Source organism: Coptis chinensis, chromosome 7, assembly GCF_015680905.1.
Source record: "Coptis chinensis isolate HL-2020 chromosome 7, ASM1568090v1, whole genome shotgun sequence".
Classification (NCBI taxonomy): Eukaryota; Viridiplantae; Streptophyta; class Magnoliopsida; order Ranunculales; family Ranunculaceae; genus Coptis; species Coptis chinensis.
The window spans coordinates 75,214,589-75,286,677 of record NC_141462.1 but is presented as its reverse complement, the minus strand read 5'-3'; the positions used below and the strand labels follow the sequence as shown (position 1 = coordinate 75,286,677).

Here is a 72,089-nt window from a genome sequence, read left to right as displayed (position 1 = left end):
GGGAAGGCAGCTCGTAGCTCTAGGTCTAGGCCGTTGATCGACTTCAGCATGTTGGGTGAAGGGACCATGGAGGTCATTCCGACCAAGGTTGCTAGAGATACTTTGCTAAGATGAAGGGGAAGGCTGTTGTTAGGGTGACTGGGAAGGGTCACTCTGGTGCAGGAAAAGATAAGTTGGAGCGCAACCTGATGTATGTAGATGAGACATCTGGCAAGAAATGTTTTGTTAAGAGGTCGGACTGTAGCTACAAATCTGTGCCTATAGCTGCCTGTTTGTTGGAGGGGATGACCCTAGATGGTGATAGGAAGGATTTGGATTCCAAGGAGCTGGAGTCGAACTTAAGGGCAATGGATAAGGCGTGTTGTTTGGTAAGTACCTCTTTTGTTGTGGCTTATTTTGCCTTATTCTGCCTCCTGTTATTGCTTGGTACTGATGCTGTGGAATGCGCTTATTGGTGCAGTTTATTACTGGGTATCAAAAGTTGAAAACAGCTGCGCAGATCACTGAGATGGAGAAGGCTGATGTCGAGTCCTTGAAGGACGAGCTATCATCTCTTTGAGAAGTGCAATAGAGTGAGAAGAAAGAACTGGACGCTCTGAAAGCCCGCTTCGCTTCTGATGACTTTGGAAGACGCGTCCGTATCCAACGAAGTTAATGAACGAGGTGGACGAGCTGAAGAGAAAGTTAACCATAGTGAACGACTTTGCTGAAAAGTGTAAAAAGGTCACGATGCAGGCGAAGGAGGCTTATGATGACATTCGTTTTGAGATAGAGGAGCTGGAGAAGAAATATGATAAGCTGCGAGAGGAACATGAACGTGGGGCTTCGGGTGATCATGGGAATGAAACACTCGAAGATGCTAGTAATGTTCCTGAGGTCGTGCCTCCTTCCACTACTGGTGCATCGGCTAACCTGCCTCAGGCTTCTGGCAATCTGGACATGGTCATTACTGATTTAGCTGTGGCTGCCTCTGGTGAACCTAGCTCCTCTCAAGTGCTGGATGCACTCATCACTGAAAGTTTTGAGCGTGTTGTTTAGAAATGGTAGTTTAAGTTTGTGTTTTCGTGTGGCCTTTGGCTTGAAACAATAGAGCTGGTTTTCTGGGGTAACCTGGGCAGTTCGCCTTAAGTAGTAATCTTTGGTTGTATTGTACTTGGACGACCTGGACTCCCAGATTGTTCTGGAGAGTTCGGGAAGTGATAACTGGTAGCTAGTCGAGCTGGATTTCTTGGGTAGACTTAGCAGCTCGGTTAGTCTATGAACTGGGGATTAACTTTGGCCGGCAGTTCGCTCTTTTGCTTGCATTGAATGCATGTTTCTTCGTTTTGCTCAATTACCTAATGCTTTGAATATGATATTCCTGATTGTGTTTGTAAATGCGTGGCTGTTTCTGCGACCTGTGATAAGTATGGGTGAGGCTAAGTAATCCGTGAGTCTGATTAAGCGTTCTGCTTTTTGCTCGTCCTTAGCGTTGTAGGTCGTAAATAGCAATGAGTAGTAAGTCAGTACGTGCATGACACGTGTAGGAAAGGTATGTTACTTGATCATAAATAGATGACATGATGGCTGCTAGTTTGCCTGTCGTTTGGCATCTTGATGTAATTATGACGTGCCTTGGAAAGGTACGTTACTTGATCATAAATAGAACTATTACTAGAAGATCAAAGGTATTTGCTCTTCTTGTTGTTCAAGATGTTCGCCTCCAAAGTTCGTGCACCATTTTCTTTGTTGATAAGCTCAGGTACGTGTTTTTAGTGTTTAGTTCTTCCTTTGAACATGACAACTTTGTTCTTGTGTTATTTCGCTGATCGTTGGTTTGTTTGTAGATTTCTACGATGGCCAGGAGACGTGTAGATGCTGGTGGTGATAGGGGGGGCGAGGGAAACCTCTCCCCTTGTGATGGAAGAGATGGAGTTTAGACCCCATCCTCATGGGAACCGTGTCAAACGCAAGGCTGTTGCCTCTGGTTCAAAGAACGGCAAACGTGCCAAGGTGAAGGGTCGCGAGCGACCTGGAGGTATCGTGTTCAGGTCTCCCAGTCGTGGAAGGGTAATGACCTGAACCGGGAGGAACCTGGCAACCTGGATCGAGGTCACCATGCTACTGCTGGTAGTTCGTCACAACGTGCTGGTGATGTGGGGAGCGACTTCTTCTACATTGGGAAAACGGGGAAGAAGCGTATGGTCAAGCATTCTGACTGTAGCTTCCATTCAACCTCTATAGTGACCTGCCTCCTAGAAGGAATGGTGCTAGACGGTGATAAAGATGAGCTTGAAGATGAACCTCTGGTGATGACGTTGAAGACCACGGACTTGGCATGTTGTTTGGTGAGCATTTTACTTGTACTGATTTCTTGTTGTTTGAATGGCGAATATTAACATTGGCGTTTTCTTTATAGTTCCAGGCAGGGTACGATAAGCTGAAGCGAACTATTCAACATACTGATAATGTTGATAGTGACACGGCTGAGTTGCTTAGGATGTGTACTGCCTGGGTAGCTGACAAAAAGAAGATGAAGGCATTGAGGAAAAAGCATCAGGACACGTTGGATGAGAAAGCAGTGCTGGTTGGTTCGATGATCGACCTGTGTGAGAAGCTGGCCTCCGTGACTGAGTATGCGAAGCATTGTCAAGGTGTAGCATGAAAAGCCCCGAGGGAATATGATCGAGTTTGTGAGTAAGATGCTGTGCTGGCAGAGATGTATAATCGAGGGAACATGCTATGCTGGCGGAGATGTATGTTGAACTGTTGGAGAAGCAAGATCGTGAGGCTGGGGGTACCGCTGCACTTGTCATACTGCGAGATGTGAGTAATGTCCCTTCTACCAGCGCCACTCCTACTGTTGCTAATGCTTGACTGTGATTGCTTGACTTGTCTGTGTAAGCTAGATAATTTTTTTTTGTTTTGAATGTTTTGTCTATTCTCCTCTCTGTAAAAGAGTCAAACAATAGAGCTGGTTTCTCAGGCTCGCCTGGGCAGTTCACCTTTTTGGTATAGATACAGAATGAACTGGTTTCCACGAAAGTGGCAGTTCGATATTTGCGAAAGTTGTAAGAATGCCGATCTGGATTTTCTGGGTAGTCCCAGTGGATCGGTTGATTCACGAACTGGTGCCCTGAGTTTATTCAGGCAGTTCCATTGATGAATGTTTATGGAATGCATGTCATTTGCTTACGCTTAATTGCTTGTAGCTATTGTTTAGTTCATAATGAATATGACATATAGTGGCTAAGCAGCCTGAGAATTAGCTTAGGGAAGAGTTTTGCTCATAGATAATGTTCTCATTTGTAGGTTGCCCACTAGCAAGAATGGTATAGGCTGTGGAGCCTGGTAGCTCGAGTGACTGTGCTAGCTTAATATAGCGTAGTGCTCGTTGAGAGTGTTCTCACTAAGCTGATCCTAAAGTTATAGGTAATCAACTAATGAGAATTAGAGAGGCTATGGAGCCTATGAGCTCAAGAGAGCGTGTTGCTTGCAGAGAGCGTGATAGCTTATGAAAGCATATTGCGCACTGATAGCGTTCTCACTGAGTTGATCCTAGAATTATAGGTCCTCAACTAGTGAGAATTGGAGAGGCTAAGGAGCCTATGAGCTAAAGAGATCATGTTGCTCGCGGAAAACGTGGTTGCTTATGAAAGCGTATTGCTCACTGAGAGCGTTCTCATTGAGTTGATCCTAGAGTTATAGGTCCTCAACTAGTGAGAATTGGAGAGGCTAAGGAACTTATGATCTTAAGAGAGCGTGTTGCTCGTGGAGAGCGTGGTAGCTTATGAAAGCGTATTGCTCACAGAGAGCGTTGAGATTCAGGAGAGTGTTGAAAGTGCGCGTGTACTGGTGGTGCTTTCAGTGCGAGTTCCATGTCTTTGTTGATGAAATATAACGGAGTGGATTGTAATAATAAACATAAGTAAACTATACCTGAATTTGCATAAATAAAAACATGGAATGTACAAAAATACACTTTTATTGATAAAATTTCTTTAACAAATAAGTGTTCCAAGGGAGTGGCAATGGTTTCCCCTCTTAGGTCTTGATCCAGTACACTCCATTGCCGACAACGCGTTCCACTATGTATGGACCCTCCCATGTTGGTGCTAGCTTAGAGTCATCTTGAGTCTTTTTCAGAACTAGGTCACCAGGTTGAAAGGATTGAGGATTGACTCGCTTGTTGTAGGACTTTTTTAGAGTCTGATGGTAAGATGCCACTCTGATGGCTGCCATGTCACGGCGTTCTTCCAGTAAGTCGACCTCTCGAGCTAGGACAGAGTCATTGTCTCTAGACTCGATGAGTTCTGACCGAGTAGTAGTGACTGTCAGTTCGGTAGGAATAATGACCTCCAGGCCATAGCATAAGGAGAATGGCGACTCGCCTGTACTAGAGCGCGTTATAGTACGGTGGGCCCATAGAATGTTTTCCAACTAATTTGGCCATTGGCTCTTATTCTTTTCAATCTTTTTCTTCATATTTTCTAGAATTGCCTTGTTGCTGGCTTCTGCTTGGCCATTGCTTTGAGCGTACTAGGGGTGGAAAATGCATGAACGATTTTCCACTTGGCCAGAAACTCCTTAACTATTTTTCCTTTGAACTGGGAACCGTTGTCCATCACCAGTATGTGTGGCAAGCCAAATATGGTGGTGATGATGTGTGTCTAGATGAAGTTTCTGACGTGTGATTCTTTCACATGAGCTAAGGGGATTGCTTCGACCCATTTAGTAAAGTAATCAGTTGCGGCCAGGACAAATCGAAAGCCTGTGATTTTTTATGGGATGAATGGTCCCATGATGTCCAAACCCCACATATGAAATGGCCAAGGGTTTGCAATGTTGATTAACTTGCGAGCTGGTTGGTTGATATTGTGACCAAAGGTCGGGCATTTGATGCACTTGAGCACATACTTTTTTGCATTCTTGGCCAAAAGTACCCCTGGGAGATCGCTTTGTGAGCTAAAGAGCGACCTCCATCATGGTTCCCGCATTTGCCCTCATGAATTTCTGCGAAAATCAACTGACTTTGTTTTGGGCTTATGCACCTCAAGTGAGGGCCGCCAGCAAATTTTTGGAACAATTTGTTGTTGATTAGGCAGTAACGACGTGCCTGATATGGAACTTGTCTGGATTTGGTACGCTCTTTTGGTAGTGTACCGTGCTGGATGTATTCTATGATGGGCTGCATCCATGTGTGACACACCTGATCATCAGATAGTGGACAAAGGTCATTGATCTCTAGGACATGTTCAACTTGGTAGGTAGGTTGGTCAATTACTTCAATGAGTAACTGTCTAGGGGCGCAGTTCAGTGTTTGAGTAGCCAGGTAAGCTAAACTGTCTGCGTGACGGTTCTTGTCATGCAAAAAGTGGTGTATTGTGGCTTTCTTGAAAAAAGGAAGTAATTGATAAACAACTTGAAGGTATTTAGAAAGGTTACCTTCATGGGTAGTGTACTTTTTAGCAATCTGGCGAACAACCAGTTATGAGTCACTAAAGACTTAAAGTTCTTGTACACCGAGCTGTAGTGCCATTCTAAGCCCCATGATTAGTGCCTCGTACTCCGCCTCATTGTTGGAGGTCGCATATCGATGCGAACTGATTTCTCCATCATAGCTCCATCTGGGGATACTAAGACGACTCCGATTCCACTTCCTCCAGGGTTGCTAGATCCATCCACAAAGAGAGACCAGATAGACTTGTCTTGCTTCTTCGTGGATGGGATATCTATTTATGGTTCCCAATTTAGGTTGTCAACAGGAAAATTTGCTAGAAAATCTGCAACGACCTGCCCTTTCTGAGAGGTGCGTGGGACAAACTCGATATGATGTTCCCCGAGTTCTTATGCCCATATTGCCATGCGATTTGTCTTATTCTCCTTGAGAAAGATTTTCTTTAGTGGGAGGTTGGTTAGTACCTTGATTGGATGTGCTTGAAAGCAAGGCCTGAACTTCCTTGCATAATATAACAACCCGAGTACTGCTCTTTCAATGTAAGAGTAGTTCTTTTCAGTTGGAGTTAGCGTCTTACTTGTAAAGTAGATCAGTTTCTTTGAGTTGTTGTCCTCTTTGAAGAGAACCGAACTGATAGCAAAGTCCGACACTGCTAGATAAAGCCCCAGTGTTTCCCCATCTATTGGCTTTGCTAGGACGGGAGGTGTTGTCAGATATTCTTTGAGGGTGGAGAACGCTTGGTGGCATTGGTCGTTCCACGAGAACTGCTCACCGTTTTTAAGAAGTTGCAGGAACGGTTGGCATTTGTCTGACGCCCTTGATATGAATTGGTTGAGTGCTGTAACCATTCCTGGTAGCTCCTGTATTTGCTTCTTTGTCTTTGGATCGGGCATGTCCAAGAACGCTCGGATATGGTCTGGGTTGGCCTCGATCCCTCGTTGTGATACCTGATACCCGAGGAACTTTCCGAAAGACGCTCCAAAAAGGCATTTCTCGGGATTGAGCTTCATCTGAGTTTGGCGTAATTTGGAGAACGCCTATTCCAGGTGAGTGAGGTGGTCACCCGCTTTTTTGCTCTTGACTACCATGTCATCTATATAGACCTACATGGTATCGCCTAACATGTCAGTGACAAGCCGTTGATAAGTCGCTCCAGCGTTCTTGAGGCCGAACGGGAGGACATTATAGCAGTAGATTTCCTGTTCAGTGATGAGCGACATCTTCTCTTGATCTTATTCAGCGAGTGGGATCTGGTTGTACCCACTGTACACATCCATAAAGGACAGGAGCTCATGGCCACAGGTCTGGTCCACAAGTCGGTCGATTCTAGGTAAAGGGAAGCTATCTTTAAGTGTTTCTTGGTTGACATTGGTGAAGTCAACGTAGAAGCAAACTCTGCCATTCTTTTTTGGAACTGCTACTATGTTAGCAATCTAGTCGGGGTAGTCCACCTTTCTGATGAAACCGACTTGCTTGAGTTTGTCGACCTCATTATTGATTGCTTTTTGAAATCTCAAGGATAGTCTCCTAGGTCGCTGTCGAATTGGTCTAGCATTGGGGTTGACGTTTAATCTATGACATGCAACACTAGGGTTGATACCAGGCACTTCGACATACGACCAAGAGAAAACATCTTTATTCATGGATAAAAAGTTTACAAGCTGGCCCTTGAATGTAGGGTCAAGGTTAGCCCTTACATAGACAAATTTAGGATCGTCCTCAGTTCCCAAGTTCACGCTCTCTCTTTCTGTAGCTTGAACTGCTGCTTTTAATGGTTGGGCATCCTCTGGGGGACTGGTTTCTGGTGGTGATTGATCGATCTGAGGATTATAGGTCATGGCGAAAGTAACTGAAGCGACCTCTGTGGTTACGACAACAGGGGTTGATATGACCTCTATGGTCATGACAACAGGGGCTGGTGCAACCTCTGAACTTAGTACTGATGAATTGACAAGTGTCGGGACGACCTCTGGGTCCTGACTGGTGGAGCAATTGGTGTTGGGGCAACCTCTGGGGTCCTGACGGGTGGATGCACAATGACTTGGGCGACCTCTGGGGTCTTGACTGGTGGAATAGCTAATGCTAACGCGGCCTCTGAGGTCCTGACTGGTAGAGTAACAGCTGCTGAAGCAACCTCAGGGGTGTCCTAACTGGTGGAGTCACAACTGCGGGAGCGACCTCAGGGGTCTTGACAGACGGATAGACTATTTTGCTAGAGCCCCCAGCGTTCTGCTTTGGTGCTTTGGATCTAACCTCGGCGATTAAGTCCTTGGCCATCGTGTAACTGGTGGGCTTATTTCTCGTGCTGATAGGTTGGTTGGCAGACTTGTGTGCTGATAGAACCTGATTACAATTATAAGCCTCGAGTTGATTACTTCAAAGCTCCATCATCCCTCTAGGGCCGGGAAAGCAAAGCACTTGATGCAGAGTGGACGGTATTGCCTGCATTTGGTAGATCCAGCAGCGTCCTAGGATTGCGTTGTAGGACGATTTTATGTCTAGAACGCTGAAATGCATATTGAAGCTGACTTTGTCTTCCCTAGATCCCACAGAGATTGGGAGTATGATGACACCAATTGGGTTGGCTTTGGAGCCATTGAACCTGTAGAGAGGAGCGATTGGGTCTATAAAGACCAACTTGGGCAAGTTCCTCTCTTGAATAGTATGGTAGAACAAAATGTCACATGAACTACCAGGATCTATTAGAACACGTTTGACTGTTCAGTTGCTGATTTTGACATGGACTACTAGTGCATCATTGTGTGGGAGGCAAACCTTGTTGAGGTCGGCCTCCGTAAAAGTTATATCACCTGAACTGCGTGAGGTAGGTGCGGCCTATGAAGAAAAGTGGTAGACTTCTTCAAGGGTGCCTACGCACCTTCTTATTTCTCTGGAAGATGTAATGGAATCATCTTGAAAAGTGATCATATGAATGGTTCTGTCATTATCTCGATCTGACGAATGTTGACGGCGCTCATGGCGGGAACGGTCTCTGGGACGTCCTTTACTACGAGAGCGAGCTTGGATATTGTGGCGATTGTGGCGAGGTGGAGATCTACTGTGCACCCTACGGGCCATAAGTTTATGGCGTAGATCGCCATCGGCGATGTTGGTGTACTGCTTGATATGTCCTAATTCGATGAGGTCCTGGAGGTAATACTTGAGCCCCCAACATGCATCGATCTCATAACATTTGGCTCGGTGAAAGGCACAGTAAGGCTTGCCAGGTCGATCTTCTAGCTGTCGTACATCAGGTCGGTAATATGCAGCTTTCTTGATCTTATCCAGATGTAACTGGGAGATCGTGTAAGAATAGTGAACTCGCGGTTATTGTTCGTTCTGTTCCCCAACTTCTGTTCTTGCTGTCGGGGTCGCTTTTTTTAAGCTGGGGGGTCATCAGATATCGCAGCCACTTCTTCTTCTGATAAGCCTTGACGCCTTAGGCCTTCCTGTAGTTTAATGTATTTGTCAACACAAGTGTACAGCTCAGACAATGTTTCTGGTCGTTCCTTCATTAGCGATCTGGAGAGTTCTGTGTTGCGCATGCGACAGGCGTTGGAGAATGCCAATGTGGCAAAGGACTCTTTGAGGCCGCTTTCCATGCATAATAGTTCGGCTTTGAACCGACCTAGGAATTGGCGAATAGTTTCATCTTCGCCAAATGAGAGCTGGAAGAGTGAATCAAGATCAGCTTTTTTACGTCTATTATGGACGTATTGACTAGCAAACAGATCGGTAAGTTGCTCGAAGTTCTTTATCGAGTTTGGCTCGAGTGAAAAGAACCAATTGAACGCGCCATCTTTGAGACTGGCAGGAAATAAATGACAATGAAGATGATCGAACTCTGGTGCACTATAGAGTGCAAGGCTTTAGATGTAGCGAGCCACGTGCTGACCAGGACACGTGCTGCCATCGTACATTAGAAAACGCAGTTGGATGAAATATGGAGGAGAAGCTCTACTAAGTACCTCAGCATCGAACGGAGATGCACGATATATCTTCAACATCTTTTGAACGATCTATGTGGCATCTTTCTTAACTGCACTTTGGTCAGTCCTTTGTGACAGTTTGTTAATCTATTAATTAACCTCATTGATGCCGTCCTCTGCTAAGGCACCTGGTAGATTTTACATGTCCACTTGCGCGCGTAGCGTAACATTCTCCTGCCTGAGCAGGGGATTTGCTCGTTCATCGTACCTAACTGACCTACTAGACTCTGGATTTGAGCTTCGAGGCTTGCCATGCTTTGTGGGTTTGAAGATTTTTCTTTTTGGTTTTGGGAATTGTTAAGTGGTTTCTCAAGAAATCCATACCACAGACGGCGCCAATGTAAAGGAGCATTTTGGTCTTCCTTTACATACAAGGTAAAGAGGAGAAGAGGATTAGATATAGGAAAGACCAAGTTCGTTGATGAGCGAACTGCCTACGTATCTATCTCTCGATTCTGAGGGGAGAGAAGAATCAGGTCTGGCGTAGTTCATATGGGAGGTATTTATACCTGGTGGATGTGAATCTTTATCCAACACGTGTAATGACAATCACAAATGTATGGTCAAGATTGAGAAGGAGTGTGGAAATGGTGTTGGTAGAAATTCTATAATGATGGGGAGTGGTTACAGTGGTTCGTAATTTGCGATAAGTGATTGAGTAAGCAAGACTTTGGTAATGATTACTTCTAGAAGATGGGCTGAGTCATGATACTGAACGATTTGTGGAGAGATGTGCGAGTCGATCTATCTTAGAGCGATCTCGTAGCTCGTGGACATAAAATGATGATGTCGGTCGTTCTGAAGGTAGCTCAGAGAACTAGGTCGGAGGTCGGTGTGGTATTTTTAATATGTTGAACACGTGCTTGATATTCTTGAATGAGAATATCACTCCCTCACAACAACTCTACTTTAAGATAATCTGTCATATACATTCAGTCGACCATATCAAACAAATTGCGCCTCAATCAACCTCATCTAAGCTTGTTATTAATTAGCTCACTCTTCAACTGCTCTTTAAGGGGAGGAAATTCGATCAAGATTTCTCCTTTCTCTGTGCACTTTTTTTTTCCCTAAAATTTAAGCAAGTTAACTAAATTAAGGCATGGAGTTAAATAATGAGGGTTTTTGACACCCAATGAATTTTGGGTCTTATGTGTGTACATATATATTAATTATTTGTTGGATGACTATTTGCTTGATTAATCCTTTGTACCAATGTGTTTGTTATGGTTACTAACAAAATGCACGTGCATTGCACATGAACGATACACAAAACTTATTGAAGAGAATGTGAACATAGTTATCAAGAGGAGAGTTAAGCTGCTCCATATTTAACCATAGTGTCTTCTGCGAAATTTTCATAGCTCGTGTCCTTTTGCACCTCAATGCCTAAAGCTTGTACAGCTGGAGTGGATTCAGATTCAATCCATATTTTAAGAGATCCTTGCTCCATTGCTCTCTAAATACCCTAAAGGATGACCCAACATTCAGCCAAGTAACTTGTACTATTTGGCAACCTGCAAGTATGTGCTCGAATAACCCGCCCTATCCGAATGATTAAATCTAAGTATATTAGGACCTCATCACCTGCAACTAGTTATTCGAGCACCTACTTGCAGGTTATTCGAATAACCCGCTCGAATAACAACTGATTAAATCTTAGCCACTCAGACAAGGTGATGAGGTCCTAATATACTTAGTGTTGGCCAATAATTATAGAGTCCTTAATAAGTGCAGTCCTTATTGACGACATAAACAAATTAATCAAGTGAAAGAAAACATTCTAATTGACAATGGCATCAAGCTTTGCTCACTAGACAAATTAAACATATGGTTTTACTGGTTAGTGATTGCATCACAACAATCGCTTGCTTTTACCTCATACATAAGGGTCAACAACATGAATTCTCTTTGAAGATCCAGCTATATAGAATTTTGGATAACTAATATAATTTGGTACCCAGCTTAGATCCCAATTGTGCCCTTTATTAGGAAATATAATGTTGATTAAATATTAGTTGACTCATATTGTACGTCTATACGTACTCAAAACTCGAGTATAACAATTAAGTACGTCTCTGGGTGGAGGCATAAACCAAAGATTTATACTTTCAATGAGTATCAATTTATTACTATAATCTACCACAAGTTTAAGCAATTTCTTCAACCATGCATGTAACAGAACCCAAAAGCATATATATACCAACTTTTTACATTTCAATTTCGCATAATGCAAACCGGCTAAATGAAGGTGGAATAATTCACTCCAATCAAGTTGATGAGTCACAATTCTAATAGCATAACTAAATGCTAAGCCAAGAAAGAGAACTATTTTTAGAGGAAAACTTTTCACCAAGTTGGTAGATTCAAAGTATAAATATGATTCACTGATAGGTTAAAAACAATAGAAAGCTTCAACACAAAAGATTCAATTTCGATACACACACAAAAAATAACTAAGACTATCAAGTAAGCAATGTTGTCGACCTAGCTAGGTGAGCACCAACTTACCAATGTGCATGGAATTCGCAGTAAGTCAAGTGGTCTTATTGTACGTATTATTGTGTCCAGGCCACAAAGAAAGTGCATACATAATTGACTGGATTTCATAACTATATATGGTTGAGGTCTGTGGTACCATTTAGTAATAGAGTTTACAATGAAACATTCAGAAAAGTCATCAAGATGAACCTAACCTAGTAAAGATAAAAATTCCTCAATAAGAACTTAACACCAATTAATTCCATCAAGGTTATATATATCTATAAAATAAAAACCCATGTATTCAACACTAAACTATCCAACACAAAACAGGTTTTAAAATCACGACTTGAAACCCATCATTTAGAAATATGTATCGTACGCTTAACATAATGAAAGCAACAAATAGACACTTAGCATGTTTCGGTTTTCCGATCCGTCAACCATACTCTCTTTTCAGCATGTAAGAGTGCAACCCATGATGTTTATGCACCTCTTTTCTTTTTGCAAATTTCCAATTTTTGTTCGGCCATTTCAGCCACAATTCCTCATTCCCTATTCACACCAAGCTGACAGCTAAGGCCAACAATGTCGACTGACATTAGAAACCTGAAACAAAAAAAATAAAAAATTAACTAATAATGTAATAAATAAGACAATAGAACTGATCGACCGACAGTGGAATTGATGCCTTTTGCAACTTTCCAGGAAATTCAAAGTTGTTTTTATCCTCCTCCTTAAAAAAAAAATTAATTCAGTGTCTCAATGACCAAAGTAAGCAAAATTCAACTTAAACCAAAAGATGAAAAAACTTGCAGCATGCACATATAGTTCAGATACAACCACTGCCATTAAACAACACTAACAACAATCAAATAGGGAACACTTTTTTGGGAGAGAGGATGGAGAGTAGTGGCGGTCGAATTCATTAAAAACACTTTGAAAGTGATGACTGGATACGTTTCTGAATTGTTTTTTGAGATTGAGAAAATAATGAAACAAATTCAATGAATTATGATGAATAAATAGAAGGCAAGAAGCTAATGATTACCTTCTCATCATCTTCATTTGAAAGGCATCACCCACTATTCTTAGCCAATGCAACTGGAATTTCAGAATCCTACAATCAAAGGCAAAACTAATTAAAGGTACTAAAATGATAATAATCAGAATGTGATCAATAGTCAAGAGTTGATTAAAACCACAAACCACAGAATAATTCAAAACACTGAAACATCAAAACCACAAACCAATTCAAAACAAAAATCATTCAAAATCAATTTAAGAAAATTGAAAGTAGAAAATCGAATAAATAGCAGAAAAGCAAACAATTGCATATATATTAGATATAACAAAATGCAAAAGTACTTACATCAAAATAGAATCAAATTGAAGTCGAGAAGGATTGGAATTCAAGGAACAATCGTTTACAACCCGTTGTATTGAAGAAACTTATATCTAAGAGTCTGGACATATTGAAGTGTGCGAATTTGTGCAAAAAACAAAAAGACAGAGTGAGGGAAAGATGGAGAGGCGGGGGAGTAAAATGGGATCTGAAAACGTGCATCGCAAATATGAAGACAAATCTATGAATAAAAATATAACAGTGTTTCACCTCCTCCATGGCGTGTGACGGAGTCATGGATATAAAGAGATTGCAGAGTGAGTGAACAAAAATAGTTGGGAATGAAAAGAATGGTTGGGGAGTGGGAGATTATAGGTTTAGAGTAGGGCAAGAAGAAAATAATATTTGGGGTTCCATCCCTTCGTATTCTCTCCCTAGACTTTTCATTTTCTTTAACGTCTAATTAAATTACCAAATTATTAATTGCTAATTAAATACCATTTATGGTGGGGAGTACAATTCAAAATGGCAGGGAATTGGTTTTTAAATTCACCGTCACATGAAAAAAGGACCGATTACTCCTATTCAAAGGTGTTAAGCAACATTTTAATTTTAGGATAATATCGGTACTAAGAATTTACAAAGGCGTAAAAAGACCAAGTAGTCCTCAACTCCTCATTAATAAATATCTAGGTATTTGATTTAATTATTCATCTATGGGTATTATGTGTAAGAAAAAAAATACCCGGATGAATTTAAGAGGCCAGGTTGATTATAGGAGATGCTACTAATAGAGATTTAATTATTCATACCAGCTCATATCTGCTTGAAGACAGATTTTAAAACATTCAATACATTATTCATCAAACGTCCTCAATAGGGGTATGCTCTCTTTCTCAACTCAATATTACGAAGGCTAGAACAGTAAGAGGATGGTTTAGTAGTTATTTTTTATGAGGTGCTCAAAAGTATTGGAGACAATATAAAAAACACGTAGATACATTAGTACAATAATACTACGATCTACACCTAAACATGAGCATGTTGAAATTAAGAAGGGAAACTTGGTAAGGAAAAAAATTACCTATTTTTCTAACTTGGCATCTCTGTAAAACAAACAGAGATACCCTATTTGCTTCTAATCCCATCCTAAATCAATAGTGGACACCATCAATCACGATGCTTCATCTTGCAAGTCGACTCCAGAGATTCTCCAAACTCTTTCAGATCAAGAACATCTATGGATGGAAAGAACACATTGCATTTTAATGGGAAGTTTAAAGAACAACACACCTAGAGAATCTTTTTCCTTTTGTATCACGTTGGCTGGTTAACAACAGGGGGAATACTCAAGCAAATTTTAGATAGATGTCAAATCAAATTTAATTGGGTAATAACCCTTTTTCCATTAGTTGAAAGTGCAAAACAAAAAAGAAGTAACATATATATGACACAGGTGCCTGATCAAGTGAGCATAACACTTCACACAACCAAAAAAAGACAATAGGGTAATGACATTGAGAAGAAGAATATCTATCTCAAGTCACCTAACAATGATGTTGAACATAAAATGAATGATGAAAAATCTGTTACAATATTATTCATACCAAGTCTTGAAAGCGTGAGAGAATAATCAAACCAGAATTTTCTTGAATCCATTCGTGCAAAGGATTACAAAAGGAGAAGATATACTAATATTTTATAAGCCCACAAAGAAAAAAGTTAGAGAATGATGTCGAGAGGTCAAAATAGTGATGGAACTATTCAATGTAAGGTAAACACATATCGAACCTTTAAGGATACTTTAATTCAAGATCGAAAAAATATGAAGTTCCATCATTTTACATTTGTTTCATTGAACTCTTGCACCGGTCATTAGGAATGACCTGTTAATACACACTTCACGAATAAAGAACTCACTACTGCAGACAGAAATAGAATTGGTAAGGAACAAATGAAGATAACTGAATACTTCGTAGTTGAATAATAGGATTTTAAATTCACAAAGTGGTTAATTGTGGCAATTAAAATCCATCTGTCCAACTTCCTTGACTTTAGGATTCAATTATTGTAATTGGTCTTGGGATGCCAATGTGCAGATATTTCACTCGAACACCTCAGTGTAAATGCAGTTAGTTACACAGAAAATACTAAATGGTTAGAATTAGTCTCTGATAAAATTCTAAACTAACAATTTTCAAACAACAGTCTCTAACAGAACAGCAGAGTCTCTGACAGAATCCTAATTGTAACTAGTATGTACATCAACTAAGAATCTAATACTCACAATTTTGATTGGTTCTTCAACTAGTATGTACATTCAAGAATATACAATTTTAACTAGTATGTACAGACAAAACAGAATGACAAACAAATATAAAAGTGCACTGAAAGCCAAACATATAAAAGTGCACTGAAAGCACTGAAAACACTATATATATACACTGAAAGCTTGCAGACAAATATGCACTGACGCATATAAAAGTGCAACTTGCACAAATAACATTCAAAATAACATAACAAAGGTCCTTAACCCAAAATAACACATCTGATAACACAACAAAGGTTCTTAACCCAAAATAGCACAACCAAAATAACTTGCATCAGAAACCCAAAATAACACAACAAAGGTCCCTTAACCCAAAATAACACATATGATAAACACCATATTATCACCTTCCAAGGTCCTTAACAGCTTTGAACTGTTGTCATGGTACTGCAGTAGCGAGAGGTGGCGGTGGTGGCTTGAATGTCTCCATACTTTGTCCAAAGCCTCCAATAGCTTGAATGTTTCTTTTTGGTGGTGGCGGTGGCCTAAATGTCAGGTTAGTTGCTCCTGCGATCAAACCCTCGTCTTCATCTCTTCTTCTATTCTTTTTAGGTCTACCAATCCCCCTCACATATGGAAACGGAAACACATATTTGTTTGGATCCTACAGAACAACAAAACCCAATTAGAAAAATATATACATAAGAAATTTACACAAATGTATAGTCAGTCGATAACGAATTAAACTTACTAGTTTAGGCCAGTCCTTGGGGTCGGGCACTGGCTTGATGTGACCCATGTATGCTTGTTTGTATGTGGAAACCCAATAATAGGAACTGCAATACTCTGTCTAATCCAGTGTAATAGGATATATCACTCTTACAGCATTCACACAAACTACTCCAGAGAGTTGCCACCTAACACAACTATATTCATGATCTACCAGGTTCACAGTCCATCTATTTCCATAGAGATCTTTCATACATTGTAAGTCATTGGTAGATTCAGCCAAATCATAATGTGGTATGTATTCAATCAATTCTGCAATTCTCTTAACCACCCAAGATACTAAGCCATTGCTATCTCATTCCTTGGCTTTCTCTCTCCTCTTATACAGAAATGACACTAACAAAATGTGGTAACTATCAACAAAAGACACTACTAGCTTATCCCTTAGTTCTAGTATCCATGAATTAAACGACTCGGAGAAATTGTTCGAGATATGTTCACACTTTGTAACATGACTAAAGTGTGACCTTGCCCAGGTCTCAACATTCTCCTTCAAAAACCAATCTTTAGCTTGACTACATTCAGTTCCCAATTTCTCCATAGCCTTCTCAAATCCAGTCTTCGTGTAACACTTGGCTGCACCCCACACAAGCAATTCCAAATGTTGGGCTTTAAATTCCTTTTCGAAAGCAAAATCTATGCTCATTTCCAGGAAAAACAATTGGCACAGCCTCAACTAGTCATTTCTGTCTATCAGACATGAAAGTTATAGCTTGTGGGTGATCATTTATCCCATAGTATTTCATTTTGTCCAAAAACCTTATCCAACTATCCTTAGTCTCCGATCTAGTGATGAAAATAGCTATTGGAAACAAACCATTATTTCCATTCAAGCCAATCATGCTTAAACACTGTCCTCCATACTTCCCTTTTAAGAAACAACCATCTAATCCAATAATTGGTCTACAGGCATTCAGAAAACCATATAATGAAGCAGTGAAGCAAATACACAAGTCATCAAATTCCAAACTATCTTCATTTCTAGTGTAAGTGGCAAGAGAGCCTAGGTTACTTTGCATTACCTAATCACATATCATTAAATCATATGAATTAATATAATCACATAAACTAAGTTGAACATAAACATGAACATAAACTAAGTTAAAGCATATACCTGATCATATAGCACAGAAACCAGGTTGTAACTTTCACCATAATCACCATGAATCTATGTTAAACATTTGATCCTTGCATGCCAAGCAGTTCGATAGCTGATGGCAACATGGTATTTCCGTCTTACTTCATCTATTATATTCTGTGGTGTTGTTGACTTGTAGTGCACCTTCATATGGTCTTCCATTACACTTGACACCCAATTGGCATTTGCCATACTGTTCTTATGATCAGTATCAGCTGAACATGTGTGCACATTGAATATTGTATTCAACTTCATTGTGAACCCATCATCCTTGTGTCTCCAATAAGCTAACCATGGACATCCTATGCATTTACATAAAGCTCTAATCCTGTAAGACTCATCTTTAATTAAAAATGCTTTAAATCTGTTCCGTATACAAATTGTCGTAGTGTCATGTCGTAGAGCAATAATGGTTGGCCACTCCATACCAAGCTTCAACTCAACTACTTCAGTTTTTGGCATCTCCATCTCTGGTTCAAAGTACACATTAGATGTTTCAGCTTCAAAGTGGTAATATTCGTCACCTGGTGGTATCTCAAACTCCCTCTCATCTTTATATGAGTGTGAGCTGTGGTATCCCTCTTCAGGGTGAAGACCATTAATAGTTGCCTCTTTAGTGATGCATTTTGCCTTTCCCACTTGAATTGTAGGGTTTGTTGGTACAACCAATGGAACTCTCTCTCTCTCAAGATCATCATCCAGCTCATCCTCAAAACCAGTCGCCTTAAGTCTAGCCAATTCTGCCCATAAGTTTTCCTCCTCTTCATCAATGTTAACACTTTTTCCCTTGTCTTTCGAAGTTAACTTATTACCTTTCTGATGCTTTCTCTTAACTTGTTTTGGTTTGGACGCTACCTTCGTAGGTTTTTTTTTACCTTTCTTCTCAACCCTTCTTTTTATCTCCAAAAGTGTGATATCATCTCCCTCTTCAGCTTGGGATAGTTGAGAAAGTACATTTGGTGCCGGTGTAGAAATTCTAGGAGTCATAACTAAAAAGTCATCAACACCACCGAGATCCAAGTCAGCATATATACAACAAAAGCCATCTTTGCTAGGAGCCAACAAACCCCACATCTGTAACAGTTCACCATTAGTATTCACATACACCAATTTACCATTTGTAATGTAGGACAATTGCAAGCTAACGGCCACTTGTACTAATTTAAGTATGTCTTTTGTGAAATCCATCATGTTCAACTCATCACCATCAACCTCACACATCATCAGTGAATCCTACTCAGATTCGTAATGAGAATGCCACACTTCTTTTGCATCAGGCGGTGGTTTAAAGCTTCCCCCAATATAAATAATCAAATCCATTTTGTCAAATAAGACCATCCTGCACAAACATGGATAAATTACTTGAGAATTAGGAACAAGACAAATACTGTATAAAAGCTTAAAAATCTATTATTTTTTAAAAAAACGAGACAAATATTGTATAAATCCCTCTCATCATTTTATAACAAAGTAAAAAAGTAGTGAGGTTGACAAAGATTGAAGGAGATTACCTTTAAATCGAAGATTAGATATAGTGATGATGTCCACGATATGAATGATCCACACAACAACTTCCAACACCACAAGATCTACACTTTAGACACTCAAAACCACAGCCAAAAGTGAAGATTACTTACAAAGCTCTCATTTTTATCTCAGTGCATAACAATGACATCACAACACCATTCTTCCCGCTTAAAACCACCAAATAGAGCAAGCTTTGATTGGATGTAAACTGCATGTCTAATTTCGAGTTGTGGGCTTTGAACAGTGTGTAATACGTGGCACTCATAGTCCATGGAAAATTTCATAATTTCCACAAAAAAAGGGTATTTATGACAATTCACGATCCTTGACTTGTCAACTGACGGCCACTGTTGGTTGACTCTTTCTGACTGTCAAGTTAGGTGGGAAATCCTAATTTCAATTATAATGGGGTAATCCTAATTACAATTAGTGGCGGGGGTATGTCAATATAACCTAGAAATATAAAAGAACAACACAATCTTGTATAAATTACTATTCCTTCCGTATCTTATTTGATAATTTACTGGTTAACAAAAAAGGTGGGGGATTTTGGTACTTGAGTAAAATTTGCATCAATGTGACTCTAATAACATAGCAATTGACTACATAAATTTGGTATTGTGCAGAGCTCTTTACATAGCCAAAAAAGACAATAGGGTAATAAAGTTGAGAATAAGAATATCTCAAGTCACTTGACAGTGATGTCTAACATAAAATCCATTATGATAAATCTATTAAAATATTATTCATAAGATGCCTTGAAAGCATGAGAGAATCTCTACTAGTAGTATCTCTTATAACTATCATGGACCCTTAAATTCATCCGGGTATTTTTCTTACACATAATATACCCCTGAATGAATACTTAAATAAAAAACACCCATATAATATTTAGAAGGGATACTTCGTCTTTCTCGCCCTTTGCAAATTTAATGTACCCATTTTGTCCTTAAATTGAAGTATTGTTTAACACCTTTGAATGGGAGTAATTGGTCATTACATGTGTTGCTTAATTAAAATTTCTAATCCACGCCTCTTATTTTGAATTGTACGCACAATAAATATAATTAATTAGCTATTTAATTAGCAAAAAATGAAAAGACTGTAGAGAGAGAGTACGTTCTGACTTCTCTAATAGAGAGAGAGAGAGAGAGAGAGAGAGAGAGACGCACTATAAATGCATTTAATTGGCGATTTAATTATTAATTTAATTTTAGTTTGGAAAAATGAAAAAACGAGAGAGAGAGAGAGAGAGAGAGAGAGAGAGAGAGAGAGAGAGAGAGAGAGAGAGAATCTGAAGGGAAAGAAACCCAACACATATCTCTTCATTTCCGGTTATGTAGAAAATGTCAAAATTCCTCCTTCCTGACTTCGGATTTCAATCGGTCAAATTGATCTTATTCCTCTCTTCTCACCTGCTCAAGAACCAAAAGACCCCCTCTTAAGTCCACAAAATTCAAAGCGGCATGCACTTGCTATTGAAGATATCGTTTTCTTCAGATATGATTATTGGAGAAAGAGAGTTTAGAAAGAGGTATGTAATTTCTCATATGAGTTTTTTTTTGTTGATCTTTGAGCTATTTATTTTTTATTTTTTATTTATATTTTACAAAAGGCGGTTTTGCTACCTCAAAGTGGGTTTTTGACTATCGATCAGTTTCCCAATTTAAGTTTCCTCTATATAATTTAGTTTAATGTAGCTGGTATGGTCATACCTGATGATTCATTACTTTTGTATGATGTGTTCTAGAAGCTCAAGCTCATGAATATTGTTATTGTGAATATGGTAAAAGTGACTTCAGATCATCATGAAGAAGTGATTAAGGTTGGGATCAGTCCATCATTGAAAGAAAGTAAGTCATTTTAGAAGTTTCTCTATGTCATTGCAGGCTATCCAGGTGATGTCAGGTACTACTGAGAATGTATTCTGTAATAGTTATTTATTTATATTTTTTCTGAAAAAAATGAATTCATCTTAAACATTACAAGGAGTCACCTTGGTTCAAGCAGCAAAGTTTACAAGTTCGGTATCGATTGCAAAGAGTTTTTGTAATATGTTTATTGCTTTTGTAATAATATGTCTGCATCAGTTTTTTGGCTTCAATAATGGCTTTGTATAATTGCAATACGCATGTTTTTGTACGACTTTGATAATGTATGTTGCCGATCAACACTTAACTTAAGACTATTGAAAGTTGTAATTTCTTATGATTTAGTGTACCAATTGCTCTATGGAAAGCCAAATTGTAACCTACGCAAACAGTCAATAATTTCAATGCCATATTATTCGTGGTGTGACTCTTCTATTTCTGTCTGCAGTAGTGAGTTCTTTATTCGTGAAGTGTGTATTAACAGGTCATTCCTAATGACCGGTGTAAGAGTTCAATGAAATAAATGTAAAATGACTGATTTGTTTTGATAGATTAAATGTTATGCAATATCTGTGTTTTGATACATCATGTTTTAGATACTTGAAAAATGCATGTTTTGAATATTAAGAGTTTCTGGAACTTGTTACAATATGTACAATAGCCTTCATGGGAGCTCCATCTCAAAATAACTTGAACTTGTCCGAAAGTGACTCAGAGGACGACATGGAGCAGACTAATTATGGTAAGAATTTTGAATTTTGTCTAGTTATGTGTTGTACTGGTTACCGTATATGAATGCATGTGGAATTAGATTACTGTACTGGTTCTTAGATTGTAATTCATTTTTTCTTTGATCTTAATATTTTCTTTAGTTATTACAGGAATTGCATCTAAACTTTAATGTATACTAATTGACAAGTTTACTATGTACTTACAGATAAGACTCCATCTACTCCAGAATCATCCAATGCTCCTAAGGAGACTAGAGGTAAGGCAAAAGGAATGTCGGATATGCCAAATACGAAGAAAAAAGTTTAGTTAACATTGGACCATCTTGAACAACCTTGTCACCCTTTAGCAGAGGTAAGTAGGTTTTCCTCTGAATGTGGTGTACTTGTACGGCGTGACGTCCGGATATGCTATGATACTTTTCCAACCACACTGAAACATACGTTAGTAGACGTCTTTAAAACATTGGAAACTAGCTTCGAGTTTGTGGGATGTCCTAGCATCAATACGACATACACTAAAAAAGTCTTGGGTGAGGCATGGAGGCGTCATAAGAGCACCTTGTATAAAAACTTAGTCAAGGGTAAATCTCCTGCTATTGTTAAACAAGGACTAGCTCCAGAAGGTGTCAATCTTGAAGATTGGCTGGTTTTTGTTGATATCTGCAACACTGAAAAATTCCAGGTTATCTAGTCATTAGTTAATTAGTTGTGAATCTTATATGTATATTATTTTATATATTGTTTTGTATATAGGCTGCTAGTGAAAGGAACACTATAAACCGGTCAAAACAAACAGCTCCTGCTTGCGTTTGGAGGACACCCACCCAAATTATTCGACAACAGATTGCTAAAGAATAGAACAAGCCAGTCCATATGGTTGCTAGGTCTGAATCTTATCTCCGGATACACAAGAGGAAAGCTCCATGCACAGAACCAGTTGAGTGGGAGGTAAGTGTCATTTTCCTGGTGGGTGACAAGCTTTCTTTTTGTATATGTAGATGGTGTATGGTCGTTGAACAAAACAGAAGCGTATCAAAACCTAATTATCCCTTAATAAGTAAAGGATGAGTAGGATATCGTTCCACTTTTAAGTGTATGTTATGTGAAGGATAGGACTGGAAAGGGGGTTTAAGGGATTAAAAACTATGATTGTAGAGATTTTAGATTCTAATGCTAAACTAAACTAAATTAACTAAACTATTGAGAATTTATAAGAGAGGGAATTCAAGATATTATAATCCACCAATACTTTTAATCTATGACTTTCTGCTTCATGGTTGTTCTTACAAGTAGACTACAATTAGGCAATCGAGCGAGTGCCGATGCCCTCTTGGACGAAACACCGTTAACAATTAACTCTACTTAAGGTTGTTCTTATGTTTATGCTATTAATATCTTCTTTCCTTTTATGTAAGCTCGGGTAGCCATTCAATGTATTACCGAGAGCAACATCAAGGAGTACTTCTTAATAGGGCGGCCATTCAATGAATCACCACTTAAGGCAAACACAAAAAATACTTCACCTATGCAGCCACTCCCTGAGCTACCCCTTCTAAGGCAACACAAAGAATACTTCCCTAACTCTAAAGAACTATACTACTAGAAGAAAAGTAAAGAACACTAGCATGATATTAATATTGCAAAACATAAACCCTATTCTATACTTCCATCCCCTGGTGTGGGCAATGGAACTAATAACTAAAAACATAAAGAACTAACCTGATTGAAGAACACCATGAACCAGAAGAATCATTAAACCTTAAGCACTGGCTTCATCTCTTCCCTTGAAGGAGAAGATTAGCCTTCCATAAAGAAGGAAGAACACGAAGAACGAGAAGAAGAAGAGTCGAAGAACATAAGACTAGAAAGACTAATTTATTAAGACTCATCTAGTTAAAACCGATCTTTTATTATTAATCTCTCTCTGCCTCAAGTTCTGGAGACAAGAATATAAGTGAATTGGCAAATTACATGAGGCACTTAGGTCTTCTATTTATGGAGGTTACAATGAGCTCTAAAAGCATTCCAAACCGTCATTTGTTTCCTAATACAAATAGACTGCTTTCAGAGTCCAACTTCGTCTCCAAAACTGAGAAGGAATTAGCTATAGTGTCGATTCATGCGTCTGGACGTACTATTCATGCGTCTCAGACTCAAGCAATGCGTCTGGACACTCGATCCATGCGTCCCAGACGCATTAGCCGATATTGTCTCTTCTGCTCTATCCTTCTATCATCTTTTGCGGGTTTTGGTCCAAGCAACGAATCCTTTAGCCTTGGGCTTCTAAATAGGCTTTAAAATAGGTCCAAGTTGCATATTTAATAGCTCCAATTCCTTGGCCTTCTCCATGATTGTCCATGGGCTTCCCATGTGATCCTTAATGCTCCGAATTGCTCCGTTTTACCCCTTTTTCTCTAATATTCCACAAAAATCTCTCTTTGACCTGTAGAATCATAAAACATAACTTACAAACACTATTAGTCTACTAAGATGGCTAAACAAGAAGCATAATCGAGGGTTAAATAACACTTTTTGAGCACTTATCACAACTCCCAACTAGCCTTTTGCTAGTCTTTTAGCAATTAAGATAAAAAAAAATAGATAAGTGATCAAAATCACATCCTAATAACAAAAATAAAATCCTAACTCATTTTCGCAGGCATCGCGATTGCATTTACCATATGCAACAAGGCTTTAAACGTTTAAGTTCGCAAAAAAGGACGAGTTATAGTCTCGTGAGGGTTTTCAGGTGATATACCCACAAAATTAATCAATAGTATGTTAAAGAATGATAGTATTTTTCAGAGAGAGAAATTCCTTACCCACTTAGTGCTTACTCCAACTGACAGTCTCCATTGCTAACTACATTGCTGCAAAGACTCATAAATTATGATGGGAGATAGTAAAAATTGACAAAATTCTTAATCAAGGCTTATGTGTGTACTTAGTCAATCTCCTATATTTTCCTATCTAAGAAATGGAATCCCTAGTTTACCATAGGTAGATAATCTCGACTTTCAATCCTCACGGGTCATACTCTCAAAAAAGAATCTCTCAGAAGATGGTCTACTATTTTACCTCATGTATGTGGGGAAAAGAATAATGCATACAAACATCCCACATACTACCTTGAAAAACAGACTTCTGAATAAAAGTAGTCTCATGGAAAGAATGTTAATCACATATGAAGTGTCGGGTCCTTCACTTTAGCATCCTCTCACCTATTCTAGACTTTGTACCATACTGTAGTGATAAGTCATGGGTTATAACTTGGCTTGGGTATTGGTTTATGAAGGAAAAGTAAAAAAGATTCTAAGGTTGTTTCTAAAAAACACTAAGGGTTTTGCTTCATTCTTTGGAAGATTTCTTCAAATTCTGTATTGCAGAGAAATTTTTTCCTTTGTCTTAGCTTTTCCATCCATTCTATTCAACTTTTTTTTTCTTTTTTAACTCAGTGGTATATCCTTGATTAGTACTGGATATGTTTGTTTTCCACTAGCTTCTTTCACTTAGAATAGAATGATGGTCTTCATTGTATCTATCTGGTATTTCCTTATAATCTTTCTTTTATGCTATTTCTTCCTCTTTGTGCCCCTCATATTCTCAGAAACATATGGGTATGGCTGATAAAGATTTTGGCTATACTCCTTATCTAGAGTTGGGTGACGGGTAAAGGGTTTTATGAAAGAAAATGGCTTATTGTAAGGCTCAAAAAAGTTTAACATGATGGTCCTACTAGGTGGGATAAAGGCTGAATGGGTTCACTACTTGACTTATCAGTATGATACTCTGTGTCGAATAGACTACAAGACCTAATGGCTATCTCCCCAGTTGATGTCACTTCGTGATTAACCAAATCAACAAATAATGAGACTATATTACAAACGACATAAAGAACTCGAAAGATGTTGAGTCACTAAGACTCAGATTTTTAAAGTAAGAACTCTCCAAAGAATGGGTACAAAGCTCAAGTCTCACGGGCTAAGTCTAAAAATTCTACTTCCAGTTTACTAGGGGTTTAAATCTCTCTTCTAGCAAAAGTACACAAAACTGACCAAGTATTATGGTGGTGCCTTGATAAAGAATTCTATCAACAAAAACTATGTCTGAGCAAAATAAATAGTCTAAGCGATAATGAAATCAATAATATTAACTATCTATCAAACTCAACACTAAGCAGTATAGAATATATATCCCAGACTCATCATTAAAATTCATTTTTCTCATGCTACTGATATAAAACAAAAATATTTTTGTTTTTGAAAACTAATTTTCGAAATTCATTTCTTAGGTACACCCTCCCCCTACTTATGCATGCATTGACCTCAATGTATAAAAAAGTAAATGAAATGAATGTGAAAAAGGTAGGATATTACCATTGATGTTGAATATCAAGAATTAGTTCAAGAAACAAATTTTTAGGTCTTTTTACGTCAAATCCCCAAGAAGTAATGTGAGTCTTTTAAAGTCAGATCCTCAAGACTTTTGAGTCCTTTATAGTCAAATCCTCAAGACTAGTATTCCCACCCACTAGGTTCCACTTTGTAGGAATTCTTCTGATCTCTGTCAGCATGATGATTAACAAAAGTATACCTTGTACCAACAATTTTCTCTTAATGGCTGTAATCCAGGACAAGTTTCAGAATGGCAATTCTTACAGCAACCTAGCTCATGCACTCTCCTTTTATGTGCAAATGGACTTTTACCGAACCCTACACGAGCCATAGAAATAATCTTCCTTTGAAGGTCAACAGGGAGTAAATCCCATAAACTAACATGTGGGGAATACTTAGGTTTCCATCTCAAAATTGATCTTTCGACAACATGCTTACTTCCTGTAGACATTTTCTCTCGGTCTACTAGAATTCCTTCCTTTGAAACTTGGTGACCCAGCACTATCCTTTCCTTTACCATGAAGTGACACTTTCCCCAATTCAGAACTAAGTTGGTATTGCAATAACATTTAAGGACTAAGGAGAGATGATGCAGACAATCCTCAAAAGGATATGTGAATGTGGTCTTCTCTTGGTCCTCAGGGTGAATATAGATCAGAAAATATCCTGAGTAACCATCAAGAAAGCAGTAGTAAGCTTGTCCAGCTAATCTTTCTAACATCTGATCGATGAAAGGCAATGGAAAATGATCTTTTCTCGATGCGCTATTCAACTTCCTGTAATCGATGCAAACTCTCCATCCAGTCTGAATCTTGGTTGGAATCAACTCATTGTTCTCATTCTCGATTACTGTGGTTTCGGACTTCTTCGGCACAACTTGAACTGGACTAACCCATTGACTATCAAAAATAGGGTAGATAATATCGGCGTCAAGGAGTTTGACGACCTCTTGCTTAGAAGTCTTGGAATCCTCTTCCAAATGAATCCTATGTTGAACTATCATAGGGCTGATCCCTTTGATATCATCAATTATCCAACCTATAGCTGACTTGTGTTCCTTTAAAAGTGCTACTAACCTAGATTCCTTCTCCTCAGTCAAATCTGATGCAATGACTACTGGGTATGTTCCCAAATCTCCCAAGAAAACATACTTGAGTGTAGACGGAAAAGGCTTTAATTCTAGGTTAGGCGGCTCCTTCTTAAGCTCTTTAGATGGTCCATCAGACATAGACAATTCAAACTTTTCTCTGAACTTGCTGTCATTCATGACAGGTGATGAATCCAAAATTGCATTGATTTCCTTGACACTAAGTTCCTCATAGTCTAAGTCTGTCTGCGCTTTCAACAACTCGTTAGCAGGATATGAATGAGTCAGATAATCCTGTGCTAACGCTTCAATCATGCATACCTTGTTCACAGCACACACCTCCTGTGGTTGCTGTAACGTATGGAAAATATTGGTTTTGACTCTCATATTACCAAAGGATAATGTCATATTACCATTTCGATAGTTGATGAGTGCATTTGCAGTGGCCAAGAATGGTCTGCCTAGAATGATTGGTATCTGCCTACCAGATGTAGGTGCTGTGTTGAGTACTATGAAATCAACCGGATAATAGAAATCTTCGATCTTAACTATGACGTCTTCAATGATTCATTTAGGTATCTTTACTGATCTATCTGCAAACTGTAAAGTAACATCCGTCGATTTTAGATCCTTCAAGCCTAACTTCTCATAGATGAAATATGGTAAAAGATTCACACTAGCACCCAAATCTAATAAAGCTTGCTCCTCCAAAGAATCTCCAATTCTGCATGTAACAGTTGGACTTCCAGGATCTTTCAGTTTCACAACCGTTAGATTCTATAGGTATGATGAACATCTTTGAGCGATAAAAGCTTCTTTCAGAATGTTGGTCTTCTTCTTCACTAGATCTTTCACAAACTTGGCATACGAGGGAACTTGCTTGATGGCGGTCAGAAATGGGATATTAATATGCAAATTCTGAAATACATCGCAAATCTCTTTGTACTGGTCATCCTTCCTAGTATTTACTAGTTTTGAAGGAAACGGTGCTGGGGGATTCTTCAATTTCGGTTCTTTTCTTTCGGCTCCGGTGGGCTTGGTACCACATAGTAGAGTGACAGGTGGAGTTACTCATGATGGCTTCTTCTTACTTACTTCCACAATAGTTCCTTCAGCTTCTCTCTCAACAGTTACTTCAGTGGGTGGCACAACACTAGATATATCTGGGATGTTAGAACTGGGTGGGATGGTGGGAACATAAGTTACCTCAGGCTCCACAGAATCTTTTCCTAGTTCATAGACAATCTTGTTATCAACTTTTTTGCCTTACCTCAGAGTGGTGACAACATTAACTTGTTCATAAGTAATCTCCAGGTTATCCACCTGCAGGACACCTCTTCCTTTCGGATTTGGCTCCGGCTGGCTTGGTAATGCTCCTTTCGATCTTTCCGTCAAGGCAGCAGCGATTTGCCTTATCTGGCCTTGAATGACACTAAAGTTACTCTCTAACTTTTGGGTTCTTTGATTTGTCTGTTTCAGCTCATTGACAATGGTGGTGATAGCTTCTTCCAGATGTAGGATAACTGCTTTGCTCGACTGAGGCGTAGGGCCAATATATCCACTCATAAGATCTGGTACTAACTCTCTGTTTGTGTTGGATTGGTATTGCTGGTTCTGGTATGACTATTGGTTTCTGTATGGTTGCTGGCGGTTTTGGAACCGATCATCGGGTTATTCGAACCGATTTGGTGATTTTGGAATCCTGGAGGAAAATTCCTCTGATTTGTATTTTGTGGCTTCTAATAATTCTGTCCTTGATTGAACTGGTTATTTCTTCCTAAAGAGTTGATACTACATGCTTCTGCATTAGTATCCAGATAGTACAAACACTTTTCAGTGGTGTGGCCTTCATCAGAACATAGCTCACAAATGGCATAACAAGGCTTGGTTGGCTGAGGTTTAGCTTGGAAATTGTTTGCTTTTGGAGGATTCATAGAGAACTGATCAAACTTCTTGTTCAGAGTTTCAAGTCCTGTTGATAGGCTTGCCATAATTGATATCATCGCTTGATTTGGGTCTTCTTGAATTTGGTTGCCAAATTGCTTCGGCACCCCCTCCACTCTAGATACGTCCTCGTTGCTAGTACTCCATTGTTGAGTATCTTCAGCTAAATTCTCGAGAAAGTTGTAGGCTTGCTCTCCATCCAATAATGTAAACTTACCTTGATGCATTGACTGTATCATCTGCTTGTTCATAGTAGAAAGTCCTCAAAAGAAAAAATAAGCCAGTCTGCTCTTATCATAACCATGATGTGGACATAAGACTAGCAGATTATTGAATTTCTCCTAGTTTTGATGATATTCTTTAGTCACCTTCCCTTTGAAATTGTTAATGGCTTGCTGCATGGCATCTGTCTTCTAGGGTGGGTAGAACTTGTTCATAAACTTTGTTCTCAACTTCCCCCAGTTGTTGATTGAATTGATCGGCTATGCAGTTAACCATTCGGATGCTTTACCTTCGAGTGAGATTGGAAAAAGAATTAACTTGACACTCTCATCCCTGATATTCTGGTTCTTGAAAGTTTTGAAGACTAATAGAAATTTGTTCATGTGAACATAAGGCTGAACATTGTCTGAACCATTGAACTTTGGAAGCATAGAGATTACTGATGCTCTAAGTTCAAACTAGTTAGCTTCTGTCTCTGGAAAAACAATCTGGCTTTGGGTGGGTCTCCAATGATTGGTGAATAGAAATCACTTCGGCTTCTTCCCTCATTGCTTGCATGGGTGGGATAGCTTCAAGATTATTGGTGTCCAAAACACCTCCATCATTGCGTGCGGCCATTGTATCAATCTCATCTAGTATTCTTGTGAGTCGGTTGTTAAACCTTGTCCACTGTTGTGTTCTTACTGGACGATGATATGAACGATGGGGCATACACTAGAAAATGCTATGCGAAAATAACGAAAAACTATTCTACTATACTTGAATAGTATGCAATTATTCTAAGTTATACTAAAATGTAAAACTACTTTCCTTCAACTGGGTTGGGTTTTGCAGCTAGTATCTCGCCCGTTGTCTAAAGTTGTCTCTTCTAGGGTTATGGTGAGTCACTTGGATTGCTTAAGTACCACTGCCTACAGACGATAGTCCGTTTGTCAAGATTAGGACAAGAAACACTAGAGTTTGATGTTTTATTTGTGTTGGCTTACAACTTCAATTGTTGAAAAGGTCCTAAATGCAATTATACTAGAAAGCAATAAAACTAAACTAGATGCAACTATACTAAGAAAGCAATAAAAAGAATGAAGATTCGACTAACCTAGATGGTAGATCTTGTCTTCGAGATGTCCTTCAAGCTTCTTTCTTTCTTAAAAGGATTGATGATGCGGCTAAAATTACCTCAATATCCAAAGTTCTAATCTTGAAAGAAAATGTTAAATATAAACAACTTAAAACGACAGCGGTGCCATTTGACAAGCTTCTTTTTGTGTATGTAGATGGTGTATGGTCATTGAACAAAACAGAAACATATCAAAACCTAATTATCCCTCAATAAGTAAAGGATGAGTAGGATATCGTTCCACTTTTAAGTGTATGTTATGTGAAGGACAGGAATGGAAAGGGGGTTTAAGGGATTAAAAACTATGATTGTAGAGACTTTAGATTCTAATGCTAAATTAAACTAAATTAACTAAACTATTGAGAATTTATAAGAGAGGGAATTCAAGAGATTAGAATCCACTAATACTTTTAATCTATGACTTTCTGCTTCATGGTTGTTCTTACAAGTAGACTACAATTAGGCAATCGAGCGAGTGCCGATGCCCTTTTGGACGAAACATCATTAACAATTAACTCTACTTAAGGTTGTTCCTATGTTTATGCTATTAATATCTTCTTTCCTTTTATGTAAGCTCGGGCAGCCATTCAATGTATTACCGAGAGCAACATCTAGGAGTACTTCCTAATAGGGCGGCCATTCAATGAATCACCACTTAAGGCAAACACAAAAAATACTACCCCTTTTAAGGCAACACAAAGAATACTTCTCTAATTCTAAAGAACTATACTACTAGAAGAAAAGTAAAGAACACTAGCATGATATTAATATTGCAAAATATAAACCCTATTCTATACTTCCATCTCCTGGTGTGGGCAATGGAACTAATAACTAAAAACATAAAGAACTAACCTGATTGAAGAACACCATGAACCAGAAGAATCATTAAACCTTAAGCACTGGCTTCATCTCCTCCCTTGAAGGAGAAGATTAGCCTTCCATAAAGAAGGAAGAACACGAAGAACGAGAAGAAGAAGAGTCGAAAAACATAAGACTAGAAAGACTAATTTATTAATACTCAGCTAGTTAAAACCGATCTTTTATTATTAATCTCTCTCTACCTCAAGTTCTGGAGACAAGAATATAAGTGAATTGGCAAATTACATGAGGCACTTAGGTCCTCTATTTATAGAGGTTCCAGTGAGCTCTAGAAGCATTCCAAACCGTCATTTGTTTCCTAATACAAATAGACTTCTTTCAGAGTCCAACTTCGTCTCCAAAATTGAGAAGAAATTGGCTACTCTGATGTCAATTCATGCGTCGGGCGCTTAATATTCATCGCATCTCGACGCTAGCAAGCAATGCGTCTGGATGCTCGATCCATGCGTCCCAGACGCGTTAGCCGATTTTGTCTCTTCTGCTCTATCCTTCTATCATCTTTTGCGGGCTTTGGTCCAAGCAACAAATCCTTTGGCCTTGGGCTTCCAAATAGGCTTTAAAATAGGTCCAAGTCGCATCTTTAATAGCTTCAATTCCTTGGCCTTCTCCATGATTGTCCACGGGCTTCCCATGTGATCATTAATGCTCTGAATTACTCCGTTTTACCCCTTTTTCTCTAATATTCCACAAAACTCTCTCTTTAACCTGTAGAATCATAAAACATAACTTACAAACACTATTAGTCCACTAAGATGGCTAAACAAGAGGCATAATCGAGGGTTAAATAGCACTTTTTGAGCACTTATCAGTGGGAGGGATTGTTGGTAGTAAGTTATTTAAGTTGTATCAAGGTTTGATTGCAGTCTTGAGCTTTAGTGTAATACTTTACTTGGTAAGATTGTATTATGGTTTCACTCCCATTGTGTTGAATAGGAGAGGATTAATGAGGACATGTCTACAAATTCAGGGTCTCCAATGACAATCACCAACGATGCCGTGACGAGGGTATGCAAATTAGGATGTCAGTAGTGCATTAAATGTTTGTGCTATATTGTAGGTAAAATGAAATGTGTTTGGATATAAGTGGTTGGCAAAGATAGCAGGGGTTGATGTCGGGCTATGGGTCCAAGGGTCAACAAAATAGCAATGAAGGGGATGGAGCCTATTTTGGATCAAAACTATCACTTAGCAGAAGAAAACTCCAAGCTATGGAAGGAGACTCAAACAAACCGAATGAATTTTGTTATGCAATTAGAAGAGATTCGGTCAACGATGTTGAGGCAACAAGAACCATCCACGACCAACTCTTTTGGAACTTCCAGTAGTATACCTCGCTCCAGTAATGCAACCTCGGTATGTGATTGTCTCTTTTAATGCTTTACTTAAGCCTTTGTAAGTTGTTTGATCTTTTTATATCCAACACCTTTGTTTTTCAGTCAGAAACCTCAAAGATTGGCAAAGAAGTTAACTTACTTGGTGGTTGGCCTCTTGACATTGTGGCAACTGGATGTGTTAAAGAAGTTGACCCCACCTACAAGTTCCATGAAAGGTGTTTGGGAGAGAGATCTTACTTAGTTTACGTCGACAAAGTACATGCACAAGATGCTGCTCTACTATGCCCTCATGATGCATGGTGTAAGAATCTAGGAGAGAGTTGTCCAGGAAATGTTATATGGCCCAAGTAATGTGTTGAGTTTCTGTCATCTACATCGCGGTCTTGCATAAGTTTACTATCTTTTTTTTTGTTTATGATACATGCCTATGGGCATGTTTGACTATGTTATCTCTTTTGCTATTTTGAAACGCATTTCTATGTTTATGTCCAAGCTACTACCAAACTGGTATCATTTTTTTTTTTATTCAATGTAATACTTGTCTTATTTTGCTAATATCAATGTATTGAATGTTTGCTTTCTCTGTTTTTGCTAACCCATTTTTAACTCCGCCAATGCAAGTAAACTTTACGTTTGCATTTGCATTGCCGGTCCCAAGCCCGAAAAAAGGAGGAGGGAGAAGTGGTGTATAATATGTTTCTCTTTGTATTTAATTATGTTTATTTTTCTCTGGGCTGTAGGGAAGAGCTACCAAGAGGTACAAGGGCAACCAATATCACTGTTATCCCTTCGCTAATGGCAGGTCCATCTATCACTCCTAATGTCCCCAGTAGCATCTGCCTAGCCATGTCATTGATCATAGGTCTGCATTCCAATCCAGTAGACTTGTGTGCTCATATATGATTTCCTTTTTTGCAGTTTAACTCTATCAAATGCACAAATACGAATATCTAACAAATGATATACTTGGGAATCTTTTTCTTATTATTGTATATGGTTACTTGATGTTTCTTGCTGCTAGTTATCTATCAACTGGAAGTGAACTTTTTCTTGAGATTCTTGGTCCTGGTATTGTTGGTGGTCTTTTTCTTCCTATGCTTGGTGCTCTTCCTGATGCTCTGCTTATTCTTGGTCAGTGTCTCACTTTTCATTTTGATCTGCTTTTTTTTTTTTTTTTGTAATAGGTAAGAATGAAAGTACTAGTGTGATTTTGCATTGTAGTAGAAATTTGAAAACTTGGATTAGTCTGATGGTTGGTTGTTTAAGGTGGGGATTTGATTGATTTCGCAACGATTTACTAATGTCAATTGAGAAATATCATTGATCTCTGTTATTGATGCAAAAGGGATAATGTTTTAAGCAATGGAAAGTGTAGTTCTTTAGAGCTTATTGGTGAATTGTTGTGTCTCAGGCTCTCAACTAGGTTGGATTAAACTATTAAAGTATTAGAAAATCACTATACTATAATATATATGATGATGTTGACTCTCTTTGTGTTTTGTCCTATGTTTTGATCCCATTCTTGATTATATGAAAATTTTCAATAATGAATAAGCAGTCGTTTCCTTTCACATCAAGTAACATTATTGCCAATGAGGATTTCTAGTAAGGGACAATTTTTTTTTCTTCATTTTGTTGACATTGGGGAATGTATGTCACATTAGCGGCGAATATATTTGACAATCTGAATACCTATTTTTGAACTTGTCTTCAACTGCTTCCAAGTCAAGTTGTTTTTTGTGAATTGATTTGAATCTGAAGAGTCCTAATTCTGTAATTTAAAGATCAAGGGAAAAATAGAAGATTTTTAAAATAAAAATGCAATATGCAACTGTTGCTTGCAAGCTTTGAGCAGTTTTAGACAAACATATTGTGATGAGGTCGGCTCTTCTAAAAGCCCAAAGCAAACACACTCAAGTTAACTATACTCTATCTTCCCATTGAGGTCCTTAGATTATCAAGTATCTCATATTTCTTATCTTATTATGTGAGGGACTTACATACATATTGCTAAAAATATTTCTCCTAATGTTCTGGTTCTTTTCGTATAGTATCTGGACTGTCGGGGAGTGGGATTGCTAGCTGGATCTACTATCATGCTTTTGACATTATTATGGGGATCGTGTGTTCTTGGGAAGACTGATATAAAAAATTCAAGAGTAATAGATTCACAAGATACTAAAAAACTCAGTTTAACAGGTAACTTTCTTTGTATTATTATCTTCAGTTGTATGCTCCAATATGATATCATCAACAGAACATTCTAGTGCTGTCGCATTCAAGGTCAATAATGAGGAGTTTACATTGTTGTAAAGCTTAGAAAACATTACACTCATAAGTTCAAAACCTTTATATAGATGGCATTAACAATATGCTTTAAAACTTGAGAGTCAACCAACAGAGTACTAGTTTCTCACATTTTTCAATCTAGGAGAGACCTTAGTTCAAACATTCTTTGTACAGGCGCTTCATTTTTTAATCTGTAAATGTATGGATCTACTAATGTATATTTGGAGATTTGCTCATTAATGTTGTAGTTGTGATTGGTATATAAATTGTTGAATGGTGAATTCAAAAGGATCATCATGTGTAAAGGTGTCAGTTTATAGTATTTTAGATTTATATCCAATTACCCAATGAATGAATTATTTTAAACACCCTTTATTATCAGACCTTTATAAGAACTTCGGCATAGGCTTTGAAAATTTTGACAACGTCTAATTCATATATGCTTCAATACACACAGGGTCTGGTATTGGTGTTGATATATGGACCAGTTATGCTGCAAGAATCATGGTTATATCTGTGATTCCATTTATTATCGTTCAGTTACCACAAATTCCTCATACCTCCTCTGGAAGACGCTTAGCAGTCTTGATTGCGCTCATTGTTTATGTTGCTTTACTTGTCTCTTACTGTCTTTATCAGGTACTGATTTCATTAGATATTATTCAAACTGTATGTGTTGTTCTTCCCTTATTCTAGATTGTGATCCTTTAACCCCTCCTGTATCAAATTGTAGCTATCTTAGAAAATAAAAGAAAAATGTTCATTGACAAATTATATAGGCTAGCTTTTTGGGGAATTGTAGTCAGCTAATGATACCGAAGACTGAACTGCTTTATGTGTCTTCGTTCTCATCATATATTTTGTTTTTATGGCTTGGACAGTCAACCAGGAAAAAATCATAGCATCCCCTTCATAAATAGATCTGAGAGTGGCACTCATGAACTTGTACACCCTAGGGTGGACTCTGAGAATTGTGGAACTATGGGACAAAGTGGGAAAGCGTTTCCTATGAACTGGACTAGTTCTGGTTGCACGGAGATGACGGAAAATGTATCAAGTACTATTCAGTCATTGATGGTCCTAACAGTAACATGGCAGTTAAGATCTCACAAGTAAAATTCTATTGCAAAATGCTAAATCTTTTCTTTTTTGGTCGTGCCCCCCACGGATTTTGTTCTTGAAATGTCAAGTCATGCTGCTTCTCATGTTGGTGGACAAATGTGGGCTTACAACAAACCTGAAACTGAGTTGCAGAATTCAGCTGTAGTGAGCATTCAACGCTCACCCATGGTCACACAGGGGCCTCTGGTATTGCCACCACAGCCGCATCAAGGACCGCCCTTCATGCGGCCTGTTTACCTTGCTCCGGGTAATTCTTGGGATGATCATGCTGTAAATCATCCTTTTCCTTTGAACCACTTTGTCACACCCCGAATTTCGACAGAATTCGGAAAAACATTATTTGTCCCCGACTCTTCGATCTCCGAGGTGTGACGCACTCTCCACTCCCAAAAACCCATAAACAGTTTTAAAATATGCGGATAATTAAAAACCAATAAAAATTTCAATTATACAAAAGTCTTCTTCATGACAAAGATTCACAAATAAGATTAGGTTACAACTCTCCTTTCAATAACTCTTTAATAAAATTTACAAATGAAAATACAAAAACATTGTCTTTCGAAATTCTATATCACCTCAAGGAAAACAAAACAAATCACGAGATGCAACGCTTAACTTAAAACCACAAGCAAAGAACCGCTCTTCTTCAACACTAAACCTGTCAAAACTTATCAACTATGTTCATTGAATGAACACACCCGATAAGCAAACATGCAAATCGGGTCAGCATTATAAAAATGCTGGTGTGAGTAGCTCTAAAAACAACATATACTTATACAAATATATACATGATCCATACGGCAGTTAGTTCCTCCACCGAGGCGCCTTAACTTTCCACGACTAATACAACATTCTTAAGTACAATAATCTAGGCAGGTAGTTCCTCCACTGAGGCGCCTTAACTTCCCACTAACCACACAACAAACTATACTCATAATAAATAAGGCATGTAGTTCCTCCATCGAGGCGCCTTAGGTTCTAACCAAGCTATAACCAGCCAACCATATACAAATCATCTATCTAGAGATATATCATTTACCAACATATTACCATAATTAGATTATTTCAGGCTTTCTTTGTGTGTCCCTAAAATCCGTCAGTATCTATGTCTTACCTAGTTTCCCGGCTACCACAATCGCGAAACCCAACCCGAACATGTACATCCACATGCCTCCCTTTACATAATGAGCCACTCCGTGCGAAACCACCACTGGCCGGGATGCCGCACACCGTAAATCCTCACCGCGAAGCCAAATCTATGTAAGCATCGCCACTATTCGCATAAAATATTGCGATCATCGTTCTATTTTGCTTAACGGAATATATCAAGCCACTATTCGCCACGATTGCCCAACACATGGGTCAATCAACATCTTATATATACACCCAACACATGGGTCAATCATATCACATAAGCCCACACAAGGCAAATCACATGAGTTGTAGGGGTTCTAGGATTTTCGTTCGTAATTTATTCAGTGTCATAACGTTTATGACTCATAAGCATTTCTACTATACCGCGCGGCGGTCAATTACCTTATTGCACTAAGCCACAATACATAGAAATATCTCGGTTACCTCATAACCATTTTCATTCTTTCACGTGCCAATATATTATTGCACTACACCACACTCCCGTGGGCAAATATTCACCAGTGCTATACTAGCATCTCACATATAAAATAATGGAATGTATATACATTTCTCCAAGATATTGCATCAATATATTATAGCGTATTATATCATGTCATGTCACAATGCTTCCCTAATCGCGATACATTATTTATTATAGCATTATTAGGAATATAATGTTTCCTAACATCTCAATATCATCGCGTGTCAAAATACACAACATCAAGGTCAAATCTTTCTTAGATAATGACCACCAAATATATACTAGCTTCCACAAAGATTTTTTATTACTATATGTGTCCATATAATATACACATAAAGCGTACACAAATAAGCGATCCACGATCCACAATCAAAGCCCAATATATATATTTTACACACTACTCACGTCAAAGCTAAATTAGATAATGACCAACCAAGTTATACAATATCCGACAATACATTATTACTATATTTGTCCATATAAACAAATATGTGAAAAACTGGAAAAAGTCAACATTCACAGTCAACGGTCAAAGGTCAAAGGTCAACACATCATGGTGAAGGTCAAACTCAACATGTCATGGTCAAAGTCAAAGTCACCATGCCATGGTCAAAGGTCAAAGTCAACGGTCGATGGTCAAAGTCAAACTGTCCTAGTCAAAGTCAAATTGTCCTAGTCAAAGTCAAACTGTCAAAGTCAAACTGTCGTTTTCGTGTTCGACAGGTTCATGGTCATAGCCATGGTTCATGGCTAAGGTCAAAGGTGCATGACTCATGGGCTCATGACCACGGTCATGGTTCGGACCCAACTGGCCAAGCCCAAACCTTAGAACCCGAAAGTCTAAAAGTCCACTTATTTATTTTACCTGACCCAATTGGATCTATTTTAAGTCCAATGGACTGGTCCATGCAATATTAGTTACGGGCCCAAAAACTTATACTGAACTGGCCCAAACAGTTAAGTGGTTCAGTCCAAAAATTTCAAAACAAAAAGAAAAGGGCCCAACCACTTAAATTAGATTTCGGCCCACATAAACTAAAACTGAAATTTCGCCAACCACCATCGAAATTTCGCCAAGCCACTAATAGAATTTGGGCCCAAACCAAACATCTAAGGCTCGACAGTGCAAACAAAACAAAGGTCGGCCCAAGGAACTTAACCCACACGGGGCCCAACCTAAACACCTAAGGCCCAAGCCCAAACCGTCATCTTCCTCCTCCAGTGACCTCCACCTCCACCAAAAAATCCGGCCATCACAAGTTCCCACACGACCACCCACTTCAAACACACGGTTTTGATCCTCATGAAACCCCTACATCTTTAACAAAACCAAAACTCTAATTCTTAAATTCAACATATCGCCCAAAACTAGATCGAGAATATTCGACCGCCATTAATGGCTTCCACCAAGCTCTAACCGATGACCCCCAACCATCCATTACACACTACACTAGCCACCCAACATCGCCCAACCCACACAACAACCCTTCACTTAATCAAATCCATCGGGCGATTCTTTGGCGCCATTAACAGCTTGTTTTCAAGCTTCCACCACCACTATTCAAGCGACTAACAACCCAACAACATCCCACCATCATCACAACATAAATCACATTATCTAGTTTCAATCAAAAAGTTCAAAGCATAAACCTGGCGATTTCTAGGTTGTAGCTTTGGCCGCCATTAACGACCACTACCGAAGCTCAAACACTCTACTTGCCAGTATTCCATCCCACAAAACCAAACAACCCGGTTAGAGGGAAGTTCGCTTTATGGTTGGGCCTCCATTGACAAAGGTCCAACGAGTTTTTGAGTCGTTCAGCAGATTCCAAACTCATATACTCCCAACCCCACAACATAGCGTAAAAACGAGTTCAATACAAAGTTAGTTTCAAGGCATACCTCAACAGCCCCGCCAGAAGTTTCGACCGGTTTAATAACTACGCCAAAATGGCATACTACCCTTACCTAGTTTTAATAGGTTCAACGGGACACCAAAGATAATGAACATGGTAATGAATTGAAAGAAAACATGGGACAAGAACTGCTGTCGATCTGATTGAAGTAGAAACGAACTACTCACAATAATGAACGACTAGACGAAATTCCTCCGAGTCCGAGCCGTCGGCTCCACCCTCCGAAATCCAGCTTTCATGCTCGCCTCCATTTTTTCATTATTTTATTATTTTCTCAACCCTATTTTTCGAACAACAATATGTTTATATACTTGGGTCCGAAACCCAAGCCAACACCATTTCGGCCCAAAACCAGGCCCACGTATCCCGAGTCAATCCGATTTAATTTTGAAAATAAATAATTTAATTAATTAATAAATATAAAAATCATTATTTAAAATCGCTAAAATATATACACATCTCAAAAGAATCTCGTCGAGATTAGGAATAAAAAGCTATATCCTAACAAAAACGTTGGTTATTAACTTAGAACCTATACAAGAATACACGTTGATTAAACTTAAGCAAGATAATATTGGTATTAATTATGTTAATTAATTCGAATATGTCCTCATGCCATTACAAAATCTATCATAGTTTAACTGTGTATATTAAAACACATTATTCTTGTCCTTAAACGCCAAGATAAACATATCATTTCTCATTAGCATGCAGTTTTCGACCGTAGCAAACTCTACTTAAAAATTAATATTCTACTTAAACTAATATATCATATGGGATAAGTTCATCCATGCATACAACATTATGGAGTCTTTTATTATCATGCATAAAAGAAAAATTAGTGTCCTAGCACACTTAAAACAAAAGTCACTCATGTCATTGATACTACAATAAACTTTATATTACTTTAGTCATGCTCTCAGAAATATTAAATTTAAAACAACCCTTGAATCCTAATTCATGCTTGCAACTGGATCAAATATAGCACGTATTAAAAAAAATAATTTTTCATGTTCCTCTATTAAAATCATATAGACTGAAACAAAACAATTAAGAATGAATACTCAACGCTCATTGCTATTATTATTATTACTAATTATTTTAAACGGTGAAAAGATTCAAAAATTAATCTCCATATACAATGACAATTAACATAAGGCTTGTTACCGTATAACACGAATTTTAAAAATATTATAATCATATAAACTCACTTCTAATATATCACCCATAACAAGTTATATTCTCACGGTAATATTTATGAACCATAAATCAAGGTATATATGTAAGAATACTCGAATATGCAAAATCAATGTGAAACTAATTTAACCCTATTAATCAATCCTGTCATAATTTATAAGCACGACCCATACTTATAAAAATCCGTTTGTTGTTGAAATACGATCATCATTATATTAGGACATCCTCTACATAAATTCCAACATATTTTAAAAATAACAATTATCACCATTATTTTAATTAACCATTAATAACGTGACCTTAAGAAAACAAACTACACATGCATGTTTTCTTGGTAAAACAATATTAATCATCACATACGCACGGTAATAGTTCACCTATATACAATAATATAAAAGCGTGTATCGCAAGTATACACATCTCAAAAGAATACTGCGTGTATGCATAAGTATACACTTCTCAAAAGAATGGCGTGTATGCATGAGGTATACACATCTCAAAAAGAATACACGTAGGTTTTATTATTATATTCAATCTATTTCTAACTAATCACCTCTAACAGATTAATCTCTTATACTTCAAAATACTATTCATCCATTACAATGTACGAGTGAGGCGAGATAGTTCCTCCAACACCGAGGCAATTAGTTCCTTACTCAGTACGTCACAAAGCCACCAGATAATACAACTCATTCAATATAGATAAAATATCTCTTTGTTTCTTAAATAATCACATAACACCCAAATACAAAGTTCACAGACAGGTTGTCATACTTAATTCATACTCCACGTGAAAATGATCACCAACAACAAAACCACACTATAGCAGCATACATCATTTTGATCAAATCCGTCAATAATTACAATATTACACATATAACCACTCCTCATATGATAAGAAAAATAAAAATCATTTCCTATCCACTCCACAAGTAACTAATATAAATATACACATTGTACCTACCAACAAATCAAGAATTTTTTTTTTTTTTTGACTATCTTTATTTCTATATCTCTTTCATTTTCTTTGTAAAGATAAAACAACTAGCGGAAATAGTTTTGAAAATAATACTTCCTAAACACTACCCATAAACTACGATCCGAGAATCACCTAGACTCACCTAAGTCTAAGCTAACCAAATGCTCGATACCAAATCATTACACCGAATTTTTTTAAGTCGAAAACATTATTTGTCCCCGACTCTTCGATCTCCGAGGTGTGACGCACTCTCCACTCCCAAAAACCCATAAACAGTTTTAAAATATGCGGATAATTAAAAACCAATAAAAATTTCAATTATACAAAAGTCTTCTTCATGACAAAGATTCACAAATAAGATTAGGTTACAACTCTCCTTTCAATAACTCTTTAATAAAATTTACAAATGAAAATACAAAAACATTGTCTAGACTGAAATTCTATATCACCTCAAGGGAAAACAAAACAAATCACGAGATCAACGCTAACGCAAAACCACAAGCGAAACGGCTCTTCTTCAACACAACACTAAACTGTCAAAACTTATCAACTATGTTCATTGAATGAACACACCCGATAAAGCAAACATGCAAATCGGATTCGGCATTATAAAAATCTTTGGTGTGAGTAGCTCTAAAACAACATATACTTATACAAATATATACATGATCCATAACGGCAGGTTAGTTTCTCCCACCGGCCTTTAACTTTCCACGACTAATACAACATTCTTAAGTACAATAATCTAGGCGGTAGTTCCTCCATCGAGCCTTTTAACTTCCCACTAACCACACAACAAACTATACTCATAATAAATAAGGCATGTAGTTCCTCCATCGAGGTTTTTAGGTTCTAACCAAGCTATAACCAAATAACCATATACAAATCATCTATCTAGAGATATATCATTTACCAACATATTACCATAATTAGATTATTTCGGGCTTTCTTTTGTGTGTCCCTAAAATCACGTCGTATCTATGTCTTACCTAGTTTCCTGGCTACCACAATCGAAAAACCCCCGAACATGTACATCCACATGCCTCCTTACATAATGAGCCACTCCGTGCGTAAACCCTGGCGGGGATGCCGCGACACGGTAAATCCTCACGCGGAAGCCAAATCTATGTAAGACCGCCACTATTCGGCATAAAATATTAGCATCATCGTTCTATTTTCTTAACGGAATATATCAAGCCACTATTCGCTCACGATTGCCCAACACATGGGTCAATCAACATCTTATATATACACCCAACACATGGGTCAATCATATCACATAAGCCCCCACACAAGGCAAATCACATGAGTTGTGGTAGTCGAGGGTTCTAGGATTTTCGTTCGTAATTTATTGGTGTCATCGTTTATGACTCATAAGCATTTCTACTATACCACGTCGCGGTCAATTACCTTATTGCACTAAGCCACAATACATAGAAATATCTCAGTTACCTCATAACCATTTTCATTCTTTCACGTGCCAATATATTATTGCACTACACCACACTCCCGTGGGCAAATATTCACCAGTGCTATACTAGCATCTCACATATAAAATAATGGAATGTATATACATTTCTCCAAGATATTGCATCAATATATTATAACGTATTATATCATGTCATGTCACAATGCTTCCACGTATCGCATACATTATTTATTATAACATTATTAGGAATATAATGTTTCCTAACATCTCAATATCATCACGTGTCAAAAATACACAACATCAAGGTCAAATCTTTCTTAGATAATGACCACCAAATATATACTAGCTTCCACAAAGATTTTATTACTATATGTGTCCATATAATATACACATAAAGCGAAAGCACAAATAAAAGCGATCCACAAATCCACAATCAAAGCCCAATATATATATTTTACACACTACTCACGTCAAAGCTAAATTAGATAATGACCAACCAAGTTATACAATATCCGACAATACATTATTACTATATTTGTCCATATAAACAAATATGTGAAAACTGGAAAAGTCAACATTCACAAATCGGCGGTCAAAGGTCAAAGGTCAACACATCATGGTGAAGGTCAAACTCAACATGTCATGGTCAAAGTCAAAGTCACCATGCCATGGTCAAAGGTCAAAGTCAACGGTCGATGGTCAAAGTCAAACTGTCCTAGTCAAAGTCAAATTGTCCTAGTCAAAGTCAAACTGTCAAAGTCAAACTGTCGTTTTCGTGTTCGACAGGTTCATGGTCATAGCCATGGTTCATGGCTAAGGTCAAAGGTGCATGACTCATGGGCTCATGACCACGGTCATGGTTCGGACCCAACTGGCCAAGCCCAAACTTTAGAACCCGAAAGTCTAAAAGTCCACTTATTTATTTTGCGACCTAATTGGATCTATTTTAAGTCAATGGGTGGTCCATGCAATATTAGTTACGGGCCCAAAACTTATCTTGAACCGCCCAAACAGGTTAAGTGGTTCGATCCAAAAATTTCAAAACAAAAGAAAAGGGCCCAACCACTTAAATTAGATTTCGCCCACATAAACTAAAACCGAAATTTCGCCAACCACCATCGAAATTTCGGCCAAGCCACTAATAGAATTTGGGCCCAAACCAAACATCTAAGGCTCGACCGGGGCAAACAAAACAAGGTCGGCCCAAGGAACTTAACCCACACCCGCCCAACCTAAACACCTAAGGCCCAAGCCCAAACCGTCATCTTCCTCCTCCAGTGACCTCCACCTCCACCAAAAATCCGGCCATCACAAGTTCCCACACGACCACCCACTTCAAACACACGGTTTTGATCCTCATCAAAACCCCTACATCTTTAACAAAACCAAAACTCTAATTCTTAAATTCAACATATCGCCCAAAACTAGATCGAGAATATTCGGCCGCCATTAATGGCTTCCACCAAGCTCTAACCCGACAGCCCCAACCATCCATTACACACTACACTAGCCACCCAACATCGTCCAACCCACACAACAACCCTTCACTTAATCAAATCCATTTGGGCGATTCTTTGGCGCCATTAGCGGCTTGTTTTCAAGCTTCCACCACCACTATTCAAACGACTAACAACCCAACAACATCCCACCATCATCACAACATAAATCACATTATCTAGTTTCAATCAAAAAGTTCAAAGCATAAAACTGGCGATTTCTAGGTTGTAGCTTTGGCCGCCATTAATCTACGACCACTACCGAGCTCCAGCGACTCTCGCCGTATTCCATCCCACAAAACCAAACAACCCGGTTAGAGGGAAGTTCGCTTTATGGTCGGCGCCTCCATTGACAAAGGTCCAACGAGTTTTTTGATTTGTTCCAACAGTTCCAAACTCATATACTCCCAACCCCACAACATAACGAAAAACGAGTTCAATACAAAGTTAGTTTGAAGGGCGCCCGCCCAACAGCCCCTTCAGTAGTTTCGACGGTTTAATAACTTCACGCCAAAAATGGCATACTACCCTTACCTAGTTTTAACAGTTCAACGGGACACCAAAGATAATGAGCGAGAATGAATTGAAAGAAAACATGGGATGAAGAAATTTCTTTGCGTATACGGTGAAGTAGAAACGAACTACTCACAATAATGAACAGCTAGACGAAATTCCTCCGAGTCCGAGCCGTCGCGCTCCACCCTCCAGAAATCCAGCTTTCATGCTCTGCCTCCATTTTCATTATTTTATTATTTCTCTGAACCCTATTTTCCAGAACAATATGTTTATATACTTGGGTCCGAAACCCAAGCCCAACACCGACTCGGGCCCAAAACCAGGCCCACGTATCCCGAGTCCAATCCGACGAATTTTGAAAATAAATAATTTAATTAATTAATAAATATAAAAATACGTATTTAAAATACGGGCGTTACACACTTCACCCCTAATGTAAGGCTTAGTAACTTCCATGTTAATGTGGGTGCAACACCTTTCATACCTCCCTCCGTAACTCCACTAGCAGCAGTTCCAGGAGGCTGCATCATGTTGACCACATAGTTACCAAGCCAATTATGCCTCCTATTTCACCTGTTCCTCCTCCAAACATGGGACCACCATTGCCTCCTTCTCCACCTCCTTTGCCAATGTCTCAGCCACCTATGGTTCCACCTCCACCCGGTTCTCCTCCTCCACTTCCTTCTCCTTTTGAACCTCCTAACTTAGATAACGCTGGACAAGGTCAGTGGCAGGGGGTACTATGTAAAAGTGGGGTTCATTATTGTACACTTTATGCACATAGAGAGGACTCTGATGCTTGCGAGTACTCAAATGCCATTTCTGAGCCTGCAAAGTAAGGATTTTCAGTTTCCTTCATAGGCTAGTGACACTCAATATAGCTCATTTTCATGACCACTCATTATTATTGGTACTTGATGTAGATGGCCTGCTAGACTGGATGTAACAAAGTTCATAGATTTTCAGCATGTGAAGTCAACATTTACAAACACTCCGCCATATAAAGTGAGTTACTACTAAAGTACAGTATAGTCCACTGTGTTTATCCTTGAAAGGGTTGAATTATATTTTATTTTTTATTTTATATTTTGATTTTTTTAATGGCTCCCATTATGTGTTTTGCCCTAATTTTTCAACATGGAATGTAGAGAGAGGTCTGTCGGCTGCTCCCTTCTACCTCAGGGGATCTTAAAGGGGTAAGTTTTCATTTTCTCAGGTTGAAATTTAACTTTGTTGGGTCCAACTTATTGAGATTTATAGCTACTGATATTGGCGACTAGTGTTGTTCAGGGCACCCTTCACTGGTTTTCACTTAGGCGTTTGCTCAGCACAAATATGTTTGACCTCAAGTTCATCCAGTATAAGCACTTGATGCTCTTTTACCATTTTTTGTCCAATGCACCTGGAATTACATAAGTTAGTTTCGCGTCGAGGACTTCACTCTTAATTCACATGACATCCTAATATTTATGTTATGGCATGAAGCTGCCTTAGTACACTAATGAGATATGCATCATCATGATTCTTTTTTGAGCTCATTGTTACTTTGTTTGCCTCTCTTACCAAGTTCTTGATGGTAGCTACTTCTCGGTGGCAGGAGCTCTTGTGGGTCTATTGAAACCTGGTAGGATGAGCATGTTTGGGACACTTCTTGTCATATGGGGCCTTGTCATGGAAGGGTTTCTTGGGAAACCTGTGAATACAGATCTTGCAAAAGCTGTTTTTGTGTACCTTACCATGTTGATTGCGCTAGTATGTGCTTTCACTTGTATAAAATATGATGTCAATAAAATTGTTAAAAGTAGTCTGGCTCGACCTTTGGCGAAATCCCTGCAAAGATTCTTGTGGGTTTGATTGAAATGATAGAATTTTGTATGACATGCAGGTGTGATGCGAATTGTATGAATTTAGTATGGCGCCAGAGTCAATTTTTTTATCCAATTCAATACATTTGCCACGGCCATAAACTGTGACTAAACATTAGATACAGTCCAATAAAAGACATTTGCCACGGCCTAGACCTGGTGGCCAAATTATAGATCCATTCCACAAAAGGCATGGGCACGGGGTCGTGTGAGCATTAGCCACGGTTTAGTGCTGTGGCAAACGGGAAAACACACCATGGCCCATGTAACGGTTTATAACTGTGGCATAAAATGAAGCTTTACCCACAGTTTTTAGTTGTGGCCAACGATTAGCAACAGGCGCATTGGCAACGGCTTAGAACCGTGGCAAAAGGTCTTTAGCCACGGTCAATGACCATGGCCAATGCTCAGTATTCTTGTAGTGCAAGGTATCTCATTGTTTCTCCATTTTTTTTGAGACATTATGTAGAACTCCTACATTCAGAGTCCTACAATACCGCATTCACTATCTCTATATAGTAAATTGTTCCTTTTGTTTAACTTTAATCTTAATATAAATAGTTATCAACCATATAAAGTTATCAACCATATAAAGCTCCTATTCCTTGATGCCACACTTCTCCAGTGTAGAAACCAACTTCTCTTTCTCTATCTCATCTGGGTACTCTCCATTTGGACTAACAAGTACATCTCTAGTATAAGACTGCCCTGCAACCTAAGCAGCGCCACTATAATGAAACAAACCCCAGCTCAAATCATTAGAAATTCATTTGACACCACACCATTATCTACAACACTAAAATAAAATGTCCCTGGAATATTTTAGTGAGTTCCTGCCATTCTCAGGAGACTCACAATTCTGTAATGTGTCTCTGACTTTCGTGTGTGTAGTGAATAGGATAATGTGAAATACCAATTCTCATACATACAATTCTCAGGAGACATTACATACAGCAAGAAACATTACATTAGCATACTAGTGAAACATTACATTACATTAGCAACTTCAAAGCAGGAAACATTACATTACATTAGCAATGTGTCTTTGACTCTAATAAGCAAACTGATAAACCACATACAGCAGGAAACATTACATTAAGAACACCAAAGCTTATTTCTGACAAAGAGCCAATCAAAATCTTAAGGGTCCCAAATCTTAAATTAGCATCTTCCTTTATCACCAGATATTCTTCTCAAACTCATTTCTTTTGCGCTTTTGCTTTAAGAACAATTTTAGCATCAAAAGCTTGCGAAATATCGTCTACAGTAAACTCAAAACTAAATTTAAAGTTAGAACTTTCTTTCTCCTCTTCTTCAAATGACAACTTCTTTGCTTCAACTACTTTCCCAACTGCTGACAACTTCTTCTCAAAGACAAGCAATTTTCGCATTTATAAAATTTCTTGCCCTTGCTGTGAGGTTTAGTAGAAGTCAATATTAATCTCGGCGTACGACACCTATTGCAAGGAGATTCTTCATATAGCAACTTCGTTGCTTCAATAACCTTCTCAACTCAACAAACTTTAAGTGCCGCTTCCAACCATTGAAAAGACTCATAATTTTCACATTTCAAAATTTTTCGCATTTGCTCTGTGTTTTAGTATAAGTCAAAAGCAATCTCGACATACAACACCTACTGCAAGGGGATCTCTTCCATGGACAAGTATAGGACCAATGATCTTTTTCACCACATATAAAACACCCAATATCGGCTGCAACAGGTTCACCTTCTTTAGCTTTTTCACTTGAATTGCCAATATCACCATCTACAAATCGATGACTTGAATGACCAATAGATTCATCTATAAAATGAATACTTTCACATGTTTCACACTGAACGTAATTTCTACCATTGGAGTTTTGGAGTAAGTTGCACTGTGTATTGCATTTCTTGCAATTTACATACATCCAAATGCATTGAACAGTTTTGTGAGTATTGGAGCCACACAAGACACAACCGTTGGAACTTTAGCCATCACCACCTCCCATCTTTAAATTTTTCATTGACAAAAAATGTTTTTGAAAATTTTAATTGGAGGAGGAAGACAAAGTTACTTGATGGCTAGGTCTACTATTTGAGAAAAGGGTTTTTACTCCAATATGTCTAATTTCGAGTTGTGGGTTTTGAACAGTGTCCAATACGTGGCACATCATAGTCCATGGAAAATTTCGTAATATCCACAGAAAAATGGTATTTATGATAATTCAATCCTTGACTAGTCAACTGACGGCCACTATTGGTTGACTCCTTCTGACTGTCAAGTTGGGGGGAGGGGGGGAATCCTAATGGGGGGGAGGGGGGTATGTCAATATAACCCTATATTTCTTTTTGAAATGCAATGTGTTGTTTGCATCCATAGACGTTCATTGTCTAAATGAATTTGGAGAATCTTTGGAGTTGACTTTGAAGATGAAGTATCACGATTGATAATGTCCATTGTTAATTTAGAATGGGAATGGAAGCAAATGGTGTATCTCTGTATCTATTGTGGGGGTAAGCATCTAAATTGGTAAGGCAATTCTACTTGATAACATTAAAGTTTGATATTGTATAGCATATTCACAAAAAATAAATTCTCATTAAATTGCATCCTATACATAAACTGTGCCCACTGTTTTCTATTAAAGCATGAGTAGGAGAAAGAATTAGAGGACTACATATTTATCAAATTGCAATATCCATGTTCATATACAATTAGGAGACATATTTGTTAATTGAAAAATGTGGTAACCATGTATATGAGTTGCTTGAGGTATCCAATTTATGCTTAATCAACTAAGCATATCAGCATATGAGTTGCTTGATTTGTGATATTAATGTAGTGAACGCATTCTCTTGGCATCAATATAATGCATGATGAGCATCTGGAAGACAACAACAGTGACAAAGAAATTTCTGTCAAAAGTAGGGGTGCAAATGGATAGGTTCGGATGCGGATATGGCTGAATCCGAATCCGAATATAAATCCGACGGATATTAAAAAAATTATCCGAATCCGATTTCGGATATCCGAAACGGATATCGGATAATATCCGATCCAAAAATTAAAATTAATTAAAATTTTATTTGTTTTGAATAATTCATTTTACCACTATAAAAACTAGTATAAATATTATATTTGTCATTTATTATTAATATTTTGTTATTATAATTTTATATTATTAGTTTATGATTTTATATAATATTTTGTACAATAAAAAATGAATAAATTAATTATATATAGTAACTATTAATTTTTTAAATCGGAACGGATATTATCGGATGCGGATATATTAGTATCCAAATCCGTATCCGAAACCAGTTCGGACATAAAAAAAATATCCGAATCCGAAATTTTCGGATAATATCCAATTTTTCGAATACGAATTCGAATCGAATTCGAATATTTGGATATCCACTTGCACCCCTAATCAAAAGTCACTACTAGAAAAATGTAAATAGATAGTATTTATTCAACAACTTTTATAAAAAAGTGCTATCAATTGTTGTAATACGAAAACAAAGGATTGGGCATTTGGCCCTCGATTGCGTTTTTATAGACTACTGCTGTTGCCGGCAGGTCCATTATTTGAGTCCGCCTTCTTTGTTTCTATTTTACATCTTTTCCAAAAGAAACCTCTAAGCAAAACAGCCACCACACCACGTCTTATTCTCTCTAATCAAAACCCTCACTAAGCCCCGTCAAAATGTATTTGTTCCTCTCATCTCAAAACAGAGCAAATCTGATATCGGTACTCATCTTCTCCTTGAAAAACCTCATCTTCATTTGTTACATTTCCTTCTTTATTTTAACCAAAAAAAAATCTTTCCTTTACATTTTTTCAATGTTCTTCGAAGTTTTCATACGGTATTTGGCAACATCAAATCGGAAATCTTGAAGTTATATCTTTTTGGTATGGTTTTCTCACTATATGTGATTTTTTTGTTTTATCAATTAAATAGATTTGATAAGAGAAGTTGGTGTATATGAATAAGTGTGGTTAGTGCTTTTTTTCTTCTGTAAAAACCACACTTATTCAACTTATCGTATGTGGCTTGATGATCTACTGCTCGATTATATCGTCCACTTACAAGGCTTATGTGGGCTCTGCACAAATAAAAATGATATATACCAAGGCCTAAAATATCGATATCGATAAATATATCGGTATACCTAAAAACTGATATATATAGGATATATCGGATATATCTATTTTTTTAGTGACCAGTCCAAACTATTTAAAATATTGAAAATATAAGATATATCAGAAATATAATATCGAAAATATCATAAATATATTGGAAATATCGGATTTACATTAAAAAATAGTCAAAAAGTCAACTAATATATATCGTAAATATCAGATATATTGATTATATCGGTGATATAAAATTTTATATCGAAAATTTTGATATATATCGGAAAAAAAAGATTCTATATTCAGTAGATATATATTGGAAATATTGATATCGGTGTACTAAAATACCAATATATATCGGTGATATATCAGATATATCAGTGATATTTTGGTCCATGATATATACTACTACAGTACTACTGCTTCTTTGCTCTGTAACTATGATTCCTTTATCTACTATATATACACCAATACATGGTGTATATAAATAATGTGATTAGTGTTTTTTATAATTTTTTGGCTTGTATAGATATCGTTCATGTGGTTTTTAGATTTAAATTGTGTTTGTGGAATACTGCTTGTTGTTAATGTTTTCCTTGTATAGACATGTTGCTTGTTTTGTTTCTGGATAGAGATACAATATAAAAGGCTACTGTGAAGACTAGATAGAGATACAGTATACAAGGCAACAAGCTTTGCTGCTTTAAATTTTTTTAAAACGTCTAAAAGTGGACTTGTTCTTCACACCAACTGACTAAGTTAAAGTGAACAGAGGTTCAGTGACATGGTAATTAAGGTCTATTTAGACACCTAGTCGTCTGCTTGAAATTTTAGACAAATTGACACCCGTAAAAGCTTGACAGTTGGTGCACCACACTGTCCAAGAGGAAAGTTGTAGTGTAATAATGGATAAAGCTTGGGCCCATTGGCAGAGATTCTAAAAAAGAACTCCCTATATTGTTTTTTTCAGAAAATTTGACACATATTTACCACACTTTTAGTTATTTTTTTATTTTTATTTTTTTTGTTTTTTTTTTGTTTTAGACATACGGTAGAGTATAGAAGAGCAGTTGAAAAATTTGTGAAACTCGCTAAAACTAGAACAGGATAAACGAACCTGAGATGTCCTTGCAAAGTATGCCAAAACTTTTATTGTGGAGATGATGATAAGGTTATCGAACACTTAGTAATAAAAGGTATGGATTCGACGTATAAGATTTGGTTATGACACGGGGAACCACTAGATTCAGTGCAATCTGGTGTAGAAAGTACAGAGACAGTTGAATTATGTGAAGCTGCATTTGAGCATGAGGATGCTTTTGAACTAGAGATCACTGAAGAGAGAATTGGTGTTGATTTTGAAGAGTTTTCTAAAAATACAGAACTCCCTCTATATCCAGGTTGCACCAAATCCACAAAGTTGGTAGCAACAGTTGTCTTGTACAAACTTAAAGTTATGCATGGTGTTTCAGATACGTTTTTAATGGGCTTCTAAGGGTATTACAAGATATGTTACCGGCGGGGAACACCATTCTTGACTCTTCATACTCGGCAGACTCATTAATCAAAAAGTTTCAACTCAAAGAGAAAAAGATACATGCTTGTGTTAACGATTGTTATCTTTTTAGGAATGATAAAATTGATACGTGTCCAAAATGCAAATCTTCGCGATAGTTTGTGGATGATAAGACCAATGAGATTAAGAGAGGTATTCCCGCAAAGGTGTTAAGATATTTTCCTATAATACAAAGGTTTAAAAGCATGTTTCAATTGCCAAAGTTGGCTGAACAATTAAGGTGGCATCACAACAATAAGAGTACATATGGTAACATGCGACACCCAGTAGATTCCGAGGCATGAAAAAAAGTTAACAAGAAGTGGCCATTGTTCTTAGCAGAGCCGCGCAACTTTAGACTTGGTCTTGCTGCTGATGGAGTTAATCCATTTAGTAATCTTAGTTCAACACATAGTTGCTAGCCAGTCATGTTGTGTACGTACAATCTCCCGCCATGGTTGTACATGAGAAAGGAACATTTGATGCTAGTATTATTGATTCTTGGAAAAAAAGAAACCTAGAAATGAAGTCGATGTATATCTTCAACCACTTATCGATGATTTAATGTTGTTGTGGATTATGGGAGTGGAGGTTTATGATACATTTACTAACACCATCTTCAGCCTAAAGGCGGTATTAATATGGACTGTAAATGATTTTTCAGCCCTTGGGAACTGAGTCGGTTGCACAACAAAGGGTAAAACTGCATGCCCTATTTGTGGTGTTAATACAAATTTAATGTGGTTGTCCTTTAGCAGTAAAACAATTTATATGGATCATGGGTGCTTTCTCCCGCCAAATCACTCATTTCGGAAGAAAAGAAGATGGTTCAATGGAGAGCATGAGTATTGGGAGAAACCTAAAGTTATGTCTGGTTCAGAAATTAAGGCCGTGCTGGACAAAATAGAAAATGATTTTGGAAAAAGAAAAAAAAAAAGATTTAGGCGAAAAAAAGAAGAAGTGGGAAGAACCTGTTCTAATATAGAAGAAAAAATTAATATTTTTTGACTTGCCTTATTGAGAGATATGTTTTACACTTTCTATATATATATATATATATATATTAGGTTGACTACTCTCTATGCACTGGTGTACCCCAAAACTACCAATTTTCTTCTGGAAGTTTGGTACAAAACTTCTTCCCTCTGCCATGTTAAATACCATGTTATCTTATTATTTCTATAACTTTCACTTTACTGTCTTTTTCTTTTACATTCATGCTGTGTCATTGAAAAATCTTTCAGTAAAGTCTATTACTGACTCAAGTAAAAGATGATAAAGTCCCACTCTTTTTGGCCTCAGCCTGGGGTTGTAGACATGACTAACTACAAAATCTTCCCAAAGTAAAATCCACGTCCTGGAAATAATTCTCAATGTAATATGGAACCTAGCTTCTAGCAATGGGAAAATTGTCAAAACGGTTTTTGTTTTTTTTCTTTGAATCACTTTATCTTACTCTCTGCTTAAACTATCACATTGTCATGGAGTTAAAGACCAACTAAACATCTGCTTGGGGTTTCCCACATATTTCGATGATATCACTAGAATATATATTCCTTTTTGTTGATGCAAGGTTTTTAATTTATCTCTTATGTGAAAATTACGTATGTTACATGCATTATTACTTTTCATTTTACAAAGATCAATAGCTTTAGTTACGCATTAGTTTATAGAGTTTTGTACCATGAGTTGACAATTTTGATTTTTTCTAGCAATCTTGGTTATGGCTTTCTGTTGTAATCCAACAAGTCGTTTACATAATAGAAGTATTAGCTATATGTTTATGTGCATGAAAATGTCAGGAGCCCAATACCAATATTGTTGATAGTTGTTGAGGCAGGTCTTGTTGCGAAACTTCTATTAGTCATTCAGAGCATTTGCAATCCTGTCTTGAAGCAACGGTCTGCTGAGAGATTAAATTAAAGTTGTGTAGTTTAAACCATGTATATTGGTTTCAATGCCTCATTGGCTCTGATAAAACTTTCAGTGCCAACCAATTTGATTGAGCCAATTGACTGTCGCGAGACAGAGCTAAGGTACCTAGATTGTTCTCCTGTGTACTCTAGAATATATATGATACGAGGTCTCAATGAAATTCGATGATTAAGACTAAGAGTTTTTCTGTTATTTTCATTTGTATTAACTTCTTTTAATCAGTTTGGTGTATATAGGAGAACTGTTGAGATAGTCATTGGACCAAATTCAATCCATAAGAGTTTTGTTATTCTTTATAAATGGGAATAGAGACTTTATTTTATTTTCGTTGAATTGAAGAGCATATGATATGTAGCCTTTTTCAGACCTGATTGAAGGAATGATTGAAAGAATGAGAATAGATACAAGGAAATCTATACAGGAGCATTTTCAAGAGCTTTATCTGTATTGCTACCATGTAGTTGGAATTGTTGGCCTGATGAGTATCCCAGTGATGGGGATTGTACATGAATCTCCAACTTCAATCAGTCCACAAAATCTATGTCGCAGCGTTGTGTTTAGGTATTAGTACTCAACTTACAAGCATCTTCAGAGATGTCATAGAAGAGTAAGCATTAATACCTATATATATATATACTTCATTTAAGTTCTTACGACTTAAATTTGGCATGTTCAAGATTGCTAGCCATTCAACATATTGGTAACATTATATACAATAAGTCTCTTTTCATTGTTGTTAAATGGTGGTCTCAAGAATTTTTACACCAGTTACCATAGGCTAAATCAAATTTTGGTCCTAGAAGTATGTAGTAATGCTTATAATATTACAAGATGACAAGCAACTATTTCATTGTAGCAATACTTATATTAATCCTACCATTTTACCCATGATACATGCTCTTTTTTGTGTTTATGAGATATGGTATATGGATAATGTAGATAGATGATGGTCGTTGAACAAAATAGAAGCGTATCAAAATCTAATTATCCTTCAATAAGTAAAGGATGAGTAGAGTATTGTTCCACTTTTAAGTGTATGTTATGTGAATGACAGGACTGGAAGGGGGGTTGAGAGATTAAAAACTATGATTATAGAGATTTTAGATTCTAATGCTAAATTAAACTAAACTAACTAAACTATTGAGAATTTATAAGAGAGAGAATTCAAGAGATTAGAATCTACTAATACTTTTAATCTATGACCTTTTGTTTCATGGTTGTTCTTATAAGCATACTACAATTAGGCAATCGAGCGAGTGTCGATGCCTTCTTGGACGAAACATTGTTAACAATTAACTCTACTTAAGGTTGTTCCTATGTTTATGCTATTAATATCTTTTTTCCTTTTATGTAAGCTCGGGCAACCATTCAATGTATTACCAAGAGCAACATCAAGGAGTACTCCTAATAGGGCGGCCATTCAATGAATCACCACTTAAGGCAAATACAAAATATATTTCTCCTAGGCAGTCACTCCCTGAGCTATCCTTTCTAAGGCAATACAAAGAATACTTCCCTGACTCTAAAGAATTATACTACTAAAAGAAAAGTAAAGAACACTAGCATGATGTTAATATTACAAAACATAAACTTTATTTTATACTTTCATCCTCTGGTGTGGGCAATAGAACTAATAACTAAAAACATAAAAAACTAACCTAATTGAAAAACACCATGAACCAGAAGAATCATTAAATCTTAAGCACCGACTTCATCTCCTCCTTTAAAGGAGAAGATTAGTCTTCCATAAAGAAGGAAGAACACGAAGAACGAGAAGAAGAAGAGTTGAAGAACATAAGAGTAAAAAGACTAATTTATTAAGACTCGACTAGTTAAAACCGAATTTTTTATTATTAATCTCTCTCTGCCTCAACTTCTGAAAACCAAAGTATGAGTGAATTGGCCAATTATATGAGGCACTTAGGTCCTCTATTTATAGGGGTTACAATGAGTTCTAGAAGCATTCCAAACTACCATTTGTTTCCTAATACAAATCAACTTCTTTTAGAGTCCAATTTCGTCTCCAAAACTGAGAAGAAAGTGGCTACAGTGTCGTTTCATGCGTCTGGACACACGATCCTTGCGTCTCTGACGTGATCATTGCATCTAGATGCACGATCCTTGCGACCCAGACGCGGAAGTCTATTTTCCCTCTTTTGCTCTATCATTCTATCCTCTTTTGCGGGCTTTGGTCCAAGCAACGAATCATTTGGCCTTGGGCTTCCAAATAGGCTTTAAAATAGGTCAAAGTCGCATCTTTAATAGCTTCAATTCTTTGGCCTTCTCCATGATTGTCCACGGGATTTCCATGTGATCTTTAATGCTCTGAATTGCTCTGTTTTATCCTTTTTTATCTAATATTCTACAAAACTCTATTTTTCACCTGTAGAATCATAAAACATAATTTACAAACACTATTTGTCCACTAAGATGACTAAACAAGAGGCATAATCGAGGGTTAAATTACACTTTTTGAGCACTTATCAACCTATTAACATTGTTTTACTTCTCTTAATAGTACTTTAAGATGGGAGATTATATCTTCCACAAAATGAACTTGCGCGGTTTGGGTTGTGTGACGAAGATGTTTTTTCGAGGAAGGTTTTGGATGGGTGAAGAGAGCTCATGAAAGTTCAGATTGATAGAGCAAAATTTTATTTCAACCAAGCGCGCAGAGAAGTTTTGTTGGTTTGAACCAAATATTAAAGGCGGAACTGCATTTTAGAGCTTCATGTGTAATCTATTTTTGTTCCCTCTTAATTAATTTTTTAAGCTCCAATGGGTAATGCTTCTTGATGTTGCAAACAACTATGGTTTCTTCTGTTAATGTAAAAATTGAATTTCTGAAGTTTGTTTATGTGTGTCCTTTGTTGACTTTTTGTCTTCACTTGGTTATGTCACATATCCAATTTTAGTTCTAGGTTTCAATTATTCCTGGAGTTCTCATTCAATGATTTTGATTGTGAGATGTTAAAGGGAACTTTGTTTTTTCGGAAATTTTCTGGTCAGGTGGGGTATTGTTAAGACGTGCAACGCATGTGCATGATGCTAGTGTGATATAAAAGATGTTGTAATAACGATTTTGATTTTTCTTTTCTTTTTGGTGTACCATTTTGATCTTTTATAAGTAAATGTGGATTACGGCTTAGATACACATTATATAGTCGGGCATGCCTCTGATAAGTGAAGTGTTGTGTTTTTTATTCTCATGAGAGTTGGTGTGCCTCTAATACGCCTGTTGTGATCATGGGCGGGCACCTATCATTTGTGGAGAGTCTATAGCTGGGGCGCCTATTGTTCGGAATGCTGAAATGAATTGAAATTTCGTATTCTATCAAAATTTTAGCTACACTGAAAAAACAAAGTTAGGGTTTTGTACCTTTTTGTATACGGTTGTCAATGGGTTTCGATAACCCAATAACCGACTTGAACCAAACCAGTAAAAAGTGGTTTGAGTTTTTTGTATTTCAGTTTTGGTTTTATTGGGTTCAATTTTGAGTTCGGATAAAATATTGGTTTGGTTTTGGGTTTGCCCTCCACTGAACCAATATGAACCTGAACCGATAATATGGCATTTTAGTAATATTTATGATTAATTTTGTATAGGTTTTATCAATTGTGTGGGTGAAATTCATCGATTTAATTTATTTTATAGTTTTCAGTTTGATTTCAGTTTGTAATATATGTTATCAATTTTGACAAAAAAAAAATATGTTATTAGTTTGGTTCGGTTTCAGATGAAATATAATATTATCGGTTCAGCTCGGTTTTAGTTACCCAATTATCTTATCGGTTCGGGTTCGGATTTTCCAGAATCTGACCCAAACCGATCCATTGATAGCCTTACTTTTGTACGAGAGATTTGATACACCACAAGAAAAGAGAATTTAGGGGTTCTATTGAACCAAGGTGAATGTGTAACATTATTTGATTCTCTTTTAGTTGGAGTTTATCTTTGGTTATGGATTAGGCGCAAACCAAACCACGTAAATCTTCGTCTCTCTTCTTGTGTTGTTTGCTTTGCTATTTTGGTGAGTAATTTACATTGTTTACTACTTGTTTTAGGAGTTATTTAGTTGTTTTTCATACACTATTATTGTGGGTTTGCCGCTTCTACTGCGTTTAATGTTGGTTGACGCTTTTGTTGTATTGGATTAGTGTGTTCCATAGTTTTAGAGCACAACAAATTGGTATCAGAACCAAACGTTCTACCTTGGCATAGTTGGTAGTTGATTGTTGTGGAAGTTTGGTTGAAATCACATTTTTGGGTTTCATTAGTAGTTTGTGCATTGACAGTGTTTGAAGAAATTCCAAAGTGGACAAAGATGGAAGGATATGTCAAAAAATTTCTTCAACAGAGATGGAAGGATAGAGGGAATTTTGAAATGGTTGCAGATAAAGATTTCTTCTACTTCAAATTCTCTTGTGAAGAAGCTCGTCAAGTGGTCCTGGAAGAAGGTCCAATCTTTGTTGGTGGTCGTTACTTTATAATCAGTCCATGAACTCGAGGAGTCGAAAAACAGCGAACAATGGTAACAACGATTTCTGTGTGGGTCAAATTCACAATGTACCAAAGGAATTATGGACTGATGATGGCTTGGGATTTTTAACCAGCAAAGTGGGTATCCCCTATAGCCAAGATGAAGCTACGAGGCAAAGGAAGAGAATTGACTATGCTCAAGTCTGTGTTGAGGTCAATATATCACCCAAACTCCTAGACTCATTCACTATTGAACTAGAACCAGGAGATAGATGAAAGAATAATATCCTTTGAGTACCCCTGGATCCCAAAAAGATGTGAGAAAAACTAATTATTTGGCCATGTTACTGACAACTGTTTGAGAGAAGCAAATGTAACAAGGAGGATTTTCACGGGTAGTAGACTTAGGAGAGTGGGCAGAAACTATAATGTACAAACTACTGGATTGGATGCAAGCATTAACAGCACATAGGTAGAAAATTGTCAAATGGATTGAAGCAACTCTAACGTAAATATTAGTTATGAGAATGTGGACAGAAATACAATAATATATATTGGTAATGGAAGAGGAGAGGATGAAAGTAGAAGAATATGGAGAGTTAGATATCGCCCTAGTCCTTCTGAGGGAGTAGGAACAAGTTGTGCCATAAATGACAGAGGTGAAGAGATTCGAGAGCATGGTTCTGGGCCAACCGCCCAAGGAGTGCCCTCGCTACTTCATACGACTCCTGTAAACCAAGAAGTTGAGGAGGATTCATCACATACAGAGAACGCTAACCTCCAAATGACAGAATTAGCAAATCCAGTGAATGAAACAATGCAAATTAGAGTACATGAGACTCAAGAGGAGGAACGTGATTTGGTAATACAACCAAATCCTTTTCAGCTACTAACAAGGGAAGATTTGGAAAGAGAATCCTTACATGAAACTGAATATTTTGAGGACCACTTGTATGAAAATGAAGATGAGGAATTGACACCAACTACTCCTCTAGCTATCGTAATGCCAGAGCCCAGAGTAACTAGATCACAAGCACAACATAATATAGCTCAGATTGAGGAAGTTCAAAGTTCACAGTAGAACAGAGGAGGAGGGGAAGACCTAAAGGGAAGAAGAATAAAAAATAGTTATCGATGAGTAGCCTAATTAGTGTGTGGAATGTCAGAGAAATTAATGATCACCATAAAGCTCAGGAAGTCAATAAGGTGAGACTCGAAAAGCATGTGTGTGTGATGGGTCTACTTAAAACTAAAGTTCGAAGAGAACATTTTGATACAGTTAGGGAAATCTGTTGCCCATAGTGGAGTTGTTTGAATAACTATGATTCTGATCGTAGTGGTAGAGTGTGGCTATGTTGGAATCCGAATGAAGTAGCAGTACAAGCAATAAATTCATGTGATCAGTACATCCATTCTAGAATTACCATCTTGGCTAAAAACACAAGTTGTTTCCTAACAGTAGTGTATGCCAGAAATGATAAGCAGTCCAGATACGATTATGGCAGAATTTTCTAACATTTCAGATCTCTGATCCATGGTGCATAATGGGGGATTTCAACAATGTAACTTATGCAGGAGAGAGATGTGGGGGTGCACCTGTACATCCGAGGGACATAAGGGAATTGATTGCTTGTAAACAATTAATTAGCTTGACTGATTTGAAATTCTCAGGGGTTTTTTACACATGGTCTAATAACTCAATAGGGAGAAGCAGAATCATGTCTAAGATCGACAGATGCTTAGTCAACTCAGCATGGCTTAGTACATTCAGAGCTTCAGAGGCAGAATTTCTTCCACATGGTATTTCAAATCATTGCCCTGTATAGGTAAAGTGGTATGACTACAGCAGGAAAGCAAGCTCTTTTAAGTTTTTCAACTCATGGGTTTATCATCCAGAGTTCAATACTTTGCTCCTCAATGTATGGAATCGGCCTATAAGTACAAATCCCATGTATGTCCTTATTCAAAAGCTCAAACTTCTCAAGCTTTAGTTAAGACCTTAGGAAAAGCAGTTGTTTTCTGGCCTTCATGCAAAGGTAGAAGAAACAAAATAACTCTTATTTAGTCTTCAAAAACAGATTTAGGATGATCCTTTGAACAATTCTCTGGTAAGAAGGGAAAAAGTTACAATGGAGGAATATGCTCTTTTGGCCAAAGCAGAACATGGTGAATTGGCTAAAAAAAACTTCATATGATTGGTTCACAAAGGGAGATAAAGGCATGACTTATTTCTTTAACTGTCTTACGGAGAGAAAGAACAAAAGTGACATCAAAACACTTGTAACTCATGAGAAGGTACAATTGAACACTCAAGACCAGGTGACTAGTGAGATTTTGAATTACTATCAAGAACTCTTGGGTACTAACTCTCAAATACAGGTCCAAGAAAATTTCTTTTTCAACCTCCATGTCAGAGCAACTATTCCCCCCAACTTAGCAATTAGCCTAGATGCTGATGTGAGCCTTGAAGAAATCATGAAAGCCCTGTTTTCCATGGACGACTCAAAGGCACCAGGGCCGGATGGATTTAATGTTTTTTTTTCTACAAGTACTGTTGGGGTACTGTTGGAAATGATTTCACCAATGCAGTTCTCAACTTCTTCACTTCTTTCCACATGCTAAGAGGAGTCAATGCTACTTTATTATGCCTTATTCCTAAAGTAAAAAATCCTACTAAGGTGTAGGAGTTCCGGCCTATAGCATGTTGTAACATTATCTATAGGTGTATTACAAAAATGCTCACTAGCAGGCTCAAAGGAGTGATTGAAGATTTGATTTCACCCAACCAAACTGCCTTTATCCCGGGATGAAGCATTCAAGTCAATATTCTTTTGTCTCATGAACTTTTTAGAGGTTCCACCAGAAATAGGATCTCTCCTAGATGCTCTCTCAAGGTTGACCTCAAGAAAGCATATTATATGGTCAACTGGGAAACAATTAAATCTATGATGCTACAGTTTAATTTCCCTCCTAAACTCATTCAATGGATATCGGTATGTATGACTACTCCACATTTCTCTGTCATAATCAATGGAGCTGTTGAAGGGTTCTTCAAAAGGAAAAAAGGGCTTCGGCAAGGAGATCCCATCTCCCCATATTTATTCGTGTTGGTCATGGAGGTCCTTGGGTGCATGTTACAGGAAGGCATCAGCTCTAACAGTATCAAGATGCATCCTCATTGCAAGAAAATCAAGCAATCGCATTTGTGCTTTGCGGATGATCTTCTAATCTTCTCTAAAGCTGATCATACATCTTTAACTACTATAAAGAATGTATTGAATTTATTCTCCACAGCTTCAGGGCTACAAGTAAATAACTCTAAGACTACCATCTTAATTGGGGGTATATCAGAGAGCGATGCTAACATCTTAGCTACCAGTGTATAGGTGAACCTTATTCATCCACCAGTTACGTATCTTGGAGTTCCCCTTATTGCAGCAAGATTGGGGATTAAAGATTGCCTACCACTCATTGAGAGAGTCACTTCAAGAATTACTGATTGGAAAGCTAGATTTCTATCACATGCTGGGAGAATTCAACTTGTTCAATCTGTTCTCCAATCTTTCCATGTATATTGGGCATGATCATTTATACTTCCCAAAAGTATTCTTGATACTATCTCTAGTATTTGTGCCCGATTCATTTGGAATGGAACTGAATTGAAAGGGAAAATGCATCAAGCTAGCTGGGATAAGATGTGTCTCTCCAAGGAAGCAAGTGGCCTGAACCTTAAAAATTTGCATAGATGGAACAAAGCAATATATTGTGGACTTGTGTTCAGCATTGCAGCTAAAAAGCGAAGCATTTGGGTGCAATGGGTATATCAGCAACACCTCGAAGGTAAACATTTCTTGTCCATGGCATGTCCTAGAGATTGCTCTTGGGTATGGAGGCACATTCTCGCTATCAGACCTATTGCAGCTCAATTCTTAAGGAGTAGAATAGCTAATGGCTCCAACACTTTTATCTGGCATGATTTATGGTGCTCGGCAGTACCTTTGAGCCAAAATCAACATGCCAAAGATGTTTGGACAGGTATACTCACATCAGATGCCAAAGTGAGTGATTTGATCACCAATGGCAGTTGGAATGCCCACATTGAGCTTCTTCAAGATTCAGGATTGAAACAATAGATTCGTAGTGTTCATATACACTCGAATCTACTTGAGGACACAATTATATGGACTCTATCTCATACAAGGCAGTACACTTCCAATTCTCCTTATGCAACCCTTACTAGAGTATCTCCTGCAGTCCGATGGGCATCTTTGGTATAGGGGACATGGGTACACCCGAGAAATGCCTTCTGCACTTGGCAACTGTTCTTGGGGAGTTTACAAACTCAGGACAGGTTAGTATATAGAAAGGTCATACACCACTCAGAATGTTGTTTTTGCCACCACTCAAAAGAAAATTCCAAACACTTGTTTTTTAAGTGCCCCTTCTCTAGGGAAGTGATGGATGGGATCAAGATGCTCCTGAGTTTCTACACTACCACTACGAATGCCAATAGAGAATGGTCAAGCATTTTTAGAATGTGTGAGTGAAAGAAAGACATTACTGACATCTATTGAGCTTTCATCTGTGCCACGGTGCATGAGATTTGGGCAGAAAGGAACAGGAGAGTATTCCAAACTATTCAACATCTTCAAGCCAAGGATTTGGTTGATGTAATTGTTAGGGAGACCAGAACATATTTGCAGGCGAAAATCAAGGATATTGTAAACACAAGGGAGACTCAACAACTTCGCCTACAAGTTAAACTGAAGGAGAGCATGGTAATCCCTTGTTATTGGATTAAACCTGATGAGGGCATTGCAAAATTGGATGCAGATGGCGTGGTGAACAACAGAGGTGCTGGTTCTGGGGGAATAATTCGTGACAGTAATGGTGACACGATAGTGGTATACATAGGGAGTAGCATGCATAACTCCGTCCTATTCTAAGAACTAACTGCCATTCACCAAGGCTTGTCGACTTGTCTTCGTATTGGTATCTTGAAAGTCTTAGTGGCGTCAGATTCCCTGAGAGCGATTCATGGTGGATATAGTAGTTTCAATCCAGATAATGTGCATGAATTTTGAGTTTATTGAGTTTAGGCATGTGTTTAGAGAAACTAATAGGGCACCAGGTCTTTTGGCATCATTAGCTGACCCGAGAGAGCATCTTTTAACTGACAATTGTATTACTTTCTATCCCCTATTGACTGCCCAATTACAAAACATTGTAAGGGAGGATAAGGCCCAATTACAAAACATTATAAGGGAGGATAAGGAAGGGAAGATGTATCTGAGAAATCATTTTAATGCAGGTTAAGGGTCAAGCCAAAACCCTAGCTTACTGTTAAAAAAAAGAGTTTCAGGGTAAAAATCACTCGAATAAAATTCAGCAAGACATATCAAAGATTTCTTATCAAATGCAGTAAACGAGTTACTTGGATTCAAGTATGCTACACAAAGAAACAGTTACGTATTCACTTTATCAAACCGACGTACTATTTAACTTAAGACGTTGTTTGTCTATACATTTGTAGAATAAACCCATACGATAATAATGAAGATTTAATTTGTCATCTCTTCAGCGTTATGTTGAGATCGCCCTCTTGCTACAAACATGTCTTCCATGTTAGGGATGGTGACGATATTCTTAGTACAAAAAGAAGATATCTCGATTATAAGAATATCTCATTCATCATCTCTCATCGTTTGCAATCATTGCTTGGACACTTTAACAAGTGTCATTGCATTGATAATGTCTTGATCACTTTTTTGCAATGTTTTTGACAAATCATTAGTAATTCAAAGAATCTATTCATCAAATGTAATAAGAAAATAAAATCAAAAGATTGTAATGATTCTAGCAAAGCAGATGCTTCCCCTTTTTGTTATGAATTTAGACCATCTTCTACCACACACTCAAGAACTTCAGTAATTGAAGAAAACAGACAAGAGTAGCATAATGAGACCCCCAACGTGTGTCTCTAGACCGTTTCAAACTAATCTCCTGATTGAGACCCTTTACATTAGAAAGTTCCGTTCACCATTTTCTACTACTTCAAGAAATTTTGTATTGTGGCTATCGATAAGAATCTCTTGATGTTTGCACGAGGCTGCACAAGTATTCACAACACTAGAAACCAAGTTGAAGAACTGAGCAACATGGGTAATGTTTTTGGCAACAACAACCAATGCCAAATGAAGTTGATGGGTGAAAAAGTCATATAACTTACATATTATTTGTGTTATTGTTTGTTTTATGTTTCTTTTACAAATCTTACTTAGCCTATTAAATATTGATTAGCTATTATAGTGGCTAGCAAGGTATCAATCATACTCTAAATAATTAATTGATGGTAATAGAATATCCTAATCTAAATTACTTTAAGGAATGCAAGTAAAAGATATATGGCTAAGTAATGAATATATTGTTGATTTAGTTTTAGATTTAAACTATGCATCAACTAAATTAAAGTAAATATATAATTATGAATCAAGAGAGAGAATATCTTGGGAGAGATAAATCCACCAAAATCATAGAATTAGTCTAATAAATCAATCTATCATGCTTAGTAAGATCACCAATAGAGACTCACCATACCAACAACATTATGCTCATAACCATGATGATAATATATGGCTTTCAGCATGCTTTTTATCTTTCCATCAAATACTGCTTCAATCTCCAATGATATCTTCTATCTAACCAAATTGTGCTTTAAATGGTATTCAATATACAACTCTAGGTGTCATAGAAAATCCACATGCGTCATTAATCATACAACTAATTGAGGTGTCATAAAGAATCCAATCATCACACTAGAACACTAAAAACTAGAAGAAAAGAATCTAAGGTTTGTGGTATTTGGTTCTACACAATCATAAATTATCCTTTTTTTCACAGGAAAGTTATGAATGTATTAATATAATATAAAGTTACATGAAAGATATGAAGACCTTCAGTTACAGGATAAGGTTCCCACCATTATACCAAAATAAACATGGAGTTCATCTGTATGAACTCTAGACGAATCTAAAGTATAATTGTTATGGATTTTCTAGGTTGGCTACAAAAGAAGGCAATGTTGATCCATGTCTTGCTGCCGAATTTGCACTGAAATTATCTTCCTTCCATGTGAGTGATGTTGTAGTAAGATAGCTTAGCAGCAGCCCGGGTCCATCTTGTTTTAAGTTGCCAAGGAGTGTGGCCATGGGGAAAACACATGAGCTACAGACTGTGAGTCTATTTCAATCCAAACTCTTCTCAATTTCTGCTAAGTATTCACATGGTGAAGTTTTTATCATGCCTCGAACGTTCCAAAAAAGACATTAGTCATTTCTTGTGAAAAGAAGGATTTCTTGCCCTCGTAGATGGAGGTGAGTAGTCTTGCAACATCCATTCAGGCTTGTATTTTTTCTTTGTGTTGGTCTGCCAAGGTTTCTCACAATTTTCTTCCCCATCGTCATCGACCAGATCACCCCAATTGACAGTTCTAAGAAGAAATTTAGATTCCTTTAAGATATTGAATTTGTTGCCATCAGCGGACGAAGAAGAGGAAGACTTGGCCAAATTCGTTGTTGAAGAGGAATAAGAGTCAAGAGCTCTACTATTCATGGGCTGAACCCCCACATCCTCGCCTTTTGGATCCCTAAAGTTGGACACAATTGAGTTTGTGGTATTTCGCAAAGTTGGAGAAATAATGTTCAGCTGGGTTTGCATTCAAGGAAGTTTCTGGGGGACACTCATTGCCAGCAATGGCTACTTATAAAAGATAGAGTAATCCAACCTGTGGTCTTCTTTCTCCATAGCTACTTCAGTGGTTGTAGTGTGAATCACTACTACTGTGTCTTGAACTTGTGCTGCTGCTGTGACTTGGACTACTGAAGTTGCTCGATCATGTGAGGCAACAGTAGTGTACACCTGCTCAATAGTTGCATCTAATATAGGCCCAGATTCAAGGGTTGTTGCAACCTAAGGACTTGAAGTACTTTCTACATGATTGCAGCCTGTTATCGGAGTAACTTCAGTCACTGCATTCCCATTCGCATCCTCTGGCGAAGTCGAAATAGGCATGCCTTGTGAATCCTTGGTTCCACTTCCCCCCACTTCTTTGCGACTATTCTTCCTGTTTTTGCTTATCTTTTTCTTGGTTATGGCAGCTTCAATGTTATTATGTGTTTCATTCCTCTTTTCCTTATCAGGTCTTGGGTCCGTCTCTATTCGCATCTCTTTTTGAAGTGATTTACATTCACTTATCAAGTGTCCAATACATTTGAAATGACTGCAAAATTTGGGTAGTCTAGATAACTCAATCTCCTGCAAGAAATCCACCCCATTAGGAACTTCCATAAGAATCTGGTTTGGGATGGATTTTGATAAATCGAGATCCACCAAAACACTGGCATAGAACCCAAAATCCCTCTTTGTTGTCGGTTTGTCTATGCCTATAAGATAGCCTACGTATCTCCCTATCGACATTGGTATCTCATAATCCAAGTATTGTCATTTTAGCTTGGGAAACTTGACCCAAACCATAGCGTGCAAAATACGTTGGATATCTAGATCAAAGCCTGGATCCCATTTCGACGGTCTAAGAATTTGATTCTCAAATTTCCATGGACCACCACTCCAAATTTTAACAAAATCCTCTCCACAGGTGAGTCTAATCATAAAGTACTCTTTCCCAAGCTGAACAATTTTCCAACTACCTCTTGGGCGCCATGTCTCAGCGGCAATAGCTCGAACAACTTCAAGTTTTATCTTTTGAAAATCCAACACTAAGCTGAATTTGTAAAAATTTAGACCTCTTTCCAAAGCTTTTTGCGGTATTCTTATTGAAGGTATGTTGCCTTTCAGACCAGGCAGTGGCAATTCTGAAATGTCTAATTCCATGGTAACATTTGCCTTAACCTTATCCGCAAAGGTCATCCTCCTTTCTTCCGATACAGTACGACTTGTAAATTGAGCAAGAAGGTTACATGTCGAAGCTCTCTCCTCACTCGAAAAGACATTCCCAGCGTTAGAGGGGTTTTCAAACTCATAAAGATCTATCCTTGTTTGCAACCCTTTTCGAACTCTCACTGTCAGCAATGAAGAATTTTACCAAAAAAGGAAAGAAACATAAAGCAGGGATTGGATAAGAAAGTTTTACCTTGTAATTGTACCTAAATATAGTAAGATACAAAGCACCAAATCACAGGAGGGACTTAAGTTATTTCACTACCAGTCACCCTATAGATGGTCCCCATTGAAGAAAACTCTAAGCGAGACAAAAGTCATGTGGACCTCCTAACCTCTGATAGGAGCGTTAGATCAATGGATGAATAAAAAGAAACTCAATGGGAGATTAACACTAAGACATGAAATGCTCTGGGACTGTGAAGCCACTGCAGAACGTACTATGGGCATGGCTATTTTCTTTTCACAAGGTGCAACCACTTATCAATTTTCAAGGTATAATTTCTGCTCCTAAACTACTTAGCCCCATCAGAAGAGAGCTATGGAATTTTGCTGCTACTCAGCTCATGTCTCAGTTATGGAAGATGAGAAATCGAATATACTTTGAGGACAAGAGATGGAATAGTGCATTCATCAAAAATGAAGTTACTAAAAGAGTTAAATCCTTGGGTAAGTTAGCCACTGGGTACATGTACAACACTGTCGAAGACTTGGCTATTTTACACTCTCTCAACATAAAGGGAAGAGCCCGACCAAACTACATTCAGGAAGTCATGTGGTTTCCACCCGAGCCTAGAATAATTAAAACTAATACCAATGGCTCCTGCATTGGTAATCCAGGGATAAATGGTGCTGGCATCATCTTCAGAGATCACTTGAACCAAGTTATGGGAGTTACAGCCTATGAACTCAGGATCACCACAAATTTTGATGTGGAATGCTTTGCCATTGTAATGGCAGCGGAATTAGTGGTATCAAAGGAATGGTTGCATCTATGGATCGAAAGTGACTCAAAAGTTGCTATCATGGCTCTTAGTAGGGACAAAACTCCTTGGATACTCAAAGCAAGATGGCTTCGAGCAACCCAAAATCTACTTTCTTGGAGATTGTCTCACACATACCAAGAAGCTAATTTTAGTACGGACTTAGCAATGAAGATGGGAGCAACTATGAATTAAGGAGAGATCGAGGCTATGGAGTTCTACTAGACCAAGATATATCACATGATTAGAAAGTTCGAGCATGCCTTACTACCATTTTAACTAGATCTAGTTTCATTATCAAGTTGTACACTTAAAACATAAGAAAAATGTTTCATCTCCCCTCCCAAGAGAAGGGAGATTAGCTCCTCATTCTATGCTATGAACACAATATGAAAAAAGATAATTTTTATTGATGGTAATGGTGAAAAAGGTCTGAACTTTCTTCTCTCTTAATTCTAGATCTAAGATGCAAAAACTAAATTTCCTAAATAATCTAAAACTTGAGTTTTTGTGTCTTATATATTGGCTTACATGTTCGTCTAGATAGATATATGAATCATATGTTTATTCGGTGTCAAACTCTTTGGAATATTCTTTCTAGAAGAAATCCTGGAAAAGTTGGATTCGTTTGCACAAAAGTCAGGTGTGGCCCACTTTGCCTTACTGGCTATTTCTCACGCTGCAGCTTCTGACAACTATCAGTTTCCTAATTCTTGTGAAACTCTGAATTCTTTTCCATGTTGATCTCCTCTTCCTATTAATTTGAAATTAAGGCTATGAGATCATATTTAAGACTATTTTAACTCAACTATTATCCTTTTTTAGAGTCCCATTAGGCTTGGTACTTTTGGAGACAAATATGACATTTTTGCCCTAGGCCTTTAGCCATATATAATTCCAAATTACTCATTTTTTACTTGTTTGACTTCTTTTCCCTCCATATATATTTCACATTTAGATTCTTTGACCTACAAAAATTCAAATTGTATCATATTAGAATATTTAATTATAAAATTGTAATACCCCATAAATTTACAATAGGTTGGCCACTCCTAATATAAATTTAAGGAGCATTAATTACTAAATATCAAATTTAGCATAAAAGAACTCAAATATAAGATAACTATTGCAAAACATTTAATCTCATAATTGATGATAAAAGAGTTTAGCATATAGTCTTCTCAAAAAAAATATATATACAAGTCATGGAACCTAAAAAAGAAGCCTGATAAGAGCCCAAAACTGTAGTTTAAATCCCTTAATAGTATTATATTTAGGCCAATTATATTTATAATAAATAAGAATTAGTAATGTTTACGTATTTTTGTGTATTTCAGATCTTAGAATCAATTATGTGAAGAAATACGTCACTTTTGCAAAAGAAATGAGTCAAATTGCTTTCTAGAGAAATTATATGATTAAATTCTAAGTTTCAGGGAGAAAAAACCTTTTTAAAGCATAGTCAAAGCTGAAAAGTAAAAGTCAACGCGGGTAGAAAAATAGCATAAAAGTCAATAGAACTTCCACAGGCTATATCTTTGGACTCAAACCTCAGAATTGGGTATATTATATGTCAAAACGACCGACTCGGAAAGAGCTTTCTAATGGTATAAGCCTTGACCCAATCAGAGTAGTAAAAGTGGACAAAAATGGTGTTATAGTAAATTCCCACAAAGAAACTCACCTTTTTGGACTTAAGTAATTAGGTTTTGGGATTAATTTAGTGGCCCAAAACATAGCTCCAAAACCCATACACGAAATTGTAAACCTAACCCTCTCTTATATAAAGAGGATGAATGCAAAACTCTATTTTTTCTCTCTCCCAATAGTTAGAATAATTTAGCTCTCTCTCTCCCCTTTCTTTAGTTTAGTATAGTTTAAGTAATTAGGGTTTATAATTGTAGCCTCCATAAAACCTCCATTAAAATACCTTCAAGTTATTATTATTATTCAATTCAATTGCTTCTCTTTCTATTATGTCCTCTTCTCATTCTTTTATTCATGATATTCCCATGAGTCAAAGCTAAACCTCCATTAGAGAGGGTTTGAATGAAGCTTTGATGAGGACTTGATTTGTTAGTATAGAATTGTTGGTTAGAACTTCAAGTTTAGGTTTTTCTTGACTTAGAAATAATTAAAGTTTAATCTAAACTTGAAAATAATGAGTTTTGCAATGAGAATGGAAAACAAACTTTCCCTCATGCTAATTAGTTATGACTAAAGATACTATAATTGATTAAGGCTCATAAAAGGTCTAATCTTTATGTTTGAACCTTGTGTTTGAATGTAAATATTAAGGTTTCGCAACAAACTCTATGTTAGCATGTTAAGTATTAATTAAAGTGAATTTCAATCTCTCTCTCTATTCTTCTCCATATTTTATTCAAGTCATATTCAATTGCTTTAATTAAATTAGTATAAGTTAAATTAATATATTTAGTTCATAGTATAAATTCACATCCATAAATATTGTTCTCACCACTATTTCCTTGTGTTTGATTAGTTGAATTCGTTTAAGTCTAGGAGTGGAACGATTCCGTACTTTATATATTACATGAATATATATGTGAAAGTAGGAAATAAATAATTGATAATGTAAGAATAAGTTAGAGAAATCTAGCATTGTTGTTTTTACGTTTATCAAAGCCCTTTCCAAAAAGACAAAAGAAGAACATATGACTCCCTGATACGTACATCTAATCAAAGGTCAGGAGTCCTTTGAGCAGAGTAAGTTCCCAACTCTCATATGTGTATCGACCTTAACGAGGCTAAGTCCAAAAATCTGCAACAACTCTAAGAGGTTAAACCTCAATATAAGCAAGCTTACCCAAAAGATGAGGACCTACTTAGCATAAGAACCATCTTTTGGATATTAGTTAATACTTCATTTAACTTGTACTAGCAAATGATTCAAAATTTATTTTCAACACTACACATGATATGAGTACGACTTGTAATACTTAATATCAAGGGAAAATGGTTATCATTAACCGTGGGTAACAAATCCAAACATAAAAAACTAAAAACAAATATCTTAACAACTATGTCAAGCATATGTCCTATAGATCTTATTGACTATGGCTA

General features: G+C 37.4%; 4 protein-coding genes and 1 long non-coding RNA gene across 6 annotated transcripts; all 5 read left to right on the top strand.

Moving 5' to 3' along the window:
- Positions 1-33,525: 33,525 nt before the first annotated feature.
- Positions 33,526-36,258, top strand: LOC147488884 (sodium/calcium exchanger NCL-like). The gene is made up of 4 exons (XM_086571823.1): positions 33,526-33,685; positions 34,606-34,753; positions 35,301-35,482; positions 35,725-36,258. The coding sequence occupies exons 1-4, from the start codon at positions 33,668-33,670 to the stop codon at positions 35,743-35,745; spliced, it is 369 nt and encodes a 122-aa protein (XP_086427949.1). The 5' UTR covers positions 33,526-33,667; the 3' UTR covers positions 35,746-36,258.
- A 9,281-nt stretch (positions 36,259-45,539) lies between these two features.
- Positions 45,540-46,845, top strand: LOC147488883 (uncharacterized). Its single transcript, XM_086571822.1, has 4 exons — positions 45,540-45,948; positions 46,037-46,118; positions 46,262-46,309; positions 46,711-46,845. Exons 1-4 carry the CDS (start codon positions 45,671-45,673, stop codon positions 46,729-46,731), a joined length of 429 nt encoding a protein of 142 aa, XP_086427948.1. The 5' UTR covers positions 45,540-45,670; the 3' UTR covers positions 46,732-46,845.
- A 3,560-nt stretch (positions 46,846-50,405) lies between these two features.
- Positions 50,406-54,920, top strand: LOC147488882 (uncharacterized). 2 transcript variants are annotated; one of them, XR_015203150.1, is made up of 2 exons: positions 50,406-50,872; positions 54,493-54,920. It is a non-coding gene; the product is annotated as an uncharacterized LOC147488882 (long non-coding RNA). The 2 variants fall into 2 exon arrangements; XR_015203151.1 differs by having other exon boundaries at positions 54,481-54,920.
- A 7,842-nt stretch (positions 54,921-62,762) lies between these two features.
- Positions 62,763-63,200, top strand: LOC147488881 (uncharacterized). Its single transcript, XM_086574513.1, has one exon. The coding sequence runs from the start codon at positions 62,763-62,765 to the stop codon at positions 63,198-63,200; it is 438 nt and encodes a 145-aa protein (XP_086430639.1).
- A 5,223-nt stretch (positions 63,201-68,423) lies between these two features.
- Positions 68,424-69,200, top strand: LOC147488880 (uncharacterized). Its single transcript, XM_086574512.1, has one exon. It carries the CDS (start codon positions 68,424-68,426, stop codon positions 69,198-69,200), a length of 777 nt encoding a protein of 258 aa, XP_086430638.1.
- Positions 69,201-72,089: the final 2,889 nt, after the last annotated feature.

Excerpts from the sequence above, each read along its gene's own strand:
- LOC147488884 (XM_086571823.1), top strand. Across the intron at positions 34,754-35,300 it reads TAAAAAACTCAGTTTAACAG|GGTCTGGTATTGGTGTTGAT; the intron begins GTAACTTTCTTT and ends CAATACACACAG. Across the intron at positions 35,483-35,724 it reads TCTCTTACTGTCTTTATCAG|TCAACCAGGAAAAAATCATA; the intron begins GTACTGATTTCA and ends TGGCTTGGACAG.
- LOC147488883 (XM_086571822.1), top strand. The coding sequence starts at position 45,671 with ATGCCTCCTATTTCACCTGTTCCTCCTCCAAACATGGGACCACCATTG. Across the intron at positions 46,119-46,261 it reads CAAACACTCCGCCATATAAA|AGAGAGGTCTGTCGGCTGCT; the intron begins GTGAGTTACTAC and ends CATGGAATGTAG. Across the intron at positions 46,310-46,710 it reads CCTCAGGGGATCTTAAAGGG|GAGCTCTTGTGGGTCTATTG; the intron begins GTAAGTTTTCAT and ends TCTCGGTGGCAG.
- LOC147488881 (XM_086574513.1), top strand. The coding sequence starts at position 62,763 with ATGTGTCTCTCCAAGGAAGCAAGTGGCCTGAACCTTAAAAATTTGCAT.
- LOC147488880 (XM_086574512.1), top strand. The coding sequence starts at position 68,424 with ATGAAATGCTCTGGGACTGTGAAGCCACTGCAGAACGTACTATGGGCA.